At 41.7% G+C, this 72089-nt stretch overlaps 1 protein-coding gene across 3 annotated transcripts; it reads right to left on the bottom strand.

The window, feature by feature from the left end:
* Positions 1-38827: 38827 nt before the first annotated feature.
* On the bottom strand, positions 38828-67837 carry IRS2 (insulin receptor substrate 2). Of its 3 annotated transcripts, none has more exons than XM_030476897.1 (2): positions 63944-67837; positions 38828-41208 (listed from the first exon to the last, which is right to left on the bottom strand). In XM_030476897.1, the coding sequence occupies exons 1-2, from the start codon at positions 67452-67454 to the stop codon at positions 41204-41206; spliced, it is 3516 nt and encodes a 1171-aa protein (XP_030332757.1). In that variant the 5' UTR covers positions 67455-67837; the 3' UTR covers positions 38828-41203. The 3 variants fall into 3 exon arrangements, with proteins under 3 accessions (XP_030332757.1, XP_030332755.1, XP_030332754.1); XM_030476895.1 differs by lacking the exon at positions 38828-41208 and adding an exon at positions 59904-62639; XM_030476894.1 differs by lacking the exon at positions 38828-41208 and adding an exon at positions 59904-62332.
* Between the last annotated feature and the right edge of the window lie 4252 nt (positions 67838-72089).

Here is a 72089-nt window from a genome sequence, read left to right as displayed (position 1 = left end):
TTACGAACATGGAATTTATCACCAAAACATCAGCTAATTTACATCCATTTAAGATGTATTTTCACCAATTACCCATCTGCAAAAATGACTATGACATCATTCTGTTCAGCTCCTGTCTATTTTAAATAATTTTGAGATTTATTGACTTTATCAGCATTGAAAGAGGCTTCATGCAAGTGTAAAACAACTAAGAAAAAAGAAAGTTCAGAACTTCAGAAAAAAGTACATACTTTGTTTCGTCCAAATACATACATAAAAAAACAGCCCAGTAATTTCCCTGTTGAGCTCAATTTTCTCTGAATTTAAAAAGCACCATAATACAGCTGAGAAAAGAAGCTGTCTAGTTGTACTTTGTTTACATTTTATTTACGTGGATCAGCTGCAAAAGAGAGTGCTAATGCTATCCATCTTTAATGAACCTTTGTACTAAGGACAGGGAGTTTATGAGGACTAAACCCTGTGAATAATATTGGACTTCATAACTAAGTCAGCACAGTAGGACTAAAGTGCTTTATTGGATCTTATTCACAAGAGGTTTATACTATACCGCTGATATCTTCCATTCCACTTAATCACTTTTATGAACATGAGCAGAGCCCCTACTGCAAATTGCCACCAGAGAGCTTAGAAGTCTAAATGATACTTCACCGAAGCTTCAGAAAGTCTCTTTGTTCTGGAGAAAATATACTAAATCACAGCAACCTAACTCTCTTGGTTTCTTATTTGCTTTAGAAGGTATTTGTCTCCACTCTTTCTTGGTGGGATCAGATGCATGAACAGAGACATTATTGAAATGTATCTGTCATTCATCTGTATTGCCACAGCCTGCATTGTCTTTAGTTGTAACTCAGTAAGCGCAAGGTCATTTATTTGCATTTCCTCAGGGCAAGAAGTTTAGTAACAAGGTTTTGTAACCTAGGTGACTTTATATTAGCAATACTATTACATTACTTTTATATTCTATAGACACCATTATGGCACTTGTCACTGTCATAAGTGTCAACAGTTATCTTCTAATTTATAACAGTAGTCAGACCTTTGAAGTAGTTTTTATTTACCCAAGCACTCCCTTACATCAGTAACAACTTGAACCCTTGTGTGAGCAAGGGTTTGAGGGATTTGACAGGACACCATGCCTGTACCAGGGAATTAAACATGCCATGAGCTGTACCCTGGCATTGAGACCAACTGGCCCACAACTGATTGTGTTCATACACCTGAATGCTCTTGGCCTCCAGAAGAACTTGCTCACACCCAGGCTGCCTAAGGGAAATGATCTCAGTGCCATAAAGCTCCCAAACTGTTCCCAGAGACTGGAAGAGTGCCAGAACCAGGGCACGAAGCACCCTAACGATTAATCAGGACAAGCAGGCTCCAGACTACTAATGAAGACATGGACTTTGGTTGCTGTGAGCTTGCACCTGAGTTCTCTGTCAGGGATCATGGTACTTCACTAGAACATTTGTTCACTAGAACATTCACTAGAACAGATAGTGGTGATCATAAGGTGCTCAAATATAATAGTAATGGGAACAGGCAGCAGGGGCATAGAGGTACCAAAAAAATACGGCACTGTTTCCATACTGACAGTAGACACACTGTAAAATTCTTGTAAAAGGAATTGAGAATAGCAATACTGTCAGCTTAGAGCTTCTTGGTAGTACAGTGAAAAGCATCAGCATGCTTTAACTTGCACAAGGGTGAAGGAATGCATCTCTAAGGAGCTACAGTGCATTCATATCACAAAAGGAATACCCCATGCGGTGCACCACTAAAGAGATCTCATTCCCTGTTGAAGGGAAAGGAGAAAAAAATGTATACAGTATGGTGAAGAAAACCTTCTTCACAGAAGTTTCCATTTTAATTGGCTTTTCACAGACATCCTCTTCAAACAACACTGAAAGTGTCTTCTGACAGTAGCAGAACTGCTCCTGCATTTATTAATTGATGATGGTATAAAAGAAATTAATTAAAAATTCCATGAAGCCATTCATTCTGACTGTCCCATATATAGCAAGACATTCTTTCCCACTGTGCTAAAATTAACCGTTTCAAAGAAACATATAAACAACATGAACTACAATCAATAACATCCTCATCTGCCAGCAGCATTGCCAAGTGACAGCCAATCTAGCCAGCACTGGGACTCACTGCTCAGATTACTTTCAGCAGATTGAGTTCCGGTGATCAATACCAAATATTTAACACCCTGTACCTCCTGCTTTGCTCAAGCACTAAGAGGAAAGACTGAAACCAGTTTGCTGTATGGTGTGCTTGCATCACTGGATTTATTTGGTCATGAACACACATCGCTGGTTCCCAAGAACTTCCCACATTTGATCCCCACATTTCACAGGTTTTACAGAGAAATAGATGGCGAAATCTCTAAAAAACAAATTGTGAGTATATTATCATACCTTTCCAAGCCTGACATCTGCTTCCGTGGGCACTCTGAGTAGCCTGCTTTACGTATTTATCTATCTATCTATCTATCTATTTATTTATTTATTTTGTAGTAATCTCATTACCTTTTCTACTAATCAGGGCAGTCTGAGTCTGCACAGCTGATTAGCTATTATTATGTCAAAATACTTTGTAATTCTCTCTGATCTCTTCTTAGCAGTGATGCCAGAGCAGTGACACTCTCGTTTGAATATGCTCAAACATGCAACCATAGGAACAAAGCAGCATGCTTAGCAGTTATCTACTTTGATTTCTTTATGTCCAGAATCACTGGCCGGTCTAGAAAACAATATTTGTTGCATCTGACTTTCCACAGGGGCAAGACAGATTGGGAGGCTGCTCCAGAGCTACCTGGGACAGAGGCAGAAGGGACTCAGAGCTCCGAAAGGTCTCTGGTCCTCAGCTGCCCACATGTTTCCTTTCTTTGGCTAACAATGTGTAGGGGATGCTACTCATTCATGTCTTCCCTTAGTGCAGAGCTGGGATCCTGTTCTTGGATCCGGGATGTGGGAAGCATGCTCTGATTCCCTAATTCTCAGTGTTTATACTTCTTGTGTTTCTGTGCCTCAGAATAAGTAAATCAGTGGTTGTCCTGCCTGGAAGCAACTGTTGGGTAGCTGCATCCTGGGCCTTATTTTAGGCACAACAGAAAAAAAGAAGTAACACAAGGGGATGAAAACAAACAAAAATTAATATTAAATCTAGGAAGACAAAAACACTGCAGTCCCAAATTCTCCTTTGGTAAATCGGCACAGATTCATTGTTGTTTACATCAGCTAAGCAGAATGGAAACTGCTGACAGAGTGGGAGCTTAGAGGCACATGAGTCACCACTCATTGAATTTCCATACTCTCGTGACCTAGTAATGTTGTTGGGCATTCAGCAGAAGATGCTGCTTAAGATGCTTTTTTCCTCCAAATAAATGAATTTTTGCATTCAGGGTGCATACAGGAGGTTTCTAGAAAGCTTTCTAATAGTGAAGGAACAATTCAGACTATCAGCTTGAAATCAGTCAACCTGCATCTGAGGCAAAAACTACTTGCCAGGGAGATCTGCTAGGGTAATGCAGTTTCCTAAAGGAAGCAGTGGAAATTTCATATCTTGACACATCACAAGGTACCCTGGATAAAACACTAGTACAAGCATAAGAAGAAATAATCTTGGTTTTCAGAGGGAGATAAGTTCAAACATTGAGCTGCTGAGATACTTTGAAGACAAGTGTGTTGTGAGGTGTAATATAAACAGAGCACTTCATTGCACTATCAATAATGAACTGCAGAGCACTATCCTGGTTGTTGTACTCTGCCAATATCCTGTAAAATACTGAACACGGTAAATTCTTGTTAGAGAGAACATACAGTATTTTCTAGGGGAAAAAAAAGAAAAAAAAGAAAGAAGAATTTAATTGCATTTCTCTGCAATGAAAAACCCCATCAAATATAATTACGTACGTAAATTACACTGCTGAAAAATAACTAAAGAGCAAATGCATGAACTGAAAATCCACCACCAAAACAGTGTATTATAAAAGACACTCTTGTCTTTAGTGTACATTTCAGTTGCCTTCATATATACAATTCATTTACCCTTAGTTTCAGCATGTTGTTTCAAACGGGATTTATAGCCAGTATGAATACATTTTAATATCTCACTTCAACTGATTCATAAAAATTCATTCAATGTGCAAAATTTGGGCTCAGTGTTCAATGTTTTTAGTAGGTCTGACTCAAAGTACCTCAAAAAAAATTTCTTCTGCTGCACAAGAAGTTGGAAAAAACATTCTAGCCATTTCAAAAGATTAAGTGAATAGAATTTGAAAGTAGAATATTGGACTGGCTCCTGAAGTACTCACACATAGTTTGCAATATTATTCAATGTAAAACATGTGTCCTAAAATCCAGAAATCCATACTAAGTCCTCTGTTTTTTACTAATCCTTCAGAAATGTTCATAGTTGCCTGAAAAGACTTTCAAGGACCATAAGCAAGAGAGATTAATGTTACTTTTGCTGTAATTAAATTGGAAATCAGGAACTCAAGAGTTAATATACACACAGGAGAGAAATCCCTTTCCATTTGTTCTTATTTTCACATACGAGAAACCTTTCTTACCAAATAATTTATCAACTATTTACTTAAAGTTGTAATTCCAGTCATAGACTTCGGCACATACAAAGCATATTGTTCCAACTTAAAGTTATAATAACTTCGAGCATTTTGTGAAATAAATAGAAGTAACAGCTAAACTTCTGCTTTGTATCTTTCATGAAGAACAGAGAACTTGGCAATTCTCTGCTAAGGAGTGAGAGACTGAGATAGATGATCGAAAATATTTCTGAGATCCTTTCAGCTGCAGCATGTATTGGTACAAGCCCTAATGTTTCTGTGCAATCATGACAACAAGTTGAAACAGCCCCTGAAATCTTTTAGCCTTCCTAAAACTGACTTAAGCAGATCCTGCCCTCCCTGTCCATAGTTCCCAGCCTTGCACTACAGCTCATTATTCCCCTGGTTGTGCCTACGTGACTGTTTCTGTAATGACGTGGTAGTGCAGTTACATCAGTAGCATAAGGACAAGAACTATCAGTAATAGTCCTGTATTTCCACAGCTTGAAGCATCCATGGCCACAGGAAAAACAAACAAACAAACAAAACATCTTTCAAGTAAATCCTTAGGTTTGGGTCTTTTAAATTCAAAGAACACTAATATCATGTTTGCAATATGTAAAGCCTCATCCCAGAAAGCTATATCATCATATCATCAAGCTAGTGCTTCTTATTTCCCATCACAATCAAGTGATCTATTGGCATGACAATGGCTGAAAATATTTTTGTTGCCCTTGCAAAAAAAAAAAAGAAAAATTTACTCTATTTCCACATTTCTTACTATACATTTTTTCTCAAAATATTTTTTGGAGTCACATTAGACTTATTTTAATCATCTGCTCCATTCGTATGCAGGCCTCCATCTAACAGTCTGCTGTAACTAAGAGACACTTCTGTATAACTTGTGATATGTCTTACAGTAAAAACTGCTATCTGATCCACAAAAAATCATTTCTCTGCTCCTTCCACAAAGTGACAGCTTCTGCCTTTTAGTGGGTGTACCCTGGCTTCTCCTCAGAACGTGGCCACTCAGTCAATGGTCAGCCACAGTCCACAAGAGACTGTAAGAAGTCAGCAAACTGAAAATGCAGAATTGTGCCTCTGCCCAGTCTCAGGTCCCTGTCACTTCTATTTCTTTTGCTTTGCACAGAACCAATTTATCCCGAACTCTACATATAGAGTAAGCAGCAAGTGTTGTTCCCATACAGCAAGTTTTTATCCTGGTAGACATACAGAAAGGGACAATATCCACATACGAGAAGAAGTTGAGCATAGAGGGGAATTCTAGTTACAATTCTCCTGGGCGATACATTTCTAGTTTAGCTTTTCATGTTTCAGCAATGATTTGATAATTTCTGTATAAAACCTGCAAAGAAATATAACAATTTTTTTGTTTTGTTTTAAAGTAGTTACATAAAATGTGAACTGCTGCTGGCTGTTATCAAGTATATAGACCTTGATTTCAAGCCATAATGTGGCTTTGATAAATGAAATGGCATTCAGCAAAGGTAGCTTAGATCAAGTCATTCTAATGTTGCTCTGAGTCAGCGAGTACTCCTGGTACCTCCCTGGCTTACCCGCTGTTCCCCATCTTGCTCTAGCCAGATCCTTCAGCATTCAGCAGTGTGTCAGCATGGAAACTGGGGAGACTCCAACCACATTTTTTTTTAGAGGTATCTTGCCCCTGTCCTTTGTAACCCTCCCCATATCATTGCCTGCATATACAGGGAGCCCATTTTTTTCTCCAGCTGCACCTGGAGCTCCAGACCCAGCAAGGAGCTGTAGTTCTGCTCTAGCCATGAGCTACTGAGCCAGGTGGAGTTTTCCAGAGACCGCCAGTGAAGATCCTCTCTTAGAATATCCTGGCTCTGACAGAAGGAGCTGTCTAAACACGTGTTAAAACTCTGCCTTGTGCACAGTACTCACTCACTTCAAAACTGACCCTCAGCTAGCTGGGTGCATCAACCATTTGCTCTTTATACAGTTGCTAATTTTTTTCAGAAGTTCTCTTGCTTGCATGAAATTTCTTGTATGGATTACAAAGCAGAACTGTGAAGCGATAGTGTGTTTTAAGCATCAGTCTGAAACATGAAGACAAATCCATGATTATTTTTTTCAAAGCATTCAATTCAGTGTAATCTTCAGACAACACAAAAAGAAGAAACTTATTTCTTCTGAGCTTGGTAGTTACTTTTTTTAAAGGATGCTTCCAGGCTGAATTTTGCACTTAGAGCAACACTTAATCAACACTTATATTGCTTAGCATTGCACTATGAATGTCTGATCATTTGACTGACTAATCCAATTTTCTCTTTCCCTCTGCAACACTGAAATGAGAGATATCTTTTAAAATGGGGGAACGCTAGTCCCCTGCAGGTTCCAGTTCAAGAGAAAAGGACAGTATCAGCGTACATGACTGGCAGCCACCCTAATTGACTCAGCTAGAGCTCTGGAGGGCACTCTGTCTGAGGAAGGCACAACAGCCTCCGTGCCATAAGGAGACAGCTACAGCAGCAGCCCAGAAGACATGCTGGCTCTGTGTGTGCCTTGGCAGCCTACAAACCTCTGTCAGTGATTGGGAGGAGAGACCTTTTACCCTGCCTTCTCATTCTTCTCTCAAAGATGCTAACATCTGCTGCAGTAAAAGACCGTATTGTGGCTTGTACTTTGTACAGAGGCACATAAGACAAGCTTCTGGCTTCTCCTCTGTACATTGTGGCATCCCCACTGATCTAGCCTAACCTTCCTAATTCCGCCGCCCTGTCTCAGTTATGCTGCCATGTGGTGCTTCTCTTACCCGTGCCTGCAAACAGGACATTTTCCCACAGAATGACTGTGAGACTCATTTAATGTCTGCAAATCATTTTGAGTTCATGAGGAGCAAGGTATAGTTCAACGATATATCTGCACAAGCCTCTAACACTGCATATTGACTTATTTAGACTTTCAATTTAATGCTACTATTCATGTAATTTACAATTAAACAATTCGGTTTTGTCTGTCTGTGGAATTTCTTACACCTAGGTGATAAATCAGACATACCCTATAAAGTGTTTTGAAAAACTGGCAGACTCCCAAATGCACACCTTTGTACAGGCATGTAGAATCACAGAATGCACTTGTAGGAAAGGATCCCTTGCACATCATACAGACCAAATCACTGAATTATGAATATCTCCAAAGACAGATTTTCCAGTTATCAGGAACCTTCCCCAACTGCCATAATCTCTCAAAGATAACAGAGAGACCTCATAATGACACCAAACAACTGAACAAGCACCCTTGGATGCTTCCCATGCAATCGCATGTGTATGTTCAATTGGCTTAAAGGCTCCCTGGCTATATCCTCCTTTGTGTTTCACTCCTGTAGACTCAGCAGAGGAAGGAAACAAATGTTTCTTCACTATTTCTTCTTACATAAAATTGAAAGAACAGAGTTGTGAATGTGTTCAAAAAGCAGTTAAAGTCATGAAATAAAAATCCACCAGTACTGTTCCATGCTGAGATGCCAATACCACCACCTGATACGAGGCAATCCATATTCCAAACATTGCCAGACAGTTAGATGCCAAACGCAGGGAACCACAGTATGGTAACCACATTGCTTTTCTTTCACTTGTGCATCTGTGCCTGGACACCATTCTTGTTGGTTTACACTGAAGAATAGATCTGAAAGACTTCCATGCCACCAGACAAGGTCCTGGACTATAAGACTTCTGAACAGCCCAGTAAATTCTTACCCAGTATGTTTAATGATTTTTCTCTGTAATTTCAATACTAAATTTTAAAGCTTCCGCTTCTGCTGAAGAGTAGTATATTACAAGAAGTCCAGTGATACAGGCCTAGATGTGAATGCCTGGTCACTCAAATGAGCAATGTTGTTAAAAAATGCTTTTTTTGTAGTAGCTGTTCACCAACACAAGCTACGCGCCAACTAGACTATAGTAGCAGAAAACTGAAAACATTTTTAAAGTAGGTTTTAAACAACCAACATAAACTGCACTTGCAGCAATTACAAACACTTAAGTGGATCGTGGTTAGCTGTAGCCTCTTCTACCACTTTCTCCTACCCTAGCAAGGCTTCCTAAGTAAGTACTATCAGCCATTTAAGTGCTAGGTAATTGCAGAGGGATCTTGAGTCTTTAAAGCTATTTGTTGATTCCTGGCATCAGCAAAACCACACAAGATTTAAATCCATCTCCACTTTAAAATATTGTCATACCCTTAAGCAACAAGTAGGGAACTCATCTCAAAGCTAGTGGTTTCATAAGGATGACAGAAAGTGGAATATGAGGTTGTGGTTCATACAGATAATTATCTGAAGTCATAGTGACCTTTGTGAATGCTGCACCGAAGAATAAAGATGCGTTATACAAACTGTGCATCCTTAAGAGAAAGCAAAGGTACATAATGGCATCAAAGTCGATTAATTCCTAATAGATCCTGTCACAAAGGGACCTTTGCTATCAAATGACTAAGTAAGTCCACTGTGTTATTTTTATCTCTAAAACCCTACATTAGCAGTCATTTTCATACAAAAAGACCTATTACTTCTGATTTTCAGGATTTTTTAATGTGTATATTCAAACTCTCATGAATATTCTGAAGGCTTCACATGTGGAGGTCAGCAAGGGACTGTGCTAGCACTGCCCTCTTTAATATGTATATTAGCCACTGGTGGTTGGGGAGATTGCTAAGTGTACAGCATAAGCAATTTGCTGAAGCCACAACTCTGCCTCCCTGCCATCAAATGCAGATGAAACAGGGTTTTTCTTTACCCTGCAAAACACACTCTCTTCAAGACTGGAAGTCAATCCAGCTAAGCAACTGGCATTAGAAAGCTGCAAAGAAAATGAAAGTGGAAGCAGTACAATGAAAAACAGAAAAACAGTGTTAGTGTTAGTCAGTTAGCTATATGTTATTTATTCTCTCCAGTATAGGTTTCATTGCAACATTGACAGAATACAAATTGACACAAAATTCATGTAAATTTATGTAAATGCATATATAAATGAGTTGCAGCCCTCAGGCTCCTGGCAAGTTGCCACAGTGGCTCTGAGCAGAGCAGAGACTTTGCACCACTGTAGTACTCTGAGAGGTGTTATTGTGAATTAGAGTGTGGTTTTCTGAGAAACATTAGTAGCTTTATCAGTTTCTACATGGAGTTTGCCAGGGGCGAAAGAAATACCACTTTGTGAACTTTTGGCTTCTTATCCGCATTAGTAATAGCACTGAGTCTAGGAATAGCTCATGTGTGACCATTACAAACTCTTTCACTTTCTCAGCAGAGTTTATAGTTACTGTGAGACACAAACACGCAGCTCATGAACATGATAAACTTCACTGGCATTTCTTTGGAATCTGTAATTGCCATGAACTCAGAAGTAGCTGGTTCATGACCATTATAAACTCCTCTGGCTTCTCAGTGGAGACTTTCTAATAGCCATGAGCACAGAAATAGCTGGTTCACAACCATTAAGATCTTTGTCAACATGTCTATTGGGAATATAATTGCTGTAAGCCCAGGAACAGCTATTTCACAATTTTTACACATTTTTTTGACTTCTCCATACTGAAACGCAACAGCATAATCTGCAGTAACAAATGATGCCATCATATGGGCTTGCTTAACAATTCAGGGGTAATGCAACAGAATAAAATATAACACATTAAGGTAAATGGCAGGACTAGATTTGGGTAGCTTTCCAAAGCTTGTTGCTTTTATCTGATGATTTTCCATCTATCTGTCAGGGTATTTAGCCCCATTGGGTTGGCATTCATGGAATCCAACCCTATCTCCATTCACAAAGGGAAAGGACAGCTCCCAGGAGGTGCCACAGAGCAATAACAAGAGCAAGGCTGGGGTACTGGCCTGACAGGGTGATGGGCTGTTCAGGGACGCAGGTCTTCTTATTTTTCTGTATAGAGGATCTCAGGATGACTATGACACCTCTACAAAAATACCTGTGCCAGGTCTATAGAGGTACTTGCTGGAGTTCTAACTGAAGATGTATTGAGTCTAGCTGATTGGCTGTTGACCATATAGCCACATTAAAATAGCTGACATGGTTGCTGATAGTCTGCATACAGACACCCATCTCAGCCCTTAACAACCTATCCACTGAGCCTATGCTTAGCCATGGCATGATGGCAAGGTGATCTGCTGACAGCCCTCTTGAACCTCAGCAAAACACCTGGTCTTTGCAAAAGAACCTCCTTCCCTTCAGAATTCTTCTAGACCAAGTGTGGGAGGCCTTTGGGGTCCTCACAGATCCTTGCTGGAAACTCTGTATATTTACAGGTGCCTAAATGACAGCTGAGTATCATTTGCAAGCTTTTCCAAGGAAACAAATATATGACAAGCCCCAATTTCTAATCCTCAAAATAGAAAGGAAGCATGGAAGCACTTTTGCTCTGTAACATACAGCCCACCCCACACCCCCACCCCCAGCCTCTGACTCCACACCTTTTCCTTCAAATTTTCCTAGAGCTCTCTCCTATGTGACTCCCTAGTCACTGATCTCCCAAGGTTCTCATTTTAAAACACCTTCTACTAGAGAGTGATTTTCTGGAAGTGGAAAGTATCTCTTTTTCCCAGCTCACCATAAAAAGTACTAAGTGGGGGCAACAAAACATAAATGTACGGTGACACAGGGGGAAGCATTTAAGTATTTATACGCTCTTCTCCCTACTGCTTTAGGGAATTTATTATTTCTTTTAATAAGAAGTGTGTGTAAATCAGCCCCTCTGGGGCCATGTGGTTGTAGTCTTGGGACCTAATTCTGTTCCCACTGAAGTCAGAGGACAAATCTCTACTGGTTTCAAATGAAGCAGCCCTGGGCTCTTCAGTGTTTTCTCTGTATTTCTGAGTAAGAAATTGTTTTCTTTAAAGATTTGACATCACATGATGCAACCCATTGTAAAAATTATGTGCTTGGTGTGTGTAGATGCAGACAAATGGAGGAGTGATTTTTCAATGATAATGATAATTACTGGTGGCACAGCAATCATGGGAGCTGAATCATTGCAGGGCAGAAAGCCTCTGGAGAAAGCGTATACTAATACGTCAGGCTTTAGAGAAGAGATCACGATCCAGCAATTAAACATAAGAGGAGTCAACCATTTCAATTAATTTTACCTGAATTTTCACTGTTTAAAAATCCCCAGCCTTTGGGGGCTTTGGAAAAAGGACAGATGGGTCTTTCAAGGAAGTTAAAGCATGAAATAAAAGATTGAATGGGCAAACTGGCAGGAAAACAATAAGAGAAAGAGATGCCAAAGAATGTTGTTATGGTGGTGCTGGGAAAGGACATTAGTCTCAAGAGAAGAGGGGAGGCGATCAAGGGCCTGATCCTGCAAATCTTTATTTGCTTATGTGAATGATCTCATTGATCTTGGCTGGACTCTGTGCCTGGGAAACTATTTGTGGAATCAGATCACAGAGCATTAGAGAGCAAATGCTACCTCATTCATTGCCTAACCTGCAAACATTTAGCCAGAGGTACAGATCAGGGGCTGGTGGAAGGAAAAGGAGGAGGCGGTATCAGAGTAAGAAGAGAAAGTAACACAGCTGGAGAGATTTTGCTCTGCTGCTAGCAGAAAGATGTCATTGATGCCTCCTTGTCACCACTTGATCTAAAAGAAAGGGGAGATCTAGCTACTTCAGAATGTGTTTTAAAAATTAAATGCAGTTCCTGGATTGAGGTTTATTTCACCCAAGGCTTAGCCCAAGGAAAGGTCTGACAATAAGGTTATGAAAATCCTCAAAAAATAAGAAATGTTGACACAAATGTATGTAGTCTGGTGTAAAAGCCATATCCTACTGATATATCATGCTAGGTTGTGATGCATGATGAAACTGCTGAAAAATAAATACCTACTAAAGAAATAAACCTGTCAAAGCAAAAGTTTAATCTTAAATATTCATGTATTGCATTTCTTTGTACTCATTACAGAACCTGCAGAGTCCCAAATTCTAAATACATTTTTGAATGCCTGATTCCTACTGAAAGCAGTAAGAGTTAAACATTTGTATGTCTTTGTGGGCATGACTTCTAGTTCACTAAAATCATAAATTTAACTGTGCTTTACCTATTTTCTTCTAATGATGCTTCATCCAGTTTCTGATTGTTTATTTTATTTCACAGCACTGGTAGCACATTAATGATAGATATTTATATACAGGAGCTATCAGGAATGTTTTCCAGTGGAAAAGATTTTCACTTCCAAGAGCTTTGGACTGAGTAATAAGTTACATACACAGTAGTTACTATAAAAAATAGTACATATGGTAACTGCGTTTTCTCTAGGAACACAGATCTATATTTGCTACTAGGTGCTAAGGTGCTCCTGTCCTTGATGACATAGTTATTTTGCCATCCCTTAGATAAAAAGAAAACAGAAGATGCAATGTCTTGTATTCTATTGCATAAACTTCTGCTAATCACAGAGCAGCTTAATTGTCACAGTGAGAAAGCTGATGCTTTTAGCTCTAGCATTATAGACACTGATGTTCTTCAGAAAAGATTGTGAAAAGGATTTCTAGCAATTTAAATCAAGAATAAATTTGTACAGAGGCTTTTCTTCGCAAAAAGCAAAAAAGTGGAAGTTGCTTATTTAACTATAGGTTCTAGTGTGCAGAAATAAATCTATGCTGAAATTGCAATCACTTGCTGACGTGCAATCAGAAGACAGACAGAACAAAACTGTATCATCTATTTATAAAACTGGGAAATAAAGAATATTCACTTGTAATCTTCTCCACAATGTAGGCAGGTAGGAAGGTGGAAAGAAAAACAGGAAAACGTGTAGGTGACAGTAGTGATTTCTTTTAAGGTCCTGAGCAGTATAAAATGAAAACTTTTTTTCCTAGTGTATGCTTAGTATCAGAGAGAAACAGCTCAATAATGACATCATGCCAGAGAAATCTGTCCTTTCACCACCTGAATCATAGTTTAATCTAAGACCATAAGCATCAGATATATTTTTAGTAAACATACGCTAAATAACTGTCTTTGCTTTAATCGAGCTCATTGGAATAATCACTAGAAATAGGAGAACAAGGCACAGATTCTTAGATCTACAACTATAGCAAATATTGACAATATTGGCAATCTTTTCTAAAATAGAAAAGGATGACATCATTGATTCTGGCCTCTCCCTGGTTTTGCATGAATGTATATGCAATTCCTTGGCCTCATTAGAGTTTCTCCACATTCACCCCAGTGTCAGTAAGATCAGAAACAGACTCATTTATTCATCATTCCAAAAAAAAAACCACCCTGGCTTTTCATAATGGCAGGTTTGGTTGTTTGGGGTTTTTTAACCAGTATTTTTGCGACCAAACTTCTTTCATTAAATATTTCAGGTCATAGCGGGAGGTGCAAACTGAAAACCTAAGACACAATCCTTCCTAAGTTCCCAGAGATAGAATCATATATAAGAATCATTGAATTTCCTGTTATTAATGTGAATAATTGATTGGATTTATTTTCTGTTATAAGGTTTTGATTATTCAGAACTCAAGATTCCCTAAAAGCATGAAGTCTGAAAAAAATCAAATTTTGATGCATTTCCTTCCCCTTATCAAAAATTCTTGTCATTAGGTGGTTTTTTTCTTAAGCTATAATTTGGAGGTTTTCCCCACCTTGGTTATCTTTCCTTCCTTTACTCTTGTCAATAACTAAAACACTTTCCAAAGGTTTTATAGGGCACTTGCTCACGAGTCCTTCAATTTACCAAAGGGTGCCCACCGCATAAATACAGGACAATGTGTACTTGCAAAAGGTGCTCTGGGACTAGTAAGTAGGAGTGGGTACAGAGGGATGGTAAAAGATAAGGTGGAGCCACAGTAACAGAGTAGCTGGCTGTTTAATTTCTGTGAAGGTATATTCTGGCATTCAAAGGGAGACACAGCTCTAAGAACCCCAGCTGTGGTCATTATCAACACCATGTTCAGCACCAGTTGGTGGTGGAGCTAAGCTCCACATTATTGCCACCAGAAGTAGGCACACCAATAGTATCTCTTTCTTTTCTGTTGCATGAAAGGCAGGACAGAAGATGACAAAACCACTGAGTTATGCAGAAGTTGCCTGTTGTCAGTCATACTGCAGATGAGGTGAAGTATAAAATTGCAGGTTAGGCCTAAAAAGCAAGTAAGTAAATTGTTCTTTGATGGTCGATATACTGACTCATTATACACGTAAGACAAGTCTTGAGAACATCCATATTTGCTAGTAAAAGCTTATTCAGATATCTAAAATGTTTCTGTTTCATACCTCTACAGGGGCCACCATTGTGGTGGTGACTGGCACCCTCCCAAAGTCTGTTTGGAGATCACTTGACTAAGCACCAAAGCCTTCCCTGCACGCATGTTCCTCCTTTATTCAGAGGAAGAAACGATAGTCCCCAGGTTTGTTTTCTTCTTAACAGCCACACAGCTAAACCATTCAGCCTTGTGGAAGGAGATTTGATATTCTAAGATCCTACTTCATCAATACAGCTATTCATACTTATTAAAAGGAGCATATTGGGATGAAATGATAAGGAAGACATGATGAGCAGAAGTCTTCACCTCAAATTAAAAATGTGTCATTCTCTGTGTGCTACATAAATCTGGTGTGTATTTTGGAAATACCTAATATGTGTCAGTTTCAGCTGATGCTCCTTATGTAAATAGGCATAAGAACACTTGTCAGATAACCCAAACTACAGCTCCGCCACTGCAATTTCATTAGAAAACAGATATATTAGAAAACTAATCTGCTAGGAGGTGTGGAACAAACTGATGCTTCCCTTTAAGCTCCTACAGTGCCTGAGCTATAGAATTTATTATTATTACTAACTTAACATATTTAAATTAAAGTCAATCAAGTATGTATTTGAACTCTAGAATGAATTATTACCACTGTGTCACTGCCTTGAAATCTGTTAATTATCTAGGAAGGATCCATTTGGAGACTTGTTGCACAGATAGATGGGTACCATATGCCTGATCTGAAGACTTTCACCTGTTATTTAAAATGAGATTAATCTCTTGAATATCAATACATGAGTACAGGGTCATGAATCTGAATTACATGATTCTAAGGCAAACTCATAATAAAACTAAATTCCAGTTTGTTTTTCTGGAGGGATCTACAAGATCTGGGGACATTAGCCACTAAAGAAAGACTGGAAAGCATCTCTCTATGGAAGTTAGAACATTCAATAGGTTAAATATTCAAGGTGAAATCCTGACTGCAGTCAAGTCAGCAGCAAAACTCTCTTAGACTTTTAAAGGCCAAAATTTTCCCTTATGTCATTTTAAGTATCTTTGATCCCAACTTTTTAAGATGAACATCTAGAAGTAATGACTATTCACAATGACTGCCAGAGTTATGACTTGATTTCAGTTCAGGCATATCTATCTATCTGATACATTTCTTAACACCTTATAGGAGAGCAGATGCTCTGTACATGTGGGAACAGGTCCTTCATAAACTAGCAGTAAAGACTTGTCTTCATCATCAGGGTACTGTTCACATATCCAGAGAGAGGACCAAAGCCTCGAAGGAAAGAAAATCCCCTGCACTCCTTTCTTCCATCCGCCCTCTCTACTCAGAAGCAATAAAAGAAGTTTCTTTTGTTATCCGCACAAAGCAATTTGACTAAGCAAAAAATGAACCAACGAGACAATTTACATCTTTGGCTACTAGTCCCCTAATGAAAAAAAAAAAAAATCATAGGACAGCAGCACAGTAAGGAACAAGGAAATAAAGCAGCCCTGCGAGTAAAACAAGCAATAAAACACTCCTATTGATTTCATAAACCAGTCCCAATTATACCTGGATCCTGATTCAGGATTGATCGTGAGTTATGGGAAAGGGAAAAAGGACAAAGTCCTAGTAGCAGATAGAAAACTCTTTCAAATACAGTCTTTAGACCCTGGGAGGGAGAAAAAAAAAATATAATTAAAAAAAAAAAAAAAAAGCAAAGGGCATCACGCGGCCTGAGAAATCATGCTTTTTATTTAAAGGAGAAATATGATGGATCGGTTTCATTCATGGTTTACATCCCTGGATTAAGCCAGAACGATTCTATGGATGTAAATTCAAACCCACACAGAAGCCAACTTCAAAAACCATTTTTTTTTTTACTGGTTTAAAAGATTTCCTACTGATACTGTAACTTCCTGCTAACTCTTTACTGAACAACTTCTTCAAGCAGATGTCCAAATGGGGTACATTTTTCTGCATTCCTATTCTCACACCTTCATCTGCTTTTATTTCCTGAATGTTCAGTTCTATCTCTATTTGTTAAATCTTTTTATCCCTATCTCATTTGGGGATTTATATTCACAAACACAAAAGCTTTCAATTATAACAAGGTACCTAATATGGAATGTTTATAAACACAGGAAGATCTGAGTTCGAACAAACTAGAAAGCAGTAGTAGAACCTTTTTTGACCAGTCATCAGCAAAACATCTCCCAGACACCACTAGAACAGCTTTCAAGCACCTCCTCCCCTGCAAGATTAACTCCAGTTACAGATCTTGCTGAAATCCTATAGTAAATTGGGTATCAGCCAAAGTAACTAGGAGATACCCACATGGTTAATACCCCACTTGCCTTACAAAAAAAATGTTGATTCCATTACGTCTCTGCACGAGGTTGGCTAATGTGACCTGGTAATTCTGTAGGAAAAACACACCTCTCTGTCAGCAGTGACAGCCTTAGTGTTTTATGCACTCTCCTTGTCAAATCAGTCGCATTAGGAAAATAAATCTCCTGTGAACCACACAGTTGCAGGTGCTTTTTTTTTTTTCTCCGTGCTTTGAAGTTTTGATAGCACATACTTTATATCTTTGCTAGCTTTTGGTGATGACTTGCATGTTTCTTGGGGCTTGAAAACTAAGTCCTCATAGCCCAAGAATGTCTACAATAGTTCAAAGCAGCAGACCATACACATCTTTGGAAATAGCCAAAGAAATTCTTCCAAGAACTTCTAAGATAGATGAAATAACCTTGCAGACATTTTTTCCTGAATTCCACCTATATAACAGTGATCCTAAAGCATTAGGGTATGTATCTTTGATCTTTTGTAGCTTTTACGATGTCATAACTGTAGTTCTATTATTCATAAAATTTACAAACCTTATTATGACTCCTTGGAAGCTCTTGGTTTCTACACAGAAGAGCTAGACAGACCAGTTCAAACAGAGAGAAAATGAATACTAACCTCTACAGAAGCTTTCCAAAAGGATTTTGCTGAGGTTCAGGTACAGAGCAAGAATTTAATCTTAACTCTTTTAATAGACCTTAGTGTACGATAGCATTAGAAATAGTCTGAGATAACAATATCAGTACCAGCTTAGCAAAGCATGAGTAGCAATTGTAAACAGTGTGTGCTTAGCTTAGCTTTGGTCATGGTAACAAGAAATAAGATGTCTGCAAAGTATCAGTAGTGAGAACATTCAGATTTTTAAAGCTGAATGAGAGTGTTCAATTGGTGAAGATCGGAAAGCAGCTCAGATTGTAAACAAAGGCGAGTTCTGTCCCCTCTGGCACTAAACCTGTATTCCTTATTAGATTCCCATCTGCACAGGCCCTAAAACCTTCTTGAAACTCAAACACTGCACTGAGGTTAAGTTAGATAGAATGTGTCTTAAATGTCATACACCTGCAGCAATTTCTAGAATAAATATTCTTCCTTTATGTCTATTATTCACACAATTACAGATCTAATACATTCCATATTACTGTTATATATGTTAATAACAACTAGCCTGCACTGCATTGTTCTTTATTTGCTTATTTAATCATGTGCTTGAGATTTTAAACAAATTTATTTTAATCTCTTACTGTGAGAATGCGATTCATCTACAACTGGTACATTGAAACATTTTTATTTCCAGTTATATCTAGGGTTCAGCACAAGCACTCTTTTGCATCAGTGCAAGACTTTGAAACTCTGGCTAACGCTTATTGAAAGAGATTTTATTTGCAGTGATGTTCTCTATTTCAAATAATTTTAATAAATTAGAGAAGAAACACTAACTCTTCAGTCCTCCAAAACACATTCACTGTGGTGATGGCACAGAAAAGTGATAAACAACCCATGATTTAAGGGTCACCACATCCAGAGGAAAGAAGGGTGTTTGAGTTTCCCTCAAATCAACTTTATCCCAAGACAAACATTAAGAAATAGGTACAGACGTAGATGCATAAACAGTTATGGAAAAAAGCTATTTACTGTGGTTCAAATAGTTACAGACTGATAACTTGGTTTAAATTCAGATTTAAAGAAATAAAAGGGAATAATGATTACATACGTATGAACTTCACATCCACTCAAACGCATTTTTCTTCTTTGCTTCAAATACTGCTAAAATGCTCCTATGCGCACTATTCTTTTAGAATGAAATTCTTACGTTTCACTCTCAGAAAAAAATCCTGTTAAGGGAAAAGGCTCCTGTTGAGATCGTACTCAAATGCAAACCTTTACTTTACCACAGATATCTGTGATCTGCAGTTGCAGAAATTGAATTGCAAAATTATCACCAGTGATAATTTTGACACTTCTCCTAAAGGGCTATTCGCCCTCCCCATCTAACTTTGAGACTTACTAATGTCTCTTTCAGGTGGAGTCCTCTCCACGTAAACAGAAACTTGCTGGGGACTATTTCTGTATTTAATATAAACAAGCCATTAACCCCCTGGGGAGACAATGTTCCCTGCCGCCTGGTGTTTAAAGAATTCAGCTCTGAGTGTATATACCCTTTACAAACAAAAATCTGTATCTCATGTAAACATCTAAGCTGACAATTGTATTTTATACAAGCATATAAACTACAGTGTGATGTGGCTCATTATGTGTTGTTTGAGGGTGGACATAATACTAGACAAAGAACTATTAGGAGATAGTGGGTTTGAAGGTTTCCTTGATCTGGACTTTGGAGAGTATCATGCTGTACTTTACATTTTCCTATGCCGAGCAATCACTGCTATGATGATGAGCACTTCTTTCATTCCAAACCTAGAAAATGTTCTTTATTATATATTTTCTAAGTACAGGTCACCAGGTGTAACAAGCAAGGTCCACAAGCTCCCATGGCAAAATTGCTTCTTTGTTAAAGCTGGATCCCAGGAAAGACTGAACTGTTCCCAGCTGGCACCAGTTCTCTATATATATGATCAAAGCTGAAAACACAGCTGTCACCTTGATGTCCTTAGCCTTTTGTAGTCACTGTAAAAATTTGTATTTACATCAGTGGTTGAAGTTCTGCTTCATCTGGTGCTGTACACTACCCAGCTGTGTTGGCTGCAGTCTTTACTGAAAACAAAAGCTAAATCCACGTAACTTAGACATTTGTTTTCTCTAATAGCAAAGCAGTGTAAAATAGTTTGTCGCCCCTGTGTCCCTGGACACTTTGTTCCCTTCTTTGCAAACTCACCTGGCTCATAGCTGCAGCTCGGTGCCTTCCCAGCTCTGCCAACTAAAGCACTGTAGGTGCTGCTTTGGGCTCCTTTGGGCTGTGCTCTGATCACAGTCACCAGAAGGATCAGAGGGATTTTTTTTCCTTAACTACTTCTGAAGAGGGTTTTTGGCCATTTCAGTGATCCAGTTTGCAACACATGTCCACAGATAGTTGTATCAGCACAACTATTAGTTGTTGTAGTAGGAGAAACATCGCAGAGTGGGAACATCTAGAGGAATAGGAAAAATCAGAACCTCTTAAACTGCCCCTGCTGATGGGAGAAATGTTACTGGAAAAACATTACTGGGATGAAGTTTTCGGGGTATGGCTTTGTTCAGCAGGATAAGCCAAATAACTGGAAAAGAGAAAGCATGGACACCCATGTCTGCTGCTTAGCTTGTGCCAAGTAGGGCTGTTTGTCTGACAACCAAGAAGTTTAGTGAATTCAGTACACTAAAATGATACTAAAATTCAGCCGAACAAAAAAAAATAGGGTTGTTTTATTTGGGTGGTTGGTTTTAGGTTTGTTTTTTTCCAACTGAGGGATTTAGTTTAAAGAGGAAGGGAAGGGTATTATGCCTATGAGCGAGAAAAGAAATGAGAAGATGTGGGAAAGAAGGGAAGGAAAAGAAACAAGTGAAGAAGGAAAAGGGTGAAATGCAGTCTGCCCCTTCAGGAGTAGCAGCTATTCATTTGGTTCAGCTGTGTCAGCAAAATTTGCCATTACTCTGAAAAAATAGCAGCACTAATAAGAAGATAATCATTGCAACCAATGAAAATTATTCACTTGCAGTCAGGTTTCTTGTTATAATGACAGAAATGGAGCGTTGTTACTAAGCAAAACTCCTCTGTGTGATGTTATTTCCACAGACGTGTGTTCACACTGGTGGCACTTCAGCAGGTGGAGATGAGGGGCTACATTCCAACCTGGCCAGGCTGGACTTCAGAGCAGGGGGTGCAACAAAGCTATAAATGTGTCTGTTGTCTGACATAATTTTTAAAACTGAGAGATAAATTTATGACATTGAACCATCCTTCAGGGATTCATCTTCCTTCCAAAACTTCCCAGCATACACATTGCCTTCAACTCTTCCTAACCTTCATTTAAGCCAGCGTTATTGCACATGGCACACAAGCTAGAGCAAATAGCAGGATGCCATTGCAAGAAATCACTGCAATGCTGCTGTTCAGACAGGTTTTGTCTCCTTTGCATTGCTTACAGGATTCAAAATAAGGATAGACCAGTGTTTTTCCTTTGCAGCAGTAACAGCCTTGCATAGGAAAAAGGATTAAGAGGCCTGAAATCACTGACTTCTCACTGATAAGATTTTATCATTGATAAGTTACTAAAATTCCTGTCTGACATGTACATGTCATTATATGAAAATATGATTCTTTCTGATTTTTGCCATTTTCATAGAAGGGACTTTGTCATTGCCATGCTCCATTTTTGTACTGTTGCATTGGAGTTAACCCCTGATGGAGCAAACAGTAGTCAAATGAATACTAATTAGCATTAGGGATTAAGAAACCCAAAACAGACGACAGAATTCAGGCAGCCTGGGAAATTAAACTGAAGCTTTGTTTCTACAAAGAAGCAAGGAAAACAGCATCAGGGCCAGCAAATTACTGTGTCCTTTATCATGACTCTGCAAAATAGCTTTACTTACTGGCAAAATTATGCAAGGTTCTGGAGTTCTTCACCTACAGCTTATTAATGATAAATCTGGGAGTCATTCCCTAAAGCACTGTCTCATCCTGCCATTGGGCTTGATTCTGAGAGCATCATCTGATTTTCTACTGACCCCTTTGAACTTGAGGTCCTTAGCACTTTTCCGAGCAAGGCCATAAGCTGGATAATGTTTAAAGGTTTTACTGCAAACAAGCCTGCCTTCTGGTGGATTGCTGTTGTTGTTGTTATTGTTATTATTAAGATCAGCCCACATCCTTTAAAAAGATCATTTTCTCCCTGTAAAAAGTAAAGAAACCCCAATAATTTCCTCTGGTAGGAAAAATTTCTTCACTCTCTTTTGTCAGCATGCACCTGACTGCTGCTGTGGCTGACACTGATAGCCTTTGCTCTGTTTACTTTAAAGAATAAGCCACTGCTGTTTGATTTAGTTTTTCATTTTTAATGTGTAAGCCCTCTCTTGACCCTGCATTCCAGAGAAAAAGAACCTGAGTTCCTTTAAATATCATGCAGGGTGCCTTCTGAAGCCAAAGTTGTAGATGTAAACATTCCTAGCAAACATATAACTGAGATTTATTGGGGGGGGGGAGGTGGGTGGAGAAAAAACCCCAAACAAACAAGTGAGCACCAAGTTCCCCTGGCAGCATTAACATGACAGGTGTACCTCAGCCCAGCCAGTCACTTTTCACTGAACTGTCAGTACGCTTGTTTAAAGCTTCTAGCTGCATTGCACCAGTACAGCTTTTTATTCTAAAGGTCAGCCACGCACACCAAAGTTCAAGAAGACATTTAATGCAAACAAAAAATTAAACCAAAGGTGGCTTTCGTCAGATCTGATTTGAACTAGCTAAGCAAGATGAGGTTCATTAATACACAGGTTCCAAATTTTGAAGAAAAAATTCTTGTCAGACCTGTATGAATTTCAAAATGAATAAGATGGAAAGAGCTATGTTCTTCCTTATGCTTATATCTGTTTAAAGTACTTGGGCTATCAGAGTTACACAGGGAGGGATTTGTATATTTGTATATGGAAAGAAAAAACGCTGAAGAAGGAGACTTAACATTTCATTCTTAAGGGAGAACTAAGGACCTTGATCCTCTCTCTTGAAACTCAATGCAGTTGTTTTGGGTGTCCAGAAACTTGTTTTAAATTATCAATTATGAACCCCCAATCCCAGGTCTCTGATCTTGAAGACACCCTCCAAGTCATTGTACTGGAGATGCCTAATGAAGCTGTGATGGCTGCTCCAGCATTTAATATAAGAGAGTGATGATCAATCCAAAGCCTTGCTATCTGAGGCTGCCAGATTCTTCCCCATATCACTGAGAGAGGCACACAATGACCTGTGATGACTTGTCAACAGAAGATGTCTCTACACAGCTCACATAAAACCAGTCTAGAAGGAAAAAAAACCACTTTCCTTTCTCTTTTCTTTCCTTTCTCATCTCTGGAAGGAGGTGGCAGATGAAGCACAACAGCACTTCTCAAAAGCTGGGAATCCCACTAGTTGGGATCCTTGTCTGACCAAATCGCCTGGGTTTTATGCTGCCAGATGAACAAAGCAGCCACTACGTCCAAGAGAATTGGAAACAGGGTAACAAATGTGAAATTAAATAGGTTTTGGTTTGGTTTGGTTTGATTTTGTACACGACCAAAACACAGCAACAGCTGCTCAAGATATAAACGTCTCTTTAGTGTAGAAACCACTTATACAAGTTGTTTGAATTGGCTGATCCTCAGCAAGGGAAATAAGGTATTTACATAAATCCTACACTTCATCCCAGATAGCAACATAGAGACATCTTTATCCAAATGACATGGGGCCTGATCTTTCAGACTCTGTGTGAAGACTTCCTAATGAATTGCCTGTGTCAGAAACAGGTTACTCATCTATTTCTAAGTGCATTTGTTTGATACAAATATTTACAGTTCTTCATTAGGCAGCTCCAGTCCTTGGGCCTCTTAACTGATTTCATGACACCTTGATGGCACAGTGGTCCTGGAAACACCTCTAGGGATGTACAGCAATCCCTGACAAGTATCTGACTATGCTAAGGTTAAAGGAACAGATTTTTAGGTGGGCTTTCCAGTACTTTAAAGATTACGCAGTCATCTACAATTCCAGAAAGCAGGGGTTGCAAATTGTCCTTTCAAAGAGAACAGTCTGAACAAACCTGAATATCAAACTCAGCCATGCTGAACTTGGGGAATTGGACTCTGTCTCAGCAGTCACCATATCTAATCTTCAAACCTTTCAGGCTGGTTTATATACCACAAAGCAGGAAAAACAAACAAACAAACAAAATCTCAACAGATTTTTTTTTTTTTTTTCCTCTTCATTTCAATGTTATGGTCTTATTTTTTCTTCCTGGGTAAAAAAGTTCAGCTTCAGTTTGCTTAAATTATTCATGTCTTGTGAGAATTAAAAAAAAAAAGAAAAATAATTCCAGGTATAGAAGCTTGTCTTTCAGGAGTTTATAGTGTTACTTCTTGTGGAATGCTGAATGATGTGAAATTTTGCTATCAACTGAAAAGTCTTTTCAAGTACAAAGCAACTTCTAGTGTAAAAAAATTCATTAGTTCTCTTTTGAATGCAAATCTTCTGAATGTTTATACAAAAATTCTGTGCATTTCAAGGTACATTCATACTTCTTCACCTCCTTCAATAAGGCTATGCAGAGGCTTAACTTGAAGTGTTTGTTCAAGTGTTTTGCTGCAGACGAGCCTCTGAGACCTTGATGGGAGAAGGCATTGTTGTGGTGATTTCAGACTTCGAGGCAGGAAGGAAATTGCACATGTGACATCTTACAAAGGACAGAAAATAACACTGGCTTTTTTGGAAAATATAAAAGCAGGCTTTTCCTTGGATTCTAAATGGACAAATTAATGGTCACTGGCAAAGGCAAGGAGAGAACAAGAAAAATGATAAAGAAAGTGAATAAGGAAAGAATTAGATGTCTTTTCTCACACAGGCTTTACTGAAATCCTTTCAAACAATTGTCTTTGGATCAAGAAGAATTCCTGAATAATTTTGCAAAACAAAGTAGAACCGCAAATGAAAGCAACACTCTGACAACCAAAGAAGTGTTTCCCAACTCAAATATAGTAAAACAAAAGGTCAGGGGGGTGGGAGTGGGGGTGGAAATGAATGACTCTATAAAAGAAAAGAAATAGAAAGAGGGTTTTAGAGGGGTGGAAATGGCTGTAAAGATGGGAAAGCACTTTTATTTCCTGATGTTTCAGTGGTACATCTATATCATCAGTGTTTCACAATCCTAACATTGACTGGTGCACTTTGTAAGAGAATTTGTGTTTCATCCTCTGGCCTTATTTTGCATATCAATAGAACTGTTTTCCTCCAACCTAAGATAGCCATACACTCTTAACGAACAAAGCCAGTATCCCATTGATATAAGTCCACCTAGAGCTGTCTACGGAAATCCAAGACCATTTGCAATGCCTTCAAACATATCCCCTCCATGCATCTGCAGTGCCTGCACTTCAGCTGAGCTACCCTCCTACACATCACTTCGCCTTTTTTTGTGAGAGGCTCTCTGCCACCTATGCTATGTACTCTTGTGAACTGGGAGTCACTTCTTTGTTGCTTTCTTAAGCCCTTACCCAGGCTGTAGAGCCCATGGTCCATGCCTATATATAGGGCATCTGGATTGATTTCATTTGGGATTTCTGAGTGAGTTATTGCACAACATTTGGAAGACTTCCATTTTTGTTCCAAACTCCACATGTTTCCACTCAAGACTGGTCCTGCTGGACCTTGCCTCATACATGGTTATCTCACTTAGAGACATTAAGCAAACAGCTCTTGTCTAACAGTGTGGAGCAAAAGTTGTCCTTACCCATGTGTAAACCCCACTACTAAAGCCAGAGAGTGTCTGAATCACAACCATTCAAGCATCTGACAAAGCGTCTTTCACTGCAGACACTTATAATCACCTCATCTTCTTTTTGGAGTGGAAGACCATGAGAAGAACTTCTTCATGTTGAGGGTAGCAGAGCACTGGAACAGGTTGCCCGGGGAGGCTGTGGAGTCTCCCTTTCTGGAAACATTCAAAATCCGCCTGGACACTTTCCTGTGTAAGCTGCTCTAGGTGACCCTGCCTTGGCAAGGGGGGTTGGACTAGATGGTCTCCAGCGATCCCTTCCAACCCTACTCAGAGAAGGGCAGCAGCCAGAGCACCTTTCAGAAGAGCAGTCATTTCTGCTGCTCTTCAGTTATCTCCTGACCACTACACACACAAACACACCACGCCACAGGCTTTGCACTGGGAAATATCCAAGACCCCAGCAGTGACAACTTCACAGCACTATCAATTCATGAGGACATGAAGGTTCCCAAAAATGTGCCAAAATGTATGTGTCAGTCTCTAATATCTCAGTTTGGTGTACAAGAAAAGGGAGTGCAGTCTTACTCAGACTGGAAATTACTTGCTGCAGTTAGCCATTATTATACAAACTTCCACCAAAAAAGCCAATAAAAAAATAAATATATTTATTGCCTGTATTCCAGGAACCTGACTAAATAAGCCATGGATGTTGCTTACTGTAGGCCAGAGAAAATTCTCCACCAGAATAAGATTTTATTCGTGGTTTAACTGCATTAATTCAAGAGATTCAGAGCTGGCACTCAGAAGCTTTAGTTCCACAAACATTTTGGTCCAGCACTGATGCTAAAAGAAGCAGTCCCATTCTCCCATTGCCTTCATTTTTTTCTAACTCAACATTGTTCTCTCTCTTGTTCTAGTATCAGAAGGTGCATGTTGGTGCAGTGGACCAGAGAAGGAAACAGGCCCATATTTGAGCTAGCCAAGCCCCTTTTCCTGGCATAGCTTTCTCCTGGATGGGTTTCCCTGCCCAATGCACTGTGCATCTGTGTGAAACCTCACATGGCACGAGGGATGGTATGGCATAGGGTCAAGGGGGTAATATGCACAGGGGCAAGGAGAAAGCAAGACTGCTTATTCCAGTGGCAGTGCTGCATGCTAGCTTAACTTGGCTGTGAGTGATGGTGGTGTCAGGGTTATTCTTTCTTGCTGTACCCTCCAAATTCACTGACCAGTTTTGGAAGTGCATGCTCCACAGTGCCGTGCTGTAAATGGGTCAGAGGATGCTACTTACATAGAATATTTATTAAAGTGACTGCATAGAGCCTACACAAAATAAATATAGAGAACATGCTGACAGTATGCAGCATACATGTATTACACAGGTTTATAAATGCTTTTAACTATTTTAATGCTGAGTATCTCAATCTGGAACTCAAAAGGCTGCATTTTACTAACATTGGCATAACAATGTGTGATCCAAAATCAGAAATGGACCTAGGTTAGGACTGATCATTTAGTTCTCTCATGATCTATGGCTATCTGCTAATATGGCTATCTCCTAATAGACACAGCAGAACATCTGTTGAAAAAGACCTAGTGAAAACTACATGCCAAAGTAATTAAGCTGATTTTAACAAACAGTTTAAATAAAGAGCATTTGTTTTTCTCAGCTAAGTTCTGGGTAGTCTTTAATAAGGGGGGGGGGGAGCAATATTTTTCTGTGACCAAAAAGTAGCCAGTTCAGCTGCTGGCAAGAGTCCCTGTAGAGTACACAGAAGAAGAGTGAGGAATTAGGCTGTGCTATTTTAAAAGGCTGCTTTCATTGACGGGAACTTTATTCACTGGACTGCAGCACATTAACATTAGGAGACTATCTGACTTTTTTTGCAGTTCTTAGTAAGAACTTTCATATTTCCTGGTACCAGTCAGACTAAATATTAAGTATTTCCTCTGATGCTGATTGTCCTTCTGTGCTTCTTCCTCTGCTCAGGACAGACTGATCTGTCAACAACCAACTACCTGGGTATACACTTGGATTTACACATTGCTATTTGAATCTTTCAGGATACAGATACTACCAAATGCCATGTTGCAGGTGGCCTCACATGAGAACAAGGGTACGGTTTCTCCTTGTTAACACCTGTTTTCCAGACAATGGGACTTTCTTGGCAGGCTTCACTCCAGAGTAGAGACTGCAGGAAAGCACCACCATGAAACCTGCACCTCCATTGCTTTCTCCCTGTCTCCTCCTCTTTTCTCTCCACAACTCTTTCTTTCTCTCTATCAGACCATGGCTTACTGAACTCTCCTCTTTCAACCTGGCTTTCTGGTTTTCTTTTTCTTCTGGGAACATGGCCCACCTTACTCCCACCAGTCCCTCTGCCCCTACAGCCTTGGTCCCCATTAAGATTCATCCTAGATCCCCACAACACCCTCCCAGAGAGCAGATCAGCGACATGGTTGGGGGACAAGCAGTCAGTGCCCATTATGCTGATGAAGTAGAGGACTGTGCAGGATATGTCTTACAGTTTCAAAGGTATAAGACCAAAGGGGATAAGTGTGGGGAGAGAGGCACCGAAGATGGGCTACACGGTTAGCACACCACAGAACAGCAGACTGGTGTTACAAAGGTTACACAAGCATCAGCACCTAATAATTTTGGTACTACTTGATATCATGTATGTTCAGAGATGCAGCATGCTGCCTAACTCTTCTGGAAATGGGGGAGAAAAGGGGGAAGAAAGATTTCTTACTGTTGTTTTGGATTTTTACTGTCTTCTAACTGTTTTTTATATTCCCTTGTAGAGAGCAAGTAGAGTGGTTACTTTACAACATAAGGCTGACTATTAACTGACAAGTAGGCACATTAAATCTGCTTCTTGTCCCCTCAGGCAGTAGTCCCCCACTCTTGGCTCAGAGACAACACGCTGAGCACCAGATTCCTCAGCATTACTTGCAGCTATCAGGGAAAGCAGAGTACAGCATCAGACATGACTTGTGGTGCATTACTTCTTCAGTACATTAGTGGCAAGGGGGTTCTCTGGGAGTAGACATTGGCAAAAAGATGTCAGAATGAGAAAATAACAGAAGGTAGAAGAGGAGTTAGGTGATCACAAAACCAGTCTTGCCCAGTACCTGAAAGCTCATTTTTTCACTGCAGCAAGCCGTGAAAAAGAAGACTGCAATTCTTTGTTTCCAGTGCTTTCCACAAACTCCTTCCTTAGGTTCATGAGAAGAGAGATATAATCTCTGCACTAATAATGGTCTTATAGTGCCAGGCTGCATTTCATGGGATAGCTAGGAAAGCCATGTCTTTATAACAAAAAAACCCCAACAAACCAACCAACCAACCAACCAACCAACCAACCAACCAACCAACCAACCAACCAAAGTCTGAAAACATAAGAAAGTAATTCAGATCGCTCAGAGCTATTCAGCTGGTTTGGGATAATTGTTGTATTTAGTTTATAAATACTTATTTTAAATAAGTATTTATACATTCTGGAGGTAGCCCCACATGTTTATTTATGTTTTAAGTTTGGGAAGAAATGAAAATTATCTATGAAATACTAGCTAAGTTGCAGCGTACTGCTAATCCACAACCACTGATAGGGCAGATTCCCACTGACAAACTCTGAAGGTATTTCTTTCATACCTTGAACTATAATATGATGATAGAAAGAGGCTACCTGTTTCTCTGGTGTAAAGGGCAGCAGCAATAATGCCTCTTCAGCAGGAATAAAGGGCTGTCCAAGCAAACAAGACAGATACACAAGTTGGCCTCACAGATAAAATAATCCTGGTCAGCCAGATTTGAAGTGACACACTCATTTATGGACACTGTTGTGACCATGCATGTGCTTGATACTCTCCAGATTTGGATTATAAAGGTTACACGTAGATGAGTTAATCCTCTTCAATGCACAACCCGGTTGTGGCTGAGAGAGATGATCTATCTTAAGCCATCTCATCTTTGAATCTCTACTCCTTATTCAGGAAAGCTCCTTAGGCAGGGTTAACAATTGTTTCATAGATCTCCTGCATGGAAGAGGAGGAGAAATACCTTTACTGGCCTCTTGCAGCCATCTCAGTTGGGTCAATGGCTCACTTCTCAAGTGTAATGGGCTCCCTCAGGTTCACCCTAGTACATTGACAATGATGTGCTTTCCTTCCTATTGAATAACTTTTTAATGCTCTGTAAGCTCCATGCATCTCTCAGTTGTGCTGAGATCCGAATACCTGCAGCAGCACAGCTTGCCTTGCAAGTTGCCAAGGCTACCCTGAAAACTCTTCCCTCCTTTTCTCTGCTTTGTGTATCCTTTTCTTGGTACGCAAATGTCAGCAGTTGTAACCTACTGTAGGGAGGCATCTGGCAGTGATGGCTGCCACAAAGGAGGAGGCTCTCGCTGAAGATGCTCTGCCAGCAGTGTTATGCAGACTCCCCTTCTCAATTCACATTTTCTTGGCACCTACCCCCCTGTCTGACTGACTTTTAAACGGGCAAAGAGTCAACCCAGCAGATGGACTGGGTGGCAGGCAACCAAGACACTATGAATGTACATTGTCTGGGTGTGGAGAGTCAAATTGCCAGTCAGGAATATCCAAGTAGCTGCCCATCACACAGCTATGTGACGACAGTGCAGAGATATGCCATGAATAGCCAAGTTTGAATCTCTTCCGTAACAGCAGCATTTGTAGACAGAAAAAGTACAGTAAAGTGGCGTTGCAGCTGACCACACTTGGGAGGAATCCAGGAAGGAATTGCAGTGGAGAGGCAAGTCCAGCTGAAAAACGACTTTCCTCTTTTGAAAGGACTGTCACTGTCCCACATCACGATACCTTCTGGCATCACAGAAGACTTCATATAGGGCAAGGGAAGCAGCAGAGAAAGTTTATCTTTTGTCTCTTGGGAGCCCTTTAAAATTAGTACAAAAAATCTAATGCATTAAACATTTTTGCTAAACGGCTCAATAAGATTTGTACGGTATGAAGTGGCCTCTGCATGGATGGTGTGAGCAGACTAGCCTAGCAAGTCTAGTTACCAAGGAAACAGGTTTTAAACTTGAAACATAGGTAGTCAGGATGACAAAGAGATCTTACACTTTTGGGGAATGTGTCTCTCTTCTGAGGAGGGCATGTGGAAGCTGGCTTTCAAAATCCTCCTCGCTATGGTCACAGGGCTGGTGGAAAATATTGCATTGCTGACCCTGACTCACTGGTCTAGCAGGGGAGGAAATAGAATATATACCAAAAGATCATTACACAGCATTGCCTAATGCTTTACCTTAAAAGAAAGCAAATGAGGGTGTTAATTAGACAAGGTCTTCCTTTCTTTCAGGGAGCCAATCAATCACATTTTTTCTGTCCTGAAATGAGGAGATCTTTTTAAAAAACATAAATCTTTTAAGCCCCAGTGCTGTGCTTTATAGGAAGAGGAAATTGATCTCAGACATTCCCTGACAGAGTGGCACTGAACATAAAATGTCTTTTTTCCAGGACGTGTTCATTAGTTCCTTCTCTCAATCTGACCTTGAACAGATTTGATTAAATGATTAAAACAATTTCATCCCCAAATGACAGTTTGTGGGACAAACTTAATTAAGCTCTGGGATTGAGGAATGGAAAAGCGTGTCCTACACTTCTTGCTTTGTATGAGCTCCTATGCTTAAATAACCACGCGAGGGCCATTGTAAACCCCTGCAATATGTTGGACATCTGGTCTCCCTGATTCCTTTCCACCTGATGGGCTCCCAGCCAGCCATCCCCCTTCCCTGAAAGCAGCAACTCTACCTGCACTGTAAGCAGAGTCCCTCATCAGCATCTTCTCATTTCACAGCCCCTCCAGAACATACAAAATGGCCACAGAAAGCTTGAAAACTCATTTGGTGCATGTAACAAAAAGGGAAGGAATTCTGCTAAATTCATTGTCATCTCATCATTTAAAAATACAAAAAAAAGTTACACCCTCTGTAGGATAGTGCAGTGAAAGTTGTGAAATTATTACTTTTTCGCCTCTTTGTTTGATCAGCCTGTCTACACCATCAAAAGCCTGAATCTGATTTCTCTGCTAAAATAGCACCACTGCTTTTGGAGCAGCAGTGAAATATTAATGCAGATAGAGATCTTCAGTATTGTTTCTTTTAAATTTCTCAGATTATTTTATCCTGGCAGTTTGGAAATATGGACCTTCATTTGCCAACATTCACTCTGTATCTAGTCCCGTTGTAGGGTCTCTCGTGCTAGCAGTGTTGGATATATCACTTAAATAAGGCCTGAGAGAAAACTGCAGTGGACTTAATACAATGCTCAGTCATAACTAAGCAATTCTATTGACTGGGGCTGCATAAAAAATAACTGCTAGCAAAACTTGGCTCAGAAACTTAAAAAAAAAAAAAAGGAAGAAAAGAAATCCTTAAACCACAAACAGTATGTGGTTCATTTTGCAAACAATTACTTAACTCACCAATATACCAATGATAAAAACAAACCTCCCCCATTCCCCAGCCAACACAACAACAACAAAAAAGGACTAGGACAGCAAAATTGCCTATGCAGGGTAAACAGCACACAAATAAACTAGAACAGGAAAAACATATTAATGAATCTTCTTTTAAGAGGTAAACAAGATGCTGGCTTCTTGCCAAGGAGGCATGCATGGAAATCAAGCTGGGGATCCCTGAAAGCACAGCAAAGCAGCCAATAAAGCCTTAAATGAGGCAGACACAATCTGAGAGATGCCTGTGCCACACACACACAGTGGAGGGGTGAGCAGAGGGGCGAGTGGCCCACCTTGGCATGGGGAAGCTGTGTGTGCTGCCAGGGGCCACTTTTCTCCAGCAGCTGCCTTTGAGGAAGGTGCTAAAAGACCTCGAGGGTCCCACTCTTGCCCCTCTCTCAGTGGAAAGAGCATGAAGGCGGAAAGAATCGGCTGAGGCTGAGTTTGATGTTTTGTGACATTTCCCACTGGTGCGGCTGGTTGGAGTGGGAGCAGCTTGAGCAGAGCCTAGCAGATAATGCATCCGTTCCATTAGCCCTCCCTGTCCCAGTGGCTGGGGAGGACGGCGTCCATTTCTACACTGATTCTGTATCCACCACCATAAAGTCTTTGGTGCTTCCTGTACAATGAAGCACTCTCCTGTATAATACCACTCTCTCCTTAGCTGAAGGTTTTTATTTCTTCCCTTGAAAGGCTTGAGAAAAACCCGAAATGCAAAGGAAAGTATAAAAAGTCTCACTTCTCTTTTCCTTGAGTCAGTATTGTCCAAGAGCCACCTTGCAGATTAATGCACTGAGACGGGGATTCAAAAGATTTTGGCCCTCACTGTATCTCAATCGCTCAGATTAAGGAATTGGCTGAATGGTTGCACTCAAAGAGTAGCCTGGGCTGCATCAAAAGAATTGTGACCAGCAGGTCAAGGAGGGTGATTCTCACTCTCTATTCTGCTCTTGTGAGACCCCACCTGAAGTGTGGCATTCGGCTCTGAGGCCTCCAAAATAAGAGGGATGTGGACCTGCTCAAGCAAGTCCAGAGAGGGCCATGAAAATGATCAGAGGGCTGGAGCACCTCTCCTGTGAAGACTGGCTAAGAGAGTTGGGCTTGTTCAGCCTGGAGAAGCGAAGGCTCAGGGGAGACCATATAGCAGCCTTCCAGTAACCTCAGAGGGGCCTACAAGACCCGCCCTGGAGAGAGACATTTTACAAAGGCATGTAGCAGTAGGACAAGGGGGAATGGCTTTAAACTGAAAAAGGAGAGATTTAGATTAGATATTAGGAAGGAATTCTTCACTGTGAGGGTGGTGAGACACCGGCACAGATTTCCCAGAAAAGTTCCCATTCCTGGAAGTGTTCAAGGCCAGGCTGGATGGGGCTTTGAGCAACCTGGTCTAGTGGAAGGTGTCTCTGCCCAGGGCAGGGGGGTTGGAAATAGATCTTTAAGGCCCCTTCTAACCCAAACCATTCTACGTTTCTATGATTGTATGATAAATGGATGTGCTAAGAGAGGCGCACAGCTGCAGTTCAAGCTCTAAGGCAGGAAGATTAAATCTCTAGTGGCTAAGGTAAGTTGGAGGTCCACTTGAATTTATGGTTTCATTCAGGAGACAACTGATTTTCACCTTGCAAATATTCTCTGTTAGAGGACAAGTAAAATAGTCACCCACTCATTAGCAAAACAAAACCAAACAACCAACATCCTCCAAATACATGTCAGTTGGTACACTGACATCTGTCAAACTACATTTGAATGCACACAAAACATGAGATTTGTTGTGTGGTAACAAGTATAATTAGGCCTTTGTCAGGGTATCCCTTGATAAAAATGGAGAAGTATCCTTTACCCTTGATAAGGGTTCTCCTTCTGCAGAAGAGGAGAACCAGAGCATTTCGCTGAACAGCATGGGAGAACTTCACCCACAGAGCAATGATGCACCTCGCACTGTATAGATATATCACTGGTATATTGCTGCTTTACAGATCAATTTGAGGACAGTAATGGTGTAAAACAACAGCACTGCTGGATCTTATAATTTGTCAAAAGACAGGCAGTTCAATGACTGGAGAATGTAAAGGCAAGTCCAAACATAAATGAGGTTCTTCTGACCATGACCCCTGGATGTTTCTCCTAACCTGCATGTCTGTAAATGAAGAGCAAAGATCACAGGTGTAATCCAGAAATGAAGTCCTACAAATACATCACATATCAAGCGTGCTTGTTCAACAACAAAAGAGCATGTTTCCAAAATGAAAATTATGCTGTCTTGAATTTCTTTGCAGAACCCACTTGTCTGGTTTTGAAGGCATTAGACTACAGCTGCTCAATTAGAAATCTCCTTTTCCTTATTCCTTCAGAACAGGAAAATCCTGGGGTCTGTTACCTTCTGAGAAATACAGACAAAGTCAATAAAGTAATGAAATGTTTATACAGTCCAAGTATTTCCTGTGAAATATTAAAACCATTATTAAAATAATAGAGAATCTAGCACTTGGATATCAATCATGCTGCATCAAAGGCAGAAAAGGAAAATATTATTCCTCCTCTGTCAAGTCTGTTACTAAGAAAAGACTCTACTCAAATTAGAAACACTTCAATGTTTGTTCTTTAGATAAATAAGATTAAATTTTAACCTTTACTCTTCTGAAACCTTTAGAGAAACACTCATTTATCTGCAGCTGAAATGAATATTGGATTGCTTTATTGATTTATTGGCTAAAGGCACAGACTAGCATGAAAATTCCTCTCTGCTTGCATTGACACATTGAATAGGAACAAAAAAATTGCCATTTAAAAGCAGTTTAGCCTTGAGAAAATGGGCAGTCATTGTGAGGTTTGGCATTCTAGGGAAAAAAAAAAATTCTTCGTGTATCCCACTTAAGAATCAAGATATTTATATGGAACAGCTTGATAGACATGATAAATAACTGACTATAATTAAATTTCTTGAGGTACTGCTCAAAGGTAATCTTATACCACAACACAGAAAAGCCTTCAGAGGACATAAGGTTTAAAAAATAAAATATCAAAAATATATAAACCTCCTAATAACTCTGAGCCAGAGCTTCAGTTGCAGTAAATCACCATGAATGCAATAGTGGCATATTCCTAATCTGCAGCCACTGAAACCAGGGCCCCAGGGTTTATCTTTGTGCAACAGCTTGTGATATTTAGACTGCAAATTGGCAGCAGTAAAAGGGCAATCGGGTGAGTATGTTGTAGGTGATCTGGGTGACCCTACTAAAGGCGAGTTCAGTGTGAACTTACTTCCCAGTCTCCGTGTTTATACCCTGATCTCATGGCAAGTGTGAGATAATTCAAGGTAACCACTGCTTAGTAGGGAAGGGGTAAACATCTCACAGTTACCGCTGGGTCAGATTAAGTAAAATGATAGACATTAATTCCTTATTTCTCCCCTATCTCCATAGCCTGTTTAAGTATATACACATTCACATGAACCATGACAGCTTTACCCAGGTTTATCACACAGCTGAAATAATGGCATAATACACACCCCACACACACCCCACACACATTCTGGTCCTTTTCCAGGATGGCAACACTTGTCTGAAAGGTTTGATGACAACAGGCTGCTTTTTCACACTGACCAGCTTCACCCCTAATGCCTGAGGAACAGTGGGAGCCCTGCGTGGAGGCCCCAAAGGGGGGAGTTGACAGTCACACGTGATGGTTCCTCTCCTGTGAAGTGGAAAGCATTCGTGTCTCCTGATATGAAATGATACTACCCTCAACTGCCAGAGAGGTTGATCATGGTGTTGCTTTGGTTTTTTTTGATTCATCATGTTGAATAAGGAGTTTCATCTGCAGTTTGATAAGAGGACTCCTGAGCAAATGATCGGAGTTTTAACTGAGTAACCAGTCTCATCAATTCCTTTCTCTTCAACACCTGCGTCTAATTCAGGTCAGTTGCCAGTAAAGGGCCAATGTTACAGAAACTATCATTATTTTTTTCCAGGAGTAACTTCTCTGTCAATTAGGGTCATAATGTATCGTTGCAGCATACATTTAGACTACGCCTTGAAGACCTCATAAGGGACACCTGGGAGACCTTTCCGCAGTCATTTAGTGTACAAATTTGTCCAAAAAGTCATTCTGCCTGGGTGAGCGGGAAAATTTTAAAGGAATTAGGAGAATGCATTAACTCTACTGTTTTAAGGTCAGACTTCTTACAAAAATATTCTGGTGGAGATGTAGTAAATTCATCCCCTTATATACAAGTTTCATCATTTGATCTGATACTTTGAATTAAGGGCAGGTACACTTCAGTTCACTTTTTTGGGGGGGAAATCGAAGTCATATTACAAGATCTAAGTCTGGACCCTTTTGCTTGGGCAAAATTCCCACATCAGAGTTTGTCTGAGGTAGAATGGTAGACCAGGATGTTCACCTCTGCAATACAGCTTACTCACACTTATGAATGAATCGGGAAGTAATAACTGCATTGTTGGGTACACCCACATTTTCAGACAGGTTCCTTACTTAATGAGAAGGAAAACTATTTTTAGGAGCGGTAGCAGAAATTTCAAAGGTTGAGATAGAATAATATATTAATGTTTAACTTCTACCGAATGTGGGAGTTCAATCTGACTGGTCCATCTGCAGCAAGCATGTTTCCAAGTATGGGAATCCCATTCCTCTATCTAGACCCTCCTTGTCTTCATATTAATGGATGTTTCAAGGTGTGTCTCATACCATCTTCTGCCTCCTCCATCTGCAATATGTAAACATAGCCTGATGTTTATATTGTCTTTCTTGTGTAAGAGCTAGTATTTTGGCAGTAGTGCTCCTCACCTTCTAGACATAACTTTTACGTTCAGTTTACCACTTACTGATGCATTTTTATGATAGTGTTTATTACTCACTTTAAGCAGAGGAGCAAAGAGAAGATGCAAAGAGGCCCCGTAAAGAAATACTGAGGATCAGGTAGGCTTTGCAAAAATGTTTGGCAGCCATAAGCTCAACACATGACACTGTGTTGCCTAATAATATGAAAAAAATTATGAGGTCATGGCTCATATGAAGCAATCTTCTGTGTCATATGCATCCCACAGGCAATATTTTCCCCATCCCTAGCTTGAACGTTGTAAGACATATGTTTGGTCTGATGCAGAGATTGGACACATCACAATAATCAACAAAAATTTAACACACACACACACACACACCCCCGGATCTATATTTTCAAAAGTTTTCTATCCCTCTTACATTGGTAGGCCATTGCTTCTAAGCACCAGGGCACAGGCAAGTGCTCAAGGTAACTTCATTCCATGCTGGGACGATACAGACCTGTACCAACCCTTCCCTAAACCCTGTACCACAAAAAGAAAACCAAGATGCCCGAGGAGGTTAAAAGCCGTGGACTGCTTTGAGGTCCTTGAGAAGGACAGTCACTAAACAAGGACTTAAGAGCACCACTCAGGTCAGCGCAAATGTCGCTCTGTTCGGAAGCAGCCTACATCACACCAACCTGTGCTGTGGGTGGGCTGGGTACCCAAAGATTTTCCTTAATGCTTTGATTATTAGAAATTAAACCCACCAAAGAATCTGACACTGGATTTCCAGATGTCTTATCAAACATTCTTCTTCTGTGGTATCATAATGTACCACTCACATATCCTGTTGACAGTAGGAGAAGATACTTTGGATAGCTGTATTTCTTCAGAGCCATTTCAAAGACTAAAGCAATTGCTCTTTCTCTTCAAGGACGTAAGCACTGTAAGATCCACAATGTCTCATTTTGCCTCCTCTAGATCAGCCTGCAGCTAAGACAGTCAGGATGGGTGAGAGAAGGAACTGAATGTTCTCTCTTGGGCAGCATATATGTCATCTGTGGTTTATGTCTGCACTCTGTGGCTTATATGGACACTCCAGCAGCCACAGGATGATCCTAGTGCAGCAACAGACAGAATTGCTCTTTTCCACACAAGTCCCTTTCAGAGAAAGAACCTAATCTTGCCACAATGAGCCAGGTGTTGTCCCTCTACGACAAAGTTGCACGAGTACAGTCCTTCAACCATACCCAAAACATAAGCAAACCATGCAAGTACCAGCCCACTTAGTGCTACATATAGCCAGATGTAGCAAGATCCTTGAATGGACATCAAGTGTTCTCATGAACCTGTTGTTGTTGTTGTCCCCTGTCCCTCATCACCACAATCCCTGCCATGATTGACCCTCACACAGGTCATTTACCTGGGAACATTACAAGGAACATTGAAAAAGGGTTATCTATACATGTATAAGGGACATTCCTACTGACCAGGAGCAGATCAGGCTGTGGTGACCCCATGGTGTCTATGACTGCACGCTGGAGGCCCTGCATGCAAGCGAGCAGATGAAGATGCCTAAACAGAGCATTAGGTTCCCATTCACCTTGTGCCACTGTGACTATACACAGCATGCATAGGGCAAGTCCGTTCTCACTAAACAGGCTGCCATAAGGACTCCCATGGTCTTCTACTCACTTTTAAAACTGGAATTAAAAATTAAGACCAAATTCTACTCCTAGTTATTTCCTCAAATATACAGACCTTGCCTTCATAATACTGATTTTTTATTCTTAAACAAGATTTAAACTTATTTAATGACTTTTCATGTGTTACATGTGTTAAAAGGAAAGCAGGTAAGTATTTGCAGAGCGGTAAGATTTATTCAGAGAAAGTGTGTTTCTGTTTAGAAGAGAATAAACTAACTTTATGTAAACAACCAGAAAAACCACCCCACCCCTAGAGAAAACAGGCACAGAAATACTTTACTCCTTTCATAAATAATGTATTTTATTGCATATGGCTATTAAGGAGAGCATCCATGATCAATACAGACTAAATACAATACACTACTCTAGTTCCATTTATTCTGGTCTCCAGCAGCATCACATTTATCCTTATATACAGCGTGTACATTGGAAGACACAGCAAGATAAGTTAAGTCTCTTGTCATATCACAATAGCAAGAAATATATTTAACATCTTGATATCCAGAAACAACACGTACCCCAAAAGAAAACACTGCTTAATAACTGTTAAGGTTATATAGCAAAAAATATTTTAAATTTAAGGTAAGTCAGGCAAAATGTACAAAGACCCAATATACATTGTGAAGTTTTAGCAAACATAACATTTATACATTTTGGTTCCATTCTGTAAACTAAATTAAGAATGTAAGTATTGCATATGCCTTTGTGAAATATACAGGATAGAGAAGAACTGACTATATTGTCAAGTTTTTGTTTCAAAGTTGCTGTATGCATTTTAACCATTTGTTTTAGTGGCATGATTTCTTAATTGGTACAGACGGCTACTTCAAAATAGAAGTTTGGAACATTGAATTCAGCAGGTACCACACTCAGTGCTATGGGGGAAATCAGACAGAAAATGCCAAAGGTATTTGTTTTTTTTTGTAGTTCCAGACTTGAACAAGCAGCATTTTAGAATGTCTTAGAACCATTTATAGTATTATTATTAAAAAATAATTCGAACAGATCAGATATTTAAATTGATTTTAGATCTAATATTGTATAAGCCTATGCATTGCTGTGATTTAAGACCCCAAAAATTACACCGAAAAATAAAGTGTGTCATGGGGTAGGGAAGGAATTAGTTTACATTCATCTTTGTCTTGTAATACAATCCTCAGTTCCAAAAATTCAGCATGTAAGCAGGAAGACCGCACTGCCATTCATTATACTTGTCAGACATTGACTCTTGTCTTCCTCAGAAAAAAAAAAACAAACCCAAAAGATAATGCATTGTTAATAGCGAAGTACAGGTTCCACCTAGCACAATGATTTAAAAAAAAAAAAAGTCTCACCCAATTCGTAACTTACTAATACTTACATGTCTATCAGAGCAGGCACTGGGGAGGTACCCTTAACATGTATACAAACAAATTTATCGAAGGAGAAACAAGGTGGCATGACATTCTGCTAGTCTGGTGCAACAGTTGTATGTGACATTTGTGACAGTACCTGCCACATCACTTGGATTTTCAAGGTAGCCTTGAAAAGAACTCAGGATAAGTAACTGCAATGGTTCTTCTTCCCTGTAATAATGCCTGCAGCTACAATGGTGCTTTCCTGGTAAAAGGCAAATATCAGGACTTTCTAGATGGCAAGATAATACTGTGTTAATATTAGCGCTTGAATCTGCCCAATACCCATTATCATCCCTGCATTCCTAGCATGCCTATGTGGATTTTTGGTTACAAGAAACGCAGCTAAGAACAGGGTTAGCTGACAGAAGTGAGCTTGTAAATAGGAGTAAAGGCTTTTGCAATCTGAAGTACCTACATAAACACCTACATAGAGAGGATTAAACAAGTGTGTCAAAGGTACAGAGAGATACCCCCAATACAGTTGGATGTTTTTAACTTACGTTGCTTTAGTTACACATTTTGTATTTAACAACTCTGAATCCTCTGTCCGAGTCCAATCCACAGAGTTTCATCCCATTTTACACTTTTCAGTGCCCTGCTTAGGCTTTGTCTGAGGAGTAAACCCTGCGGCTAGTGATTCGCAACCCAGCAGCAGCAGCTGTACGCGTTGCACGTTCAGTAAGGCTGACGACTGTTCTTGAGAGACTCAGCATAGAGATAAAGGAGATCCTGTCATACACCAACACCGTAAATCCGGCTTTACTTTGAACTGAGGTAGTACTGTGGTAGGCTTGAAATTATGCCAGTAAATACCAGATCTTACTGCTTCAGCAGGTGTTACAGAATCCCCTAATATGCCGAAGAATAAATACAGTTTATCTTTGCAGAAAAAAGAAACGAAGGCATTGGCTGTTAGTTAAAGAGGCCAGCAGAAAAATTCCTACAAGATAAAGAGCATCTCCAACTTCTGTCGAAACAGCAGCAAAATGATACCGTAGATGCCATGGACAGGTAATAAGTTAGGCAGGTTGCTCTCCCTTCCTCCCAGGTTTGTTGTACAGTTTAGTCCACAACAGTTAAGCAACTGTTCGGACCAATAATAACAACAACAATGAAAAGTAAACCTTAAGCAGCTTCAGTTACAAAAACCAAACCAAAACAAAAAACCCAAAACAAACAAACAAAAAGGTATATGCCGAGCAGCTTCTTTGAATGTTGTACTCTGTTGTTTGAGGTCATGGTGAGAAAACTAACTCCTTCACTCTGAAAAGAAAAATGAAAGAAAGTCAATAAAAGCTGGAAAAAAAAATCATATTTACAACTTAGAAACACCAAAAATACCATAGAGAGATTATTCAGAATGGGTTTCATGGGGGAAAAAAAAAAAGCTACGCAATAACTGCTATTATATTTGCACACATAATAAGATATTGTAGAGGTGTAGTCCCCAATCCAACACCGCCTCCTTTTTTTAGAACTTTTCAGCTGTGGCTCTTCAGACCAGCAAACCATGAGAGACACAACTGGTTAGAAAACACAACATAACCCCCCGCCCAGTTCAAGTTATGACCACCACTGTTTGCACCTGGGGAAAGGAAAAAGGGGTTGCAGAAAGCAGGCACAAACTCAACTGTTTTTTAGTCAGCTGTCCATTCCCAGACCTTAAAACTAAGACTATATGGTCTAAAAATCTATAAGCAAAGTATTGAAAGAACCATCTTCTAACTGACTTATGTGATTTACTAAATAACTTTTATATCAGAAGTAAAAAAGCAGGTAGGTATGCAAATGGAAGGAATCTTCTCCGTATTACTGACTACAAAGCTGTTTTAAACAGTCATGGTGATTACAAAGTAGCCCACGCTAATTTAAAGAATGCCCCTGACTCCTTCCATGATTTTTCACTGCAAAGTATTAATGGACAGTATGTGCCACCACCATAAAGGGACATTATTATATTGATGAACTCACAACATGGTCATTAAAAAAAATATTCAAAATTTCCTCAGCATGTTGCTTATGGTGTAGATTTTTCCTGTTTGCTATACTATTTGGAAAGGGTAATGTACAAACAGGAGTGAATAGAACACTGTGACTGTACATTTTACATGACAAAACACTGACACCTCATTTCAAAAGGTGCCAACTAAGTGGTATATTCCAATACAACATCAGGCTGCTACATTACATTCACATAATGAGCTATTCACAATGTCTAGTTCACGTAATAGTTTATAGCAATGTTTTTTGTTGTATATTCTTGTCCCCAAGTTTACAAGTCAGACAAAGATTATGGTTGAAGATGTACTACATAGGTTTTCCTAAAAACTGAAGTTATTTGAAACATTTTGGGAACTAACATTGTTACTTAGTAAAGTCTATAAAGTACATAACCCATTAATTTTGAATGTATTGATACAATTACTCATATTCTTGTATATTTTTAATATCTTTGGGACCACAAAACCAAAATAAATTATATATAAAACCTGGTTGTCAAAGTAAGCATAGTGCTTATGTGTGCAAGTTTCAATCCATGTAAGCCTCTGATAATCCAATACAAAGGCTTTTCCTTCAAGTCTACACAAAAACAAAGGTTGACATATCTTGGCATATAGTTGAGAATTGCTAAATTGCCACTGAATCTCTCAGAGTTATGGTTTACTTAAGAAATTAGTCCTGCTGGAATTAATTTGAGCCACTACGTGATCAGATAATTAGGATATTACTTAGGATTTTATTTCATGACACAGCTTGAGATGAATGAATAGCTTGCCAAGACCAAAACAAGAGCATCTCATTGCCCCCATTCATTGCCATTTATTTGCTGCCACTTTTCTGATCAGACAGCAAGTCAAATCTACCCATTCAATCTTCAGAAAATGAGCTTTCATTGTTTGGGCTAGGGGGTCTTTCAGATTAAAAACTTGAACTGTCTTACAAAGCAATCAAGGGAGCCCCAAAACTGCCATAACTATCTGGTAAGGCTCTGTGTGAGAACATTTGGCAAGCTGGATGCCTCTCCAAAAGGAGCTGAGATCCCTCATTTGAGGAAGAGCTGGCTAACAAATCACTTTGTTTCAACTTTTGTTCAGGGAAGCAGTATAAATGTATCATGTAGGCAAACAAGTGAGTGTTTACAGATACATGCTGACTCTGTGTTACTGCTTTCCTTCTCCAAATGGATACCAGCCTGACAACTACATTTAGGTTCTCAGAAGTGGCCACATGATAGCGAATGCCAAATAAAGTTTTTAAAGAATACATATTTCAGATAAGGAAATCAGAGGAAGATGTTTTCGTACATGCAAACACAAACAAGTATGTTTCCAGAAGTATGTCAGCCTAGGGCAGTCATCAGGGAGGATTATTAGCAACTTGAGTAAACCTGCCATTGTTCTTACAGCACAACAGGTACTTTCCAACCAGAATTAAACTGGAGCAAGTGAAGTGGCCGATGCTTCAAAGCACTTCCAAACTTGGTTCACAGGGTTTTGTAGTTGACACTGGGACTGTGGGCACAAGCCTAAGAGCCTAGGATGCAATAAACACACCATCCAGGGAGTCTCTAACGCTGACCTAGAACTCACAACACAAAACACAGTCTTCAATAATGAAACGATTTCTCCTGACTTCAATACACTTTGAATCAGGTTTTGAATAAGCTTTGAATCAAGAAAGTAAAAATAACTATTGCTACCACTTGATCCACGTGATAGCAATGACAGCTTCAGAGGAAGCCTACATGCAAGAACCAAGTTGCAGGTTCCATGCTAAAGTAAAAAAAACAAAAACAAAAACAAACCAAAAACCCAAACCCCAAAAAACCTAAACAAACCAGAAATAAGTATCACTGTTAGTTTTTGCTTCAGTGATTAGTATCTTTTACTTATTTCAAGTTTCAGGTCAACATTCCACTTACACAAGAAGTCACACTACCATACACTGTCTTTACCCAGGAACTAAACAGAATTCCTACAGGGCATGAATATATTCTTCAATAACCTCATTGTCCATGGGCACACACAAATCAAAATACAAAGTCCAGCACTGTGTCAATACTGAAGTTTCCTCGTGGTTTTGGGCTTTATCAAGAAAAGCATCCACGATCACTACTGAGTTTCCAAAACTACTTAAAGTTATCTGATTCCACCAGTGCTTCTTGGGGAATACATAAACACACACACAAATTGCTAGGAAACTACCAAATACTCAAAGACTTGTTAAACATTCTGTGAAGAGAATACAATGGTTAGTCAATTAAAGAAGATCAAGCCTGCTATTAATTTTCAAAGTCAGTAAGCAATGAATAAAAATTTTCTTAATTCCTAAAAATAATTCTCATCTCCTAACAAGCACGCAGACAGAAACAGCCATTCATGTGGCTCATGGCAAAACATGCTGCTGGTTATTCATAACCAGCAAATTTATTCCACTGGTAGCGCGACTGCCAGAGCGGATCAGGCATTGGATGCAGAATCCCCAGCTCTGCCACAAGCTTCTGCCTTGACTCCAGGAAAATCACTCAGTGGCTTTGTCCCTTTGTTTCCCCTCCCCATGCTGCCTGCCAAATCGATTAAGGCTCTGATCCCACTAACTAACTTTTCCTGGAAGAGCAATCCTATTGACACAACTGAATCTGGAGGCTAACAACATGTACGTCCGTGAGCATAATGTCAATCCATTAGATGGCACAGCCCAAGGAAGTGAATCCCACCTACAGAGAGAAGTATTTGCACACACACACACACACACACCCCTCCCCCCATCTTCCTCTCCCAGGAAGAGATGCATGGCCCTGGGTGAGGAAGCTGGCTGGCCCAAGACAAATGTTCCTCCACCAGCATGCAGCAAGCTGTACTGCCTTCCCTACTCTCTAGCTCTGTGCATTGTACCTGGCACCCTGCAGGAGATGGGCTTACAGGTACCTGCACAGGTTGTAGCCTTGCACCTCATCAGCATCTTCCCTACACCTGCAGTAGTTGGTGTCAGCAAACAAGCAGAGCAGGGAGGCAATCAGCAGGGGCAGAGGATGGTGAGGGACAGCATGGGTCCTTATGGTTAAACCCATGCTGACCTGGCACCAACAGCAACAGGAGATGGTCTGAACTGCAATCTCTGAGGGCTTCTTTACAGGAGGGATTGTAGGATGCACACACGCACATTATAAGGTCACAAACGTGGCCAAGCATTCCAATGCAAATGCAGTGTGCCTGCTCGCTGGGATGCTGCTGGGGAGGTGCACAGTAGCAGCCAAATCCTGACTTGGCTCTGACTCTCATTAAGCAATTTAATGAATACTATACTTAATATTAAGCACACAGGTAACCCTGCTAAAGATAGCGGAACTCCTCATGTGCTGAGCTATGGCTCTCCACAAGTAATTCGAGGGAAAATGAGCTCCACTCAGCAGGACTGCTCATACCAAATAAAGCTGAGCTTGACCATCATCACACAAAAAGGTTTCAATCAACTTAAGCATTCGCCTTACCAACACTTTGCAGGAAAACATAACGTGCTCTAACAGTTTACAAAGACTATGAATAATATTCATCCAAAGTAAATGATTCCACATTCGATGGGAAAAACAAATTAAACTGTGAAATGAAAAAGACACATTGTTATTATATTTTTAAACAAGTCATGGTTGATCATAATTGGAGACATGCTGCCCCAAGTAACTAGGCTCTTCTGGTATGTTCTTCCACTAAGAAACAGTATGCAATGTTATTTAAATATGTCTCTGGTGGCTTATGAATTTAGAAAAGCAAGCATCGGGTCAACACAGACTCTTCATGACTGAAACTAAAAAAAAAAAAAAAAAAATTAAAATCATTGAATTTCTTTAAAGTAGTAAAATAGGGATTTTGTGGGCACAGTTCTCTATATTAAAATAAGCTTGACAGTACTTCTACCTCTTGTGTCAAATAGTTAAAAATCATAACATCTTGAATTGCATTAAGGTAACCAAAGGGGAGGAAAGTTATTATCTTCTGAAGTGGGAAACAAACCACTAGATTATCTGGAAAAAGATGCTGCATGTCAGCACCTGCAAGCACTTTTTTCTTCTTTTTTGTCCTAGCATACGCATGAGTGTCTAAAATCTTCATCTGATGGCACAGACAAATCCCCACAATTTATAATGAGTGTCAACTTCTACCCATAGTACTAAAAATAAAAGTAATCTGTATTTGATATTATATATTTACCCAACTAACACTTATTTTACCTGCAATACTTACCCTGGAGTTTAAGCAGCTAAGTCTACAGAAGAAGTACAGATGACCATGAGGGCTATGCTTAGTTGATTTCAGAATTTGATATAATTTGTGTTTCATATCACTTTGTCAAGCTTCTTATGATTTTGTAGTATGAATAACTAAACATTAAAATGTAATTATGTGGAAAATAAAGGATTTAACTTACTAATGTCATTATAATGAATTTGCAGCTAAAGTGCTGGTCCAGAAATACATTTCCCATATCAATTATAATAAAAATAGGCACTTCAAATTTAAAATTAAGAAACTAGACATGCTTATTTTTCCAGGATTAATTTAATACAATTGCTATTATATCTCTTAATTTCAGAGCTACAGCCACTGTCTACTATTAAACAAGTTTGCAAAGATGTGATTTAATCCTATGATTAGGGATAAAATAAATTAGACAAAAAAACCCCTCAGCATAGTACTATCTGAAATTTGTTCACTTATCCTCTCCCTTGCAAATTGGGTATACAACCATTCAAAAACATTAAATGCAATTAAAAAAACCCAAGCTGTTTTCTCTGAGCAAACAAAATACTAGGAAAAAAAAGCTCCGTCCTTTTGGTCTTCCGTTGGGAGTTTGTAAGAGGGACAGAAACGCACAAGCAGAAGCAGATGTGGAAACTATATGGAAAATTTGTGACTGAAAAGCTTAGTCTGTGGCAGCCAGCCAGAGAGCCACTCAACAGTTCACATGCACAGGATTTAACCACCATGGAACAAGAAGTCACGTTCTTATCATGCAACTGGAATTGCCTCCCACCTTGCAACCACCACACCGTTCCTTTATAAGTGCAGACTCAAAACCCAACACTGCAAACGTGGCCTCAATTAGGCAGTCGGCTTCATTTTTACACCTCCTTCCACCACATGACCAAGAGAAGCAGCTCTTCCCAGGAACAGACTGACACCAACACCCAAAGTCCAGCAACATTACTTTGCATACAAAGTGAGGCTGGAAGTTTCTTAAGAGACAATTTTTTGCAAAACAACATGCTCACCTTACAAGTGATGAAGGGCAAGGGAGGAAGGGATTGGTGACTAACACACTGAATGACCTACCAACCCCATCTTCAGAGACACAACAAAAACAACTGAATTAGCGAATTAGCTTGTCTGCCCCTGCAGCATCAATTAGGCAATACTCAGCCACCCCCAGTGTGTACCTCTGCATCTTTGACCTACTCACCCTATGAGAAGCTAGTTGTCCTAGCTCCTTATAGTCAAGGAGAAGAAACAGGCACTTCTAAGCAACATTTCTTCTGCTCTATTTCATGTTCGGCTCAGATGAATAAGTTATGAAATTCAGTCTTACAAGTTTACAAGTTATGAAAGATCACCAAGTCTGTGAGGTGTAACTTGGTATTCATTTAAGAAGCAGAGACCAAATCATTTCACACACCTTTACAACTGCTTTAAAGTTTGCTGAACTGGGATGTCAAAGGCATATTTGTCCTTCTAATACATATCAATAATTGTTAACAAAGGCAACAAGGTTTGACAAGGAAGAAGAGCTCACGTAACTGCACACTGAAAAGCCATCAGTGTTGGTGGACCCATTTCAGGCAGATAATAGTGGGGGGAGTATAACCATTCTTCTGGTTAGTTTCACATGCGAGAACCTGGCTGCCATCCTAGGTATCAGTGGCAAACACCAAAGTCCAGTGGCTTTTTCTGAGCCACTAAGTTACCTCCATCCACATGCCTGAACATGCAATGTTAAAGTGCTCTCAAAGAGCTTAAAAGCATTTTCTCTCCCTCACTGGGGAGAAAAAGCAATCTTTTCCAGTGATTAAATTGAAGAATTATTCATACTAAAAATTTGAATATTCATGAGAACAGGGATAAGGACTCATGTAAGTTGTGGGAAGTCATGTTCACCCTCATTTTCCATTACAGTGGATATCTAATTATTCAATGAAAACAGCTTCAGCAAGAACAAACGAAAGCACTCTACCAAAGAGTATATGGCTAAGATGCACTAGGATGGGGAGGAGGGAAAAAGAGGACTGAGATTCTTTTCAGCCAGAAAATGCTGGTCAGTCCTGGGTGAGTGCTCTAGCCACGTAAATATTGAGGGCAGGGGAACAGAAACACTTCACCCAGGCACTCTTTAAAAGACTGATCCCTGCCTCCATCATTGCCAAAAGAGTTTAGGCACCTAATATCAAAACAGGTTTCAGATTTACAGAGTCTTTATGGAGACTGAAGCATTCCTCCATCCTAGAAGATGACATTTATCATCCGGAAATGTCTTAAAACACAAGGTTCTCCTCAACTTTCACAGTCAGCTACTTGCCTGTTTTGCAAACTGACTTTCAGACTGCTTACCAAGAACACTGAAACACCCCTGGCATTACATACGTTCATTTTTGCACCTAACCTGGCATCTAAGCCCACTGAATGGTCACACACAAAGCATTAGGCTGGCTGCTGCAGCTTTTGGACTTTCAAGTCAGGAGATATGTCCAGAGATGCTGCTTCTCACAGAAGAAATACATGGGGAGTGAAGGGACAGAAAAGAAAGCAGGGACAGGCTAAGGGGAACAATCCGGCACGCACATCTGATAGTAGGATAGAAAAATATTTTTAAAGGATGATTTTCCATTTCTGTCAATGCTTTTTTAGCATCTTCTGTATTTGCACTATTGTGTGCTGTGAATCAGTCAGTTATAGAGGAGAGAGGGAAAGATGAAGCTAGGTAAGAAGTTGCAAACTTCGTGTATACTGATAAAAGAACACCACCACCCCCTTAACCTCCCCCAAACCATTTAGTGAAATGAGCAATACAGCACAAAACGGCTGCACTGAAGCAGGCTAAAGTCTCCTCTAATCCAGTTTCCTCTGACAGTGGGTCAAAGCAGCAGCTGCTTAAGCAAGACTATAGAAACCAAGACAAGCATACAGAGATGCTTCCCAAAATTTTCATCTAGCTTCTAATGATTTACCTATTAAGGACCTCCTGCACTTCACCTCCCTTCATGGACACCTTTACACCCTGCAGCTTTGAGTTTCCCACCCGAGCTACAGGCTGCAAGAAGAATTATTTCCTTCTGCTTGTTCTGAACCTGCCATGTTAGCTTAATGTCCCCAATAAAGCTGAAGTCTTACTTCCCGTGTACAGTTAAGGTTCAGTCCATATATCATCAAATGCTGTCCTTCCTTTACATATTGAGACACACAGCAATAGGAACTGCAATTCCCCCATAGGGATGTGTCTTATCTACAACCTGAAAGCACAATGGAAAGGCTCAAAAACACAGTGCCCAAACATTTCTATACAACCCTGCAAAACTGGGATGAAAAGCCCTCTACAGCTGGCCAACACTTCCTGCAGGATTCTTAGGAGAAGCAAAACTATGCTGTACGTTACCTGAAAATGTTTCTAACATTTTGATGGGAAATCAGTTGCACTAAATCTCAGTTTAGAAAACAGCACTTCTTTCATTTTTTTCAGCAGTGAGACCTGCAGTACAAAATGCTACCTCCCCCAAGGAGAATAAAAAATAAAATATTATTAAAACATGAAGAATACTATGTTGTCAGAGTACAATGTGCTTTCACAGCACATTTCTCAAAACTTCAGAGACCTTAACAAGAAAGACCAAAAAATTACTATCATTTATAAGCAATATTGCTAACTCCAGAGCAGGATGCACTTTCTTCTGTAATTACAAGAGCTCTCAGTAAATATTTAGACAAACAGAGCTGTACTCTACTGTTTCACCAGTTCTGGTTTTCCCTCCTCTCCCAAGTACTCTCCTCACACAGGTGTCTTTGTTTTATTTTATGGCTCCCCTGATTTGTTGCCAATAAATATGTTTATAAGCAACCAATGACAATTTTCTTGAAAAGGCTCACCAGTACCTCATATACATGTTACTTATAGCAATATATCTGACCACACAACTACATAACTGACACTGTCACATCTTTCTGAAATTCAATAATGTTACCAGGACTGTTTCTATAAAACAGATGAAAAACATCTTTGTCACTTGTAAGAGTTTGGCTCTAGACCCATGATGTGCAGCAGAGAATTCCCCTAGACTTCAGGGAGGTTTTCCAGTACAGAAAGACCTATGCGTATTTTTCTCCCATTGCTGGCATCCCAGCTCTTTAAAGCTGCTTAGGATGTCTCCAGTAAGTGTGATAAGCACTTCAGGGCATTGCATTAAGGAACTATAACTTCCTGTGGGAAACTGTGCAGTAGGTGAGGCTTTATAAAGTGAAGATGCTGTTCAGGAAGAATGCTCTGCAAAGAACAGGAAATGAAAGATCACAGACAACACGCATAAAGAAATACTTTGCAAAATACCAGTATTTGCCTAACGCATCTTTGCCTAATGCATCCGTGCCTTTAAAGCCCAAGTTTGCTTCCAAATGGTAAGGCCCTGATACCATTGCATATTTCACATATTGTGATTGACCAGGAAATATGTTGAAAAGCATTCAGCCAACAGTGCAGCAGCTGCATAGCTAGAGAAAACACAAATCCCTTTTAATTTCACATTTACTGAACAAGTACAATACATCATCAACTAACTAGAGTACGGTCCAGGTCAGGCAGGAATACTTAGCTACGCCAGCTGATCCACACATGAGTATCAGTCTCATTTCAAGTCCTTCTGCTTACAATAGACTCCACACAGAAAGTTTGATCTCACAAGCCACAGACCTCTGAAAATTAGAGGTTCCGTTTATGCCAAGCATATAGGCTTCCTCTATAGCCAGGGAAGGCAGGTTTGCGCCAATCTCAAAGTCTGGCTTTGACCAGCTTCTTCAATACTTAAAAGACACCTGTATCTCTCCAGTGACTACTTATGGAAGCCAGATTTTTTAGAGGACTGTTTCAGTAGGCTATTAACAACGTGCAAATGAGGTGTCTACAGACAGGGCCAAACCTCTCTGTTCTAAATAATGTGCAAAAACACTGGCTAGATGAAAAAAAACCCACCACATATGTGGGAATCTAAACCAGGAAAATGGACCCTTAGAACACACTGGAGACACTTGAGCTGGAATCTGCAACACAGAAGGCATTAAACAGCTTCACTCGGAACATTTACATTAAGGCCCCCTAAGATTTTGAAGTCTTGTGGTCAACCTATGGCCTCAGATGAAGATATTTCTGCCTTTTAATTATACTCTTGTGTCCATCAGACTAAAATAGGAATCCAGCACAGCTGAATTCCACAAAACCTATTAGGAAAAACAAGGATAAGTGGCCTACTCTGGAATATACTCCCTTGGCTTGGAAACAATTCCATCCCATCTCTGCTAAACAATCCTACCAAAACTTATCTGTAGTAATCATAAGATGCCTGTTTGTGAGAAGGAAAAACCAACCAACCAACCTGAGGCACTAATAAAAGGCATAACTACTTTGACTGTGTCTTCCACTTTGATGCCTCAGCCTCCCCAAGTGTCATTAAAAACAAAAAAAACAAACAAACAAACAAACAAAAAAAAAAAAAAAAAAAAAACCCAAAAAAAAAAATTTTAAAAAATCCAAATTCAATCTATGAGACAAGAGACCACAGATACATTTTCCTATAGAGCCAGAACAAGACTAGGGCAATTACTTAACCATTTCCATAAGACGGACACAAAATAAACCCAGTATGAACAGGCTGTAAATGACTGGTTCCTCCACATTACAGCTTTCCAAATTATAGTCCCTGGACTACTTTATACTGTATCAGGGGTCCCTATTTCCAGTAGCTATTTTTAATTAAAGTACATTGAAAAAATTAATTGAAGTAATTGTACTATTCCAGAATGATATTATGTGGTCACAAATGACCTAAAGAGGGACCTAAGACAATCCATGAGAAAAGAGAAATGGTTCCAAGAATCCCTATTAGTATCTCGCAGCTGCTGTGAAAAATCTTGGAAACCTCTGTCAAATTTAAAGTTACCACATTACAGAAGCAGAAAAGAAGTTTAAGAAAGGTGCCACCAGATACACCAAGACATACTAGGAAAATACCCAAAACCTCTGGTAGCATCTGATCCAGTGAAGAAACAGAATTTTAGACTTAAAGGACAAACAGTAATGTTGTTCATTCAGACAGTTACAGTCAAAGCCCCACTATGCTACATCCTGTACTAATATGGGTACCATTTATTTCCAGTGTTTTTCCTAAACTAAAACATGGAATTTGCACAAGTGTTTCCCACTCCTGAATTTACTGACAACTACCAAATATAATTATTTTTAGCACAGTGCTATTTTTAACTGATCAAATACAATTTATTCCCTTCTTCCACGTAAGAATCAGCTTTGTCTGTAGCTGATACAAATAACAAGTTAATATATTTTGGGACATACCAAAGCGTGAAATGTTTCTTTGACTACAGAAGCAAAATTAAGATCTTGCTCAGGGACAAATACATAAACACAAAACCACAGTTGCACTAATGAGTAAGATAAAACCATTTCACAGTCCAATAAAACAATGGGTTTACATTATAAAAAAATATATTAGAAGACTGCAAATTAGAAATTTAACATACAGTTTCAATAAAAGACTTGTCTACTGTTTTGCCATCTTCAGCAGAACTTAATAGAACTTTGCCTCCAGAGTGGAATGGAGAAGAGTTGGCTGCTCAGGCAGCCCTTTACAAAATGGATGGGAAAATGCCTCAAGACGACAAGCAAAAAGTCAGTGCCTGATAAATGGGCTGGTATCTAAAACAAACTAATAGGAAATAGTAAGAACATCTTCAGAGTTAAGATACCTGACTAAGGACAAGATGTATACACTTCATTCCACTCCAGGTGGAGAGTCTAAAGTGGAGAGCCTAAAGTAGAGAGTCTAAATTTGTCTCCTATGTATCAATACCCAAAAGAGTTCACTATTTCCCAGGTACATGTTCTAAAGTCCCAGCCATCTTTTTTGTGGGTTTTGGTTTGGGGTTTTTTTTTGGTGTGGGTTTTGGTGTGGGTTTTGGGGGGGGTGGGGATGATTGGATTTTATTTTTTTTTTTTTTATAATTTTTTATTTACAAAGAATAACAACCAAAACCACAAACACATGAACAAAAAAATCCTGAACCAAACTTCAGCATTCTGCTTCTCCTATACTTAGGTAAGAAAAAAAGAGTAATCTGTGCTATAATGATATGGAAATTATTAGTAAAAATCAATGCAATCATATTATTTGGCAAAGTAAAATTAAATAGAATACAAGCTTGAGTCTTTATGACCAAAATTACCATGTAAATAACTCACAATATATTTTTTTTTAATAGTATGGTTGAAATGTTATCAACTTGTAAAAGTGACAACAGCCAATCTGTGAGTACAAAGGAAATGGAAAACATCTACTGAGAAGTGAGAGGAATAGAAAATGTTGCAGTATTTTCTTTTAATATGACAACATAGCATCCTCATGGCCAGTATGGCAAATTAAAGCTTGCCATGTTCGTGACTGATGAAGCAGACTCAAGACTTGGGGAATAATTTCAGACTCGCAGAAGGTTCTCTGAATGACCTCTCACAAGTCCATCAAACAGCAGTGTGGGATCTAAACATCCTACGTAGCTCACAGCACAGACCAGCTCCCTCTGCATTCAGGCACACCAGTCTGGCTGTGCTCACTCAAGCTGCAAGATCTAAGTCTACTGTTCCCACTTTCTAGCATAGTCAAGTATGTATTTACTAAAATAAAAGTACAACAGTTTATTTCCTGGGGGCCGAATTCTATTTCATTAGTTCAAATCAATAACAAAAGTCCAGCTATTTCTCTAACAAGTTCTGATTTACTTTTTTTTAATAACAGATGGACTATCTCATGTTACCATATATTGCAAAGCTTTTCTGTCACTTGAGCATTCATACTAACAGAAAAAAATTAAAAATGAGTGAGAACCTGGACTAGAAGTCATTTACAGTGCTGAAATACATCGCTGCATTTGTATCTGGAAATCATCCTATTGGCTAACATTCAACACTACCAATTTATTTATTTAGAACTCACGCAATCTACTATTTCTGTAAAAATACACCAGATATGGTGAAAGTTAAAAGCCTATCTGGACAGGATTTTCCTTTGACATCTAGATACTGAAATAGAACAGTGTAGTAAGTTACCTTTCTGTAGATATTCAAAATGCAGTATTATCTTAGCACTCATTGATACATGTTAGAATCTCTCACTGGTACCTGTGAGAGTAACTGCTAGACTGTTGGGATTATAAAGTCTTATGTGCTAACCATTTTAAGTTTATGGTCTATTCTCTCAAGTATTCTGTACCTATGCATCATATATCTATATCTATCTATCTATATATTTATTCCTAATGCTCCACCACACAGTCATTTCTTTTTAACTATTGTTAAAGTCATAAGCACCAATTCCATAACATCATCACTGAAGGAATTATGTACCCTTGCATTAAGTTACACAAGCTTGATTCCAAAGCCAAACAAAAATGTTGAAAGCTTCATGCTAGATCAAAACTAATTTGCTGTAAATAATTGTAATATAAAGTGACTTTTCATAGTTCACAAAAAACTTTAATATTAATCACCATCACAAGTCTTTATCATGTTTGTGTACAAGATTGTTACAACAAAAGTGTAACTTTTTTTTTTTTTTTGTTTTTTTACATTAAAGAAATCATATTTGGTTAATTTTGGCAGAAATAATTGCTCAGGACTGAAACCTGTTGTAAAAGATGCAAGCCACCTTCCTTTAAACTTTTCTAAATGTTTACTTCACAAAAACAAATGATATTACAACACAACCCAGTGCAACTGCCTTACAGAAAGATTTTGCCTCCACCTTCCAGATCCAAATCTCATAATTCTCTTGCAAAAAGTCTTTCCTGGGTATCAGTGAAAATTTTGGTTAGAGGCATCACCTGACATTTGATCTGCCTTCTTTTAAAGCAAACTAAAGCCACTCACCAGAGTTTTTGAGAAACTGGTAAAAAGACTAAACTCACACCGTAACTTCTGAATAACTCCAGCACTGGAGAGACCACAGTAGTAGAAGCAATAAATTTGGTGATTTAAAGGCGTTTTGAATTCACTAGAAAACTGATGAAGTTTGCATCCACTCGTCAATTCTATTCTTACTTCTTTTAAATAATGCTAAAATGTAACATTACCAGTTATTGCAAATAACTTTCTATAGCCTCAGTTATCTCCATCAGTGAAGGCAGACTAAGCCTGCATAGTTACTGGTTTTTCGTTCTTGAGCAACTATTCAACACTACCATCTCCTACGTAAGAGTTAAGCCTAACTCTTCCCCAAAAGAATGTTAGATGCTTTGTTCAATCAATCTTGTGACTTGTGGTGAGCAAAAGTCTAGATCCAAAGGGAATGAAGAAAAAAAAAAAAAGGAAATACTCCAAAGTCTCATTCCATACATTACCTTGCCAATGCTGTGCAATTTAATCAGGGGTTAAACTGAACATTAGGACTGTCTTAAACACTGTTTTAATACAATATATTGCTCCTGTTGGGAGCACACAACATGAGACAAATCTAAAACTGCTTAGATCTTATTTCATTGACATGATTTTCCCACTGTCACTGGAATGATTTATTGATTCGTCTTTCACTGAAGAGAAGCAAAGTCCTCTGCCTTAAGTCACACTTACAGTGTTGTTAGTCTACTTTTAAGTGCCTGTGAAACAGATTTGGAAATTGAGACCCAATGGTAATGTAAAATGTAAAGCTTTATACTTTACACTCATCATCACAGCAAGTATGAAACAAATTTTACTAAAGCACCACTTGAAAAAGCTTGGAAAATTATCCACTGTGCTCTACTGATTCTAAGAAACTTCTGCTGCTTCTGGTATCAGCAAGTTTGCTATTTTGGCATCGCACTAAAGCCCCAGTGCCTTCATTTCTGACCCCTTCAAACAAAAACAAGCTGCTCAACAATGTCTAATCTGTGCGTCATGTAATCCTGCTTAATACTCTACAAACTCTGGGTAATATTTGGGTAGTTTTTAAATTTAGCAAAGAACATCCTGGCCTACTTCAAAGATACCCTCGCCTTGGGTAGCGTCCCCTAGAAACATCGCCCACACTCGTTTCAAAGAAGAAAAGCAAACACACACAAGCGCATAAGAGAAATGAACAAAAGATACAATAAGAGATCCTGGTCTAATTACATAAAAAAACATATAATATCAGAAATCAAACTATTGAAATGGAAATGCATTATGCAAGCACCAAACACACCATTCAAACAATTAAAGAGACATTCTGACTTTCTAACACCGCTTTGGCCTCATTTGCCAGCACAAGACAGAGCCATGCACAAGTACATCTGATCCCCTCCTTCCAGTGAGGGCAAACTGCTGCTGAGGACTGTGGCAGGGCCAGCTAAATCACACAAGCCTTCCTCCCATTGACACAGAGCTATTAATATAAAGTCAGCTATCGCTCCGCCAGAGAAACAGAAAATCCCTTCTTTGAGACATCATTCACTTTCTGCAGCATCATTATCTTAAAAGTGGCTTACACTGCAAACGCTACCAAAGAGGTCTAAATTAAATTCCATTATAGTTCTCCAGTATACTGTCCTGACTGTCCTTCCTAAGATCTCTCAGACCCTCGCTGAAGGACAAATATGTTCCTATTTTGTTTAGGCTGTCAGGCAGACAGTCTCCAATCATTAGCCTCTTGTCAACAGCAATGCTGGGGTAGATTACTAGTGCACAGCGCTTGTAATGGCAGGTGCATGGCCCTGGGGCTGCCATCTGCCAGGAAGGAAGTGTTCTCCTCTAGGATGCTGAGGAGATTGACAAACAATGTAAACAAAACACTGAATCACTCCTGATCTATGGAATCAAGCTATTGCACTACTTTTCTGCAATGTAGATGTTACCATCAGAGGTGGGGGCTTACATTTGGGGCTTGGGTTGTATTTTTTTCCTCTTAACTACTTCTGTGATTGATTTACTGAGATAAAAAACACACTCTAAAATAACTTTTATTTAACTGAGGCAGGCAAATCTGGATTTGAAAACAAACAAAAACACAGCCTACTATCAAAGATGTTTATTTTGGGAAGTATTTCCCTACTGTTAACTTGTAATGTGCCTCTTTCCAGCATGTACTGCCCTTCACTGTGCACAAGAAGTGGATCTTTTTAATTACTATTTTAATTACACCTTCACATAATTTTGGGTCATAATCACTGATAACGAATTGAGAACATCCATTTTGAAAAAAAAAATTTTTGAAAGTAAAAAAACCTAGATAGTAACAGAACTCCAAGTGTTGTCTTTAGTCCTTTAAATCTGTTTCCAAACTGATTTCTCATGATCAGATTGAACATCTTTCCTAAACAGTGCTGGTTTAGTGGCCAATTTTTCACCCCAGCTAACAAGCAACAGCACAATGCCATGCAAATGTGCATGCACATACCAGACTAGTCACTGTGATCACACCTATTCTTCAGGAAAGTTATTCATTACTGTCTAACTGGCAACACAGAGGAGATTACACACTACTGCTGTCTTTCAGTGAGCCTCAAATGTTACTATATGTGTTAGCACTTTAACACTTCACGAAGCGTATCTTTCAGGTGAGCCTCTGTAAAGGTGTAAGCAATCTTTACATTGATTTATCCATGCTTTGGATCAGCCATGTAATACCTAAGCCTTAAAAACTTGTTTAAATACAAACTCTTACAACCATATAACTAAGGGATTGATCCTACCTAAATTCATGTGGAAACTGCAAATACAATCTAAACCAGCAATTCCTGGTTTCCACTATAGCTGACAGAGATGCAGGGAGGAAATTCATGCTACTTTGTAACCTGCATTTGAAAGATGTGGGAGCGTCTTTCCCTTGCTGGCTCTGCGTACTGCTGCTGGTTCTCCAGAGAGCCTGGTGGACTGGCTAACCCACGATGTCCACACGTTGGACAGCTAAATGCAGTTGAGACAAACACAAGGGTAAAAAAACACCACCACAAAACCAACAAGAAAAGACCTCGTTTGGAAAAGCTGCAAGAGGAAAACCAGCGTTTTCAACAGCCGGCAGCAAGGGGACTGCTCAGCTGAACTTGGTCTTTCAAGGCTGCCACTCTTGACCCCCTACATACATACACACAAAAACTTTAAAAATAGCTACATGCCAGACAACAGACGCACAAACAAAACATATCTGAACTTTGGGGTCACTACGCCCTCCTCTAAAAACTCAAGGGATGCTACTGATTTCCATGTATACACAGATTGCTTCTAACCAATCACTATAAGAAACTACAACAAATAACAAAGAGTTGTGAAACCCTTACAATCACAAGCCCTAATTTATCACATCAGTCACTATACTCACTTTAAATTGCTATTACACACATCAACATAACATTAAAACTTCCACAAACTCTGCTGAAATATATAATGACTAATATACAACACACCTAGACACAAAAAGAAAACATATGGACAACCAGTACAAAAGCATACTGTACCTCAACAAATGGGGGGGGAGGAAGACACCAGATACAGCCATTTCTTTAGGTGTTTATTACTTTAAAAAGAAACATATTAATGGTGCTTTAGAGAAAATCCAATATAAACAGAAAATACCCCACTGTACCTATGTTGCCATTTAACTGCTGAACAGGGGGGAAGTTAGATTACATACACAAACTCTAGCTTAATTTTTCTGTGGATGCTTGCTGTGTTTCAACTGTTAAACCGCTTCAGCATTCCAGTGTAATTAATGCTATTTAAAAATAATAGTAAATCAAGTGTAAAGAAACCCATGTTATTCTCTCATTAAATAAAAAACAAAACCACCATATAAAACATGTCCTAATACTCAAACATTCCTTTATCCATTTTACTTACAAGCAAATGTTAGCCTCTGTAGCTATCTTGAAAGAAATCAAGTAATCAGAAGCAATCATCAACCTAAGCATTTCCTCTGCCTTGAGCAATGACTGTACTGGTTCATTTTAGAACAAACCCACCATTCAACTTGGTCTGTAACAATTTATCTTAAATGACTCAAAGTAACCATGACATTCTTTCTAGGAGCAGTATAGCTAAACATAATAAAGCAAACTAAAAGTCTAATAGATGCTACACATTTTAATATTCTATCTGCTTGTAAAAAGCTGACATCTGTATAATAAACATAATTTAAACTATCAAAGGCTTCATTTAATCTTAGATAATTTCAGTTTACATTTTGTGTTTCACAAGTGGCATTTCTAGGTTCAGACCTAACCATTTTGGTTTGGTTAGCTGTAAAATGCAATCTGAGAGAAAAGAAGTTGATTTCTAGAGGTTGTAAAAAAATCCTCAAATTTTTAATTCTAAGCATAAGAGGTAAAAGAAAAAAAAAAATCAAACTATGCAAGGTATTAGTTCTTTCTGCTGTTAATTTTAATGTTCTTGCAGAATTTACAACTACTTTATTCAAAAGAGGACTTTTAAAGATGTATAGCTTTCTAACACAGTATATAGTTCTTCTAGTACTTTTAAGAAGCCATTTTAAAATGAATACAAGTTTTGCTAAAAAGACAAACATTCTCACGCTGCTCTGAGAACCAAAACTTTATGGCAGTTGGCATATTAGAGAAGGGGGAGGGAACCGTTAATAATATAATTCATTGTGCGAAGTAATCCCAAAGAAAAATGAAACAAGGGTTATGTCTTCAATAATCTAAAATGCCATTAGAAAGACACAAAAGAGATTTCTTAAGATAGGCCTTTTATTGTTTAGCTGCAATCATAAAACCCTCACAAAAGAAGAGCTAATTGACAAGGCGGCGGGGGGTCATTATTATCAAAAATCACCTTATTAGGATCTTAAGTAGATGCATTACAGATGATGACTTCTTCAAATAAATCAAGACAAAAGAAACTAACACAGGAGGAAAACAACCCTCAAGGTTTTTTTTGCACCATTACAGAGAGTATCTGTTCAATTTTAGAAAACTAGACCAACTACTAGAAACATTCACAAGTTACAGAGCATTTTGTTAACGAAAAAGAAAACAAAATTAAAGATAACCCATCCAAGTCTGGTGTTTTCAATTAAGCAAAACTTCCCTATTACACACCCACTAAATTTAATGGGAATTTTACTGAAGAATTTCAGGATTACACACAAAGAGCAAAATCTTGACCCCACCAAAACAGAGACAAAACTCCCATTTGACTTCAATAGAACTAAGATCCACCATAAAAAGTCACATAATTACTAAGTGTAATCTGTCATAAATATACTGGAATAAATAATTTACACTATATGAGAAAAATTACTGTAAATTTCTCCATAAATAATGAAAACCACACAGTTCATACGTTTTTAAGCAGAAAAAGCAGTCATAATTTAAGAACAAAGGCTAATTACCAGCAAGTAACAAGTTTGAACCAACCAGTAACAGCATTACTTTATTTACACATCAGATGAAGGCAAGTGTTTCTCCAATTCTTAAACATTTGCACACTTTCGGAACACAGTAAAACTAAACGAACCGGTAATTTCAAGCAACCTTCTAATTGTTCTGTTTTGACAGCAGTTGCGGATGCACTCATTTGCTCTTGCCACGGCAGGATAACATGGACAGAGATTTCCAAAAGCACAGCACTCCCTACAGCAGAGGCCAGTTACTGATAGCAGAGGAACAAGCTACACGGGAAAGCCAGCCACTGTTAAATAATACAAATAATTTACCTTAAAACACTTACCCACATGAAAACGCATCTACTACTACAGACTCTCAGGCACATTTTAAGCTGTAGTTTTTTACATGTATTTTACACAAATCGAAATATTAATTTACTGAGGTGATTACAAGGAGTCTGTTTGTATACCCTGTATCTCTGACATTCTCCTGTTCTAAACATTAAATGCATGTGGATTCTCCAATGTTTTACAATTGCAAGAAACCTCTCCTGGGTTTTGAAGAAGTTCTGAAGAATTAAAGCTTCTCACTTTGCTAATATAGTTAAAAACAAAATTTGAAAAAGTGCAAACAACTAAGTAAACAATGCTGATTATATATAAACTATCTCTTGTGCAAACCATTTTTACAAAATTAGATTCTCTCAAATCTACCTGAATTACTACTGTGTTAAAATGATCTTGCTTATGCTCAAAATAAAATTTTCTTTAAATTGCATATGTTTTTCTCTGTAAAACATGGCATTCTTAGTAGTCTCCCAAATCACAATGTTTGAAATTCAAATACTCTGGCAGAATACTTGGTGATCTTTTTAAAGAGAGGAGGCAGTCCTTCCGTAAACAAACCTTGGTGTGAGATCCCAATGAAAACCAAAAGAGAAACTAGGACACCTGCAGAAGTCAATGACTCGATTCAGCTTACACCGGTAAAGTCCTTTGTCATACATTTCTCCTTCCCCATGCTATGGCTTTTCCAGTTTGCCTGCCACAGGTGCGACTAACCTGACGCCCTGTTTTCGGTGCCTAACCCTGTGTGCTGCTGACCGCTGATGTTGGGGTGAGGTTTTTCCTCCCCACCTTGGCCTGACGTTGGTTCTGTTGCTCCCCAAGTCCCCCAACCCTGAGTACACCCGGCAGGCGTGCACGCTTCTCAGGGAGCAGGGTGGCGGAGAAGCCAGCCTCGCCTCCTACACAGAGAGGAAATCTCAACCAGCTTCTTCCTCGCACCACTCCTCGATGTGTTCTGTGTTTAAAAGCTTACGGGAAAGAGGAGAAATAAATAGGCATGCAGATTAAATATTACAATAAGGCAAGCCTATAACCATACTTTAACAAATTCATAGCAGAACTGAATCCCCTCCTCTGGACACCACAGTGTACCAAAAAATTAACATGGCTGTGTTTACTGCATTACCCTTTTCACTGGAGGGTAAGAAAGCAGGAATGAAGGAGGGAAGGAGGGAAGGAGGGAGGGAGGGAGGGAGGGAGGGAGGACAGCAGCCAGTTGCCCTTGCTTATCCCACCCACCGTCTCCTTCACTCCTGCTTTTCACTCATCCACTCCAGGTTTTCTTGGTAGCTGGCGCCCGCCGCCCCTTCTCCCCCCCCTCCTTAAGGTCAGCAGTTTGGGGAATGTTGTGGAAATAGCTCTTTCCCAACCTGGGCCTCGGTTTGCAGTTGGGGCTGTAGGTGGCTGAAAAAAACCTCCTCGTTTCTGTGAAAAAACAAATTTCAGTTTGCAAAGCAAAGGGCACAATCCTTTGTGGGTGCCCGGGGCCACCAGCCCAAGGCTAAACATCCACATCAGCCCAGGTCAAGCCCAAAAGCAACCCCAGAAAAACTAAAAGCAACAGACTCAAAGTAATGCTCTGCCCTCAGCCCTTCCAGTCCATCAGAGTAAGCGTCCATCATCCTCGCAAACTCTGACACTGCATTCAGCAATCCGCTCGCCTTAATTAGGTGCAAAGCTTGCTCTGCAAACGGTGGCTCTCTCTCTCATCTTTTCCATCTTCCTGTACTTCCTATCAAAAGAGAAAATATTTTCTTCTTCAAAATCAACTAGCTACTCAGAACACAGAAGAAAAAACAAACTGCGAGTGGCTCTTACAAACCGTCGCTGTTGGGTTGTTACTGGTGCCCCCATCAGCACCATGACTACAGAGCATTAAGTCCTATCCACCTCTGAGCAGCTATGTTTCCTGCAGTATGCAGTATGCTACCTCATCTAGCTAGGCCCATGAACATACAGCACAGCTATGAATGCATACAGGGTCGAAGTACCATGTCTTGCATAAATTCAAGAGAATCCCTAGAGCTTCTCATCATTAACTTTTAATCCTTGACAGGCTGGCTCTTTGGTGCTATCCTCAACCAGCCCCCAGCTGCACACAAATTCTCACTCCCTGAAAAAAGGCAGGCTGCTATTTTGGGACTGCGTGTGTGTGCATATTTCTTTGTTTCTTTCCCCCTTTTTTTTTTTACAGCATAACTAGCACCTCCACAAAGGAACAGCTACACAATCAAACCCTAAATTCTTTCTCGCCTTAAGTTTCTCAATTCTTTGGTTTGCTTTTGCCTTGGAACACCCGGCACTTGCAATCGTATAAAAGCAAAACAAACCAAGCGGTCATTCACGCTGGGGCTCAGCTGCCAGCTGGGACACAGTTACAGCCCACCATAGGGTGGGCCTTGAAGGGAAATGTGCGATACAACATGCAACAGCTCAAGCACATCATGACTTCTGGAAAGAATTATTACTTTTTTTTAATTCACGTTCCATGCTCATCATGATTTACTGTTAAAACTTTTGCAAGAGATAAGATATTTTCAAATCTAAATATTAAATTTATCCTTCTCATTTTGGCATGATTGACCTTCCCAGCAAGAGAGCCAAGGATTGGGGTTGTTTTTTTTTTATCATTTTACATTTTAAAATAGTATTAGAAGCTGCATTAACATAAACTATTTTGGTCACATTTTCCAAACGCTTTCCAAAATCTTACATAAGAAAACTCTGAAGTACATCCCAAACATAGTAACTGTGTAAACATTAGCCTCTATTGGGGTAGCCAGAAGTATACACTTGTAGTAATAATAGCACAGTAGAATTCAAACGTGAAGAAATATCCTAGAATTAAACTTTTTCTCATACAAACAGCCAGTGAGTTCCTCCAAGACTGTTTATTACAGAACATACTGGGGGAAAAGAGATTTTTAAGGAAGCAAGGAGGGAGAGGGCTCTACCCAACAAAACACAACCCTGCAGTGAGAAACAAATGCTAAGCACAAACACACATGGCAGGCACTCTCAGACGCAGCTACTCACCTTTCACAGCACTTGCTTCTTTAAGGTTGTGAGACAGAAAGTCTATGCTGGCATAGGCGCTCATCTCCACTCCATTGATGCCCCCATTCAGGACATGCCTGGCTTTCAACCTGGCTTTGTCACAGTTTGCCAGGGTCCCATCCACCACATCGATGGCGATGTAGTTGAGGCCGTTCTGGAAGCCAGCCGAGGTCTCCCTGCACATGGGGCTGCTACCCTGCTCCTCCTCCAGGCCTTCGCTTTTCCTGAGGGACACGTTCTCCACTGAGGCCGAGTTGTGCCGTTTGGGGTTGTGTGCAAAGGAGGGGGACACGGGGGTCACAGTGGTGGTGGAGGAGAAAGTTTCCGAGCTGTGCCTCCTACGCCCCTGGGGATCTGCCCGGATGACCTTGGCCCCCCGGTTTGGGTCTGGGGGAGGGCTGGAGAGAATGAAAGCCTCCACCCCAGAGAGGGTGAGCCTCTTCACCCCTGCCGTGGGGCTGGTGACCCGGGCACTTTCTGGCTTCTGAACAATGGGTTGGGGTGGGGTGGTGGCCATGCCAAAGGTCATCTCAGTGTAATCCCCACCATCAGACGGGCTGGACAAACAAGCTACCCCCACAGCTGCCTTCAGGTAGCGCCCCTCGGGCTGGCTGGTGCTGGAGGAGGAGCCTGGTGAGAGCCCTTCCAGGGAGCCCACCGAAACCGTGCCTGACTGGGAGGGCGACTGCGACCCGAAGTCAATGTTCATGTAGTCAGAGAGAGGGGAGCGCCTCTGCCCCGTGCCCGAGCCCAGGGAGGAAGCTGGGCTGTCGGCAGGCAGCGAGGGGGGAGAATAGACGGCAGCATCGCCAAAGTCGATGTTGATGTATTCACCGGGGCTCTTGGGCTCGGGCGGCAGAGGGTGCTCATTCATGCTAGGCAGCATCGTCCGCAAGGTCTCCAGAGAGAGGCGGCTGGGCCGGGCCGCCCGCTGGCACCGCTGGCTCAGGAAGCTCTCGGTCCGGCTGTGCCGCAGGGGCGAAGGCACCGTGTGGCTGGAGGGGGCAAAGGTGCTGGCAGGCAACTGGCCCACTCCGCACACCGCCTCCTCCGGGATCATCCTCCCCGGGGAGTTCATGAAGACATACTGGTCGCTGTCCTTCACCAGGCCCTGGCTCTTGTAAGAGCGGGGTAAGGAGCTGTACGAATAGCAGCCGGGCTTGGGGGGCTCACTGGACCCATGCCCTGAAGGGGCAAAGAAGAAGTCCGGAGGAGTGAGGGAGGGAGCCTGGGGCCCGTGCTGGGGGTCCCGAGGGGACATGTTGATATAGTCACCGTTACTCAGCCTCCCATCTGAGCTCTCCACAGACAGCTTGGAGCCACACCACATCCGCATGTACCCGCTATCATCGGGGGAGCTCTCCCCGGGTGAGCTGGTCTTATAGCTGCTCCTGTTCCCAGGGGACCCGCCGCCCACCCCTCCCCGGGGCTGCAGGATCTGCTTGGGAGCAGACACGCTAGTGGGGCTCATGGGCATGTAATCATCGCCACTCCGGCTTCCCTGCCCTAAGGCTGCAGCCACGCCGGGGGTCATGGGCATGTAGCCGTCATCATCTCCCCCTCCTCCTCCCCCCCCTGCCGGCGGCCCCAGGTTGGTGCTGCTGCTGCCGGAACTGCGGTGGGAGCCGATCTCGATGTCCCCGTAGTCCTCGGGGTAGGGGGTGTAGGTCACTTTAGGGGAAGCCCCGGCTTGGCAGGAAGGGAAGAGGCGGCCGGCGCTGCCAGCGAAGGTAGCCCGCATCAGTGTGTACTCGTCGAGGGAGGCGGAGGAGACCTGCGGCGGAGCGGGCCGCTGCCGGCACGGGGTGGTCAGGGAGTAGGTACGCTTCCGATGGCCCCTGTCGGCCGCGGCGTCGAGGCCGGGCCGGTAGCAGAGGCGGCCGCTCGGGGGGCGCTCCATTGCCATGTAGCCGTAGAGATCGGTGCCGCCCCCGGGGTCCCGCACCGGGGGGGTCTCGGCCACGGACTCCGGGGTGTTGCTGCGGTTGCTAGCGGTGGAGGAGGAGGAGAAGGGCCGCAGGTCGCCGCCCGGGCTGGAGCCGTACTCGTCGAAGGACATGAAGCCGGCGTCGCTGGGGGAGCCAGAGACGGAGGCACTGCCGCTGGATGGGCGCTGCGGGTGATGCGGGTGGGCAGGCTCGGAGCCGAGGCCGCTGCTGGAGGAGAGGCTGATGGGGCTGGTGGCAGAGGGGGGCGAGTGGGATGCAGGCATGGACATGGAGCGGCTGCTCTGAAGGCCGCCGCCGCCGGCCAGCACCGGCAGCAGCTTCCCCGCCTGCCGGCCCCCACCGCCGCTGCTAAGCGTATGCGAGCGGCTGAGCGGGGTCCGCACGGGGCCCGGGCTCATGGGGCTGCCGGCCACCGAGCCCACCCGGCAGCCGTCGCCCTCGCTGGCCGTCCGCACCCGGCACGGCGTGCACTTGGTGCCGGCGCCGGCGGCGAGGCTGTCGGTGCGGGAGCGGCGGAGGAGGCCGGTCTGGCTGGGAGGCAGGTTGACCAGGTGGTGGTGCCGGCGGCCAGGCACGGTGATGGGGTGGGTGGCGGAGGCGCCGCTGCCGCCGGGCCCGGCGGCCCCCCCGGAGGAGGAAGAGGTGGAGGACTGGCTCTTGCTGCGGGGCCGGAACTCGGACAGCTCCTTCAGCGCCTTCATGGCCTCCAGAATGGTCTCGTGGATGTTCTGGGCCACCACCGAGTCGTCCGCTTGCATCCAGAGCTCGCCGGGGCCGGTGGCCGCCGAGCGCCCCACCTCCATGAAGAAGAAGCTGTCGGAGTGGCCGCAGCGGCGGATGTTCATCAGCTGCAGCGTGACCGAGGGCAGCTCGCAGTTGAGGCGCACGAACCCGATGGTGCGGGCTGAGAGGCAGAGTCGATGGACGCCGGTAAGGTTTTTGCTCTGCCCCAAGCCCTTGGGCTTCAGCGTCACCTGCCAGACCTCCCGGTACGCAGCGGCTGCCGGGGTGATCAGCCCGTAGTTGAGGTCCTCGCCGGCGGCGGCCAGGGAGGCGGCGGCCGCGCTGCAGGAGGCGGCGAAGGGGGAGGCGAGGTGGCGGTGGGGAGACCCCTGACCGGCCGCTTTTCCCTCGTTAAGCAGGTCGGTGAGAGCCCGGTACCAGCCCTCCTGCTCCTGCTCGTTCTCTGCCGCCACGGCGAAGTACTCGTCCTTGGTGTAGAGGGCGATGAGGTACTTGTGCTTGGCGTCCGCCCGCTTGTTGATGTTGAGGCAGGAGTCCAGGGCGATCACCCGCTTGGGCGCCCCGGACTTGTTCCTCCATTTCTTCTCGCTCTCATAGTACTCCAGCCGGGCCCCCCCCGCCTCCTCTCCTCCGCCGCCGGGGCCCCGCAGCACGAAGAAGCGCTTGTGGCCATGCTTCTGCTTGCGCAGGTACCCGCACTTCCTCACGCCCTGGTTGTTGTTGTTGTTGTTGTTCAGGTTGGGCCCGGGTGGGGAGCTCAGGGGGGGCAACAGCCCCAGCACGGCGGGGCTCGCCATCCCAGACCCCACGGCGGCAACGCCGCCTGGTTCCTCTCGCTGCTGCTGCTGCCGCTGCCGCCGAGCGGGGCTGGGAACCGAGCGCCGCGGAAAAAAGAAAAAGAGGTGGAAGCGGGTAAAATAAAGTTATTCCTCCGCAGGAAGAGCGCGGCTGCCAGGAGCCGCAGCAGGGTCCTCCGCTGTCGCCTCTAGGCAGCGGGTGCTGCCGGCGGCTGCTCGGCGTTCTCCCCGGCTCGGGTACCGGCGGCGCCGCTACCGCTCTCCGGCCGCTGCTGCCGCTGCTGATGCTGCCGCCGCCGGCGGGAGTTTCGCCGTAAGTAACACATCGCGCACCGAGTGCCCCAACTAAAGAGCAAAACAACACGTGACCGCCGCCTCACCGAGACGCTCACACACCGAGACGGGGCGGGGCGCGCCCGCCGCCGGCACCGCCCCGCATTGGCCACCGCGCCGCGTGAAGGACTGCCCTGCTCACCAATGGGACGGCGGGGTGGGCCCTCGGGTGCGAGGCGACGCGGAGCCATTGGGTGACGGGAGCCTCGCCCCCCACTCCGTTCCCGCCCCTCCGCGGCGGGCGCGCTCCCGCCCGCAGCCTCCAGCCCCCTTCAGGGGCAGCGGGGGCGCTTTCTCCGCTCCCCCCGCTTCCCTGCCGCTGCTTTCCGCGCACACAGCTCCGAGCGTGCCGCGGGAGCGGCGGGGAGTGCCCCTTCGGCTGGTGCTGTCCCTTGCCATCCCTCGTAGCCCCGGCGGGCGGGACACGGGCGCGCACCGCGGCGGCCATCAGGTGCTGTCGCCCCCGGAGCGGAGCTTCCGGCCGCGCGTGTGCGGCTGGCTCCCCCCCCGCACACCCACGCACACGCGTGTGTGCGTCAGCCCTCCTCGCACACGCACGCAGCGGCGGTTCCCCTGTACGCGCGCTCCTCCACCCGGTGTGTCAGCCCGCGGTGCCCACGCGTCCCCCGCCTCACGCACCACCGCCATGTCGCTCCCCCGCCCCGAAACACCCGTGGAGCCGCCGTGTGTCGTGCGTGACCCCTCGGGTCCGGCCGTTCCGACCCGCCTCGCAGCGGCGGGGGAACGCCACGCGGGGGGAGGGAGCGGGGGCGACCAGCGCTGGGGATTAACGGGACAAATCAGTTCATCCGGGGGTTCCGCGGTGGCGGTGGATGGGGGCAGCGTCCGCGTCTCCTCACGAAACCACCGCGGCCGCGCTGAGGGGCACGGCGGAGGGGGCGTCCCCCGCCGCCACCCGCGCTCCTTCCCGCGGAGTCTGCGCGGGTCCCTCCGCTTGTTTACGGGGGACTCGCACAGCAGCCAGCCCGCCGGACGGAGGGGAATGGCGGCGGAGGAAGGGGGGGGGCGCGACCCACCGCCGCGGGGCCGGGGTGCGGCGGGCGGGGAAGGGGGCCGCAGCCGGGGTGGCGGCGGCGAGAGGGGCGGAGGGTCGCCCGTCCCCATTCTCCTGTGTGGGGGGGGAGCGCGGAGGCCCAGGAGGGGTCCGCGGCGCAGGGATGCCCGGCTGTCGACCCCCGGTGAGGGCAGCGGCGGCGCCCTTCTCACGGAGCGGGTAGCAATAATAACAGCCAGAGGATGAAGGGAAGAGGCTGCGTTGGAAACGTCCAGCCCGGGCTGTTTGTCACCCACAGCCCCCGGAGAGGCCGGGCGGAGCCCCCCCCTCGCACATGCCACCGGGAGGGAGAGTGAGGCTGGGGCCACGCAAGCGTCCCTGCGCGCAGTCCCGTTCTCTCCCCGCATGCCGCTGGGACACGCTTTCATTTGTTGATCTGCAATGGAGCTGAAGCAGCCGGGGAAAAAAGGCAAAAAAAACCAACTACCCCCAAGAAAAACGGGGGGAGGGAATATAAGAAAGGGGGGAAAAAAGGAAAAAAGAAAGGGGCGGGGGGGGGGAAGGCGAAAGTGAATCGGCGCCCCCAGCTGCCGCCGTGCGCGGCCGGGGCCGTGCCCGTAGCGGGGGGCCGGGGCCGGCCGCCCGCATCCCGCACGCCCCGCTGGCGCCGCATGGCTCCGCTTTGCTCTGTCCTGCCTGAACTTCACCGCGGTTTGAGACATAATGAACCATTTAGAAATCAACAGTTGTAACCGGGAGGGAGGGAAGGAGGGAGAGGGGGTGACTGGAAAAGAGCACTCCACTGCAAATACCACTTTGCTACAATCGAGGAGCTTTGGGAGAAAGATCCCTCCCATCGTCTTACGCGGGAATATTAACATTTACATGCAAGGTAGTAGTCACCTGGGTCTGAAGGGGGTTTTTGGTATTTTTTTTGGATGGGTGAAGAGTTGGGAGAAGTTACTGGAGATCTTAGGAAAGAAAAGAGCAGCTGCCCCTGATTCGGGGGGTAACCTTGGGCAGGGTACCTGCAATCTCTCTGTACGTCTGCGACTCTTCACACACAGAAAAGGATGCTTTACTGTCCTGGTAGTGTTCTTTGATTTCTGTATCTGGAAAAATGGATAGAATTGCTGATTGTAGTTTTAGATTATACGTAATGCTTGCATAACAGATAGAATCACGGAATCATTTAGAATCACAGAATCGTAGAATGGTTTGGGTGGGAAGGGACTTTAAAGATCTTCTAGTTCCAACGTCCCTTTCCACCCATCCAACCTGGCTGTTGAGGCCAGCCATTCTCAATGAGGAAATGAGATCTCAATGAGGAAAGTTTCATACGAAAACTTGTGAATAGTTGATTTTCTGCCTACAACCATAGTGGGCCAGGCTATCCGCTGTACTCACACCACTGAAGACATAAGGGGAGTGAGTTACCTGAACAATTTCTTGCTGCTCTGAGTGATCTGGGCCCATAAACACCAAGAGGAGTTTGCGTGGAAACCCCTTGGAAATTTGGAAAGATTTTTCCAGACATTTATGAAATATGCTTGGTCACCTTGAGCAAGCATTCTTAGGTCTGACATGTAGAAAAGATGAATATCCATTTGTCTACTTAATATTTCCATAGATGTTGTTCTTGACTCTGTGGGCAATACACATTTGATACACAGGCTATAGCAGCAGAACTAAGTTTGCAAACAATTTCGAGGACAAAGGCATTAGGATAGACTAGAATTGAAGGTTGAAGTTCATACTTTTTATTTCTGTATTGGCATTGATATAAGAAGCATCTTTAGCAGTTTGTTTTTAGCAGTAGCCAATTCATAACAAGTATTACTTTTCCCATAATTATATTTGTTTGGTTGTGTTTTGTTGGTTTGTTTTGTTGGGGTTTTTTGGGGGGTGGAAGTTAGGGTTTTTTGGGGTTTTTTTGTTTTTGTTTTTGTTTTTTTTTTAATAACCAGGATACAGATCACAAGAAGTGGGACTCAGGTGTGCATAAAATTCAGGTTAAAAAGTACTACTGTTTCATGACCGACACTCTCGAACAAATGACTCCAGTTGCACAGGTGATCTGTCTTACTCAGAGTTTTCTCTGAATTCATCTGAGTTGCTTTTCAAAACTATCTCTCCTGGAAAATTTTTCCAGTCATTTCGATGTAATTACAGGGGCATTTAGTTGAAATGAATGCATTAACACCACTCGTCCACCCCACCTCTCAGCTACAGGTCTCTTTTCCTACAGGCTGGCATATCTTATGCTTCAGCCATTCCTATGCATCATGTAGCATGTTAGCTTTAATTTCTGAAGTAAGTGGGTTTTCAGTGTTGCAGCAGGTTGTGAATTTGGACAGTTAGTTGGAGCATAGCACATGCTCTCTTGGTTCACCAAGTAATTTCAGGTAGAACATAGTGGGGGACAAATCAGGGCAGCAGCATCTTCAGTAACTGCAATAGATTTGCCAGAGAATGTTTGCTTAAATCATCTCCATAGAGTAATTCCATCATGATGAAAGAAAAAAATGATCTCTTTTTACCTCTCCTGTTCCTTTTCTTCTGCCGTATCACCCTGTCCTATCTCTATTTTACCACATTTATCTTGGAATTGGAGGTCTCTGCTGGAAATGTGTTCCTAGTATACACAGTAGACCAACAAAACAGTGCTAGTACTAGCGCCTTTCCTGGCTGCAAAACTATGCTTTTGCCAGCATACCTAGCTTCAGCCACCTCCTTTTCCCTCCAAGAAAAATAAACTGTGCTGGGTAATGGTCAGATTTATCAAAATATACCATGTATGTGAGGGGTGTTTGCCATCAGTTATATCAATCATAAGATGTTACCTCTGTCCCCCCTGAAGTGGCAGAGACATGCCTAGAAAATTATGGACCTTGCTTATGAAAATGATGAAGTTTAGTCTTGATATAGCAAATAAAGCTTTGACAGCACAAAAAAAAATGAAAACAAAAACAAACAAAAAAAAGGTGTGATTATTTCATTTACATATAAATGTATTTAAACTCCATCGTTTGGTTACTGGACTATATGGATGGATGATAAACAGTGGCCAGCAACAATGTTTTGCGGGCAATGAAGTTATCAAGCCATCAGTGAAATTTGCTTGGGAATACTGTTTGCCTGAACAGTAGTTAAATGGTCAGACAGAAGTATTATCTCTAGGGGCATGCACCTGGTTTTAGTTACCTGTGGGAGCTTCATTCTACAAGCCCAGCATGCACAGGATCTAGGTTTTTTTCCCCCCCATTAGGGGGATTGGAGCACCAGGT

This window comes from Strigops habroptila, chromosome 2 (assembly GCF_004027225.2).
Source record: "Strigops habroptila isolate Jane chromosome 2, bStrHab1.2.pri, whole genome shotgun sequence".
Lineage (NCBI taxonomy): Eukaryota > Metazoa > Chordata > Aves > Psittaciformes > Psittacidae > Strigops > Strigops habroptila.
The sequence above is the reverse complement of the archived record's forward strand: the minus strand, read 5'-3'. Positions and strand labels throughout refer to the sequence as shown.

Bases quoted from the DNA above. Each gene is read 5' to 3' on its own strand.
- IRS2 (XM_030476894.1), bottom strand. From the start codon at position 67,454: ATGGCGAGCCCCGCCGTGCTGGGGCTGTTGCCCCCCCTGAGCTCCCCA. The intron at 62,333-63,943 runs GTGAGTAGCTGC...GTTTTTTCACAG, and splicing joins AGAAGCAAGTGCTGTGAAAG to AAACGAGGAGGTTTTTTTCA.